The sequence below is a fragment of the Osmerus mordax genome, chromosome 24 (genome assembly GCF_038355195.1).
Source record: "Osmerus mordax isolate fOsmMor3 chromosome 24, fOsmMor3.pri, whole genome shotgun sequence".
Classification (NCBI taxonomy): domain Eukaryota; kingdom Metazoa; phylum Chordata; class Actinopteri; order Osmeriformes; family Osmeridae; genus Osmerus; species Osmerus mordax.
In genome coordinates, this window is record NC_090073.1 from 9765070 (window position 1) to 9835099 (window position 70030).

The 70030-nt window shown below is 47.6% G+C and overlaps 4 protein-coding genes and 1 non-coding gene across 6 annotated transcripts in view; 2 read left to right on the forward strand and 3 right to left on the reverse strand.

The window, feature by feature from the left end:
* The window catches only part of slc6a4b (solute carrier family 6 member 4b), a 7626-nt gene extending 3336 nt beyond the window's left edge, over nt 1-4290 (reverse strand). The window contains exons 1-6 of the mRNA XM_067228519.1: nt 4065-4290; nt 3017-3151; nt 2473-2692; nt 2172-2310; nt 1902-2036; nt 599-702 (exon numbers count right to left, since the gene is read on the reverse strand). Coding sequence (XP_067084620.1) covers nt 599-702; nt 1902-2036; nt 2172-2310; nt 2473-2692; nt 3017-3151; nt 4065-4290 — 959 coding nt within the window. The remainder of the gene's footprint in view (nt 1-598; nt 703-1901; nt 2037-2171; nt 2311-2472; nt 2693-3016; nt 3152-4064) is intronic.
* A 4577-nt stretch (nt 4291-8867) lies between these two features.
* sgsm1a (small G protein signaling modulator 1a) lies at nt 8868-37065 on the forward strand. The gene is made up of 26 exons (XM_067227977.1): nt 8868-8918; nt 9034-9077; nt 14604-14679; nt 18771-18933; nt 19843-19995; nt 20092-20159; nt 20681-20826; nt 22223-22360; nt 22727-22851; nt 23887-23954; nt 25114-25277; nt 26337-26466; nt 26598-26759; nt 27467-27596; nt 27686-27750; nt 27889-28034; nt 29134-29262; nt 29413-29595; nt 29931-30002; nt 30368-32920; nt 33075-33199; nt 33426-33508; nt 33894-34003; nt 34455-34551; nt 34692-34859; nt 35162-37065. Exons 1-26 carry the CDS (start codon nt 8900-8902, stop codon nt 35248-35250), a joined length of 5406 nt encoding a protein of 1801 aa, XP_067084078.1. The 5' UTR covers nt 8868-8899; the 3' UTR covers nt 35251-37065.
* Nucleotides 37066-37535: 470 nt separating this feature from the next.
* On the reverse strand, nt 37536-37608 carry trnak-uuu (transfer RNA lysine (anticodon UUU)). Its single transcript has one exon. It is a non-coding gene; the product is annotated as a tRNA-Lys (tRNA).
* A 97-nt stretch (nt 37609-37705) lies between these two features.
* On the forward strand, nt 37706-39546 carry gatc (glutamyl-tRNA amidotransferase subunit C). 2 transcript variants are annotated; one of them, XM_067227794.1, is made up of 6 exons: nt 37706-37802; nt 37877-37976; nt 38154-38201; nt 38324-38493; nt 38669-38772; nt 38867-39538. In XM_067227794.1, exons 2-6 carry the CDS (start codon nt 37917-37919, stop codon nt 38926-38928), a joined length of 444 nt encoding a protein of 147 aa, XP_067083895.1. In that variant the 5' UTR covers nt 37706-37802; nt 37877-37916; the 3' UTR covers nt 38929-39538. The 2 variants fall into 2 exon arrangements, with proteins under 2 accessions (XP_067083895.1, XP_067083894.1); XM_067227793.1 differs by having other exon boundaries at nt 37706-37976; nt 38867-39546.
* Nucleotides 39547-39720: 174 nt separating this feature from the next.
* On the reverse strand, nt 39721-55239 carry cds1 (CDP-diacylglycerol synthase (phosphatidate cytidylyltransferase) 1). The gene is made up of 13 exons (XM_067227792.1): nt 54922-55239; nt 47566-47714; nt 46830-46926; nt 46569-46666; nt 45824-45963; nt 45341-45399; nt 44587-44669; nt 44108-44195; nt 43532-43600; nt 43201-43353; nt 42982-43101; nt 42674-42777; nt 39721-42502 (listed from the first exon to the last, which is right to left on the reverse strand). Exons 1-13 carry the CDS (start codon nt 54985-54987, stop codon nt 42367-42369), a joined length of 1362 nt encoding a protein of 453 aa, XP_067083893.1. The 5' UTR covers nt 54988-55239; the 3' UTR covers nt 39721-42366.
* Between the last annotated feature and the right edge of the window lie 14791 nt (nt 55240-70030).

The window sequence follows — 70030 nt, forward strand, 5'->3', positions numbered from 1 at the left end:
GTGTCGCTGTGTGATTCATAGACATCTCAGACGGGCTCCACTTCCTCACGTTCCACTGTGCCGCGCTAATTGCGTTACCCACGCACACTCCTCTTATGACAAGGGGCTTCACAATTCGATTTCTTCAGGATAACTCGTCGCCGATTCATCTCCCCCATAAACCACTCCCTGTTCTAATCACATTGTCTGAAAGATTTTTTTTGGAGGGGCATCTGTCTCAACCTATACATTCGACGCGTACACAGCTAATCCAGCTAATCCATCTGATTCAGCTGATATGTTTAGTGTTTTGCACCTCCCAGCCACAGTAAATTCCGTGTTTGTATAACATTTACATTTAGTCATTTAGCAGACACTCTTATCCTTAACATACCTGGCGAATAAACCGAATTCTGATTCTGATTCTGAATTCTGATTGAGAAAGGCTTAAGAGGTTGTAGGTGTGCACATCGGCAAGGCCTCGACCCAGAGAGAGTTCAAACTGAGATCACAAACGTCCTAGCATGCTCCCGTCCTCCCAGCTGAACCGTCCACCTTGCCGTGACCCCGCCGTGACCCCGCCGTGACCCCGGGATTGACCCCAGAGAAGTGTTCCTACCGGTAGCAGTTGTTGGTGAAGGGGTTGTAGCTGGAGAGCGCCAGTAACACCCCAAACCCTGGTCCCAGAGAGAAGAAGATCTGAGCTGCTGCATCCACCCACACCTGCAGGGCACACAGGGAACAAGTCACCCCACAAGCACCACTCTTCACATTCGCAACCAACAGGTTGTTGTCAAGCTCTGCAGAAGCCTTACGAAGGAGCCATTCATCTGAATCAGGTGTGTTGGCGCAGAGAAACATCTTAAATACTGTATGCAGGGCATTGGGCCCTAGACAGAACAGTGCACAGAAGAGCAATGTTAATGTCCCCTGGATGTTTGGCCGCTTTATGAAGGAGAGCTGAATACAAGATTAACAATGCTAAACCGGGGACAGGTATAGTTCAGTGGTTAGTGTTTGACTGTAGATCAAGAGGTTACTGATTCAAATCATTTTGCTTTTAACATAATTACCTATAGTGTATCCTTCACTAGTGCACTAGACGCAATAATAAAAGGTTGTTGAGAAAAAACATGTAGTTCTCTAATTTTCCATATATGGCCGTTCTGCCATAATAGTAGTCAGGCTGAAAAAGGTACTGAGGGCCTCATAGAAACCCATTTTCCAAACAGCTGTACCTAGAGAGATCTGAAGAGGGGGACATGCTTTCGAGGGAGAGAGAGAGAGAGAGAGGTAGCGAGGAAGAGAGGGAGGCAGAGAGAGGGAGGGAGAGGGAGGCAGAGAGAGGGAGGGAGGGAGGGAGGGGGAGAGAGAGAGAGAGAGAGAGGGGGGGGGGGGGAGAGAGGGAGTGAGCGAGGGAGGGAGGGAGAGAGGGAAGGAGGGAGAGAGGGGGGCAGAGAGAGGGAGGGAGCGAGGGAGGGAGGGAGAGAGGGAGGCAGAGAGAGGGAGGCAGAGAGAGGGAGGGAGGGAGGGAGGGAGGGAGGGAGGGAGGGAGGGAGGGAGGGAGGGAGGGAGGGAGGGAGGGAGGGAGGGAGGGAGGGAGGGAGGGAAGAATAGAAACATGAGTGTGCATGAGTGGAAGAGTGAGAGAACGAAGGGGGCTTTGTTAATGAAAAAAGAGAAAAAAATGAAACCAATTATGCGTCGCATTATCCTGTTCTGTGGCTTATTTATGCATCTCATCTCATCCATATTCCCTTGAAGCACAGCCTGTCCTCACACTCAGCCCTGCAGAGAGGAGAGCGCCGGGGTACACACTGATCATATCCATTTGAACCCACCTCCCATCAGCTCTGAGGCCGTCCTCAGGGGAAGAATGATCCTGTGTGTGTGTGTGTGTGGGGGGGGGGGGGACGACTCACGCTTGTCTCCAGAAGCTTCTCCCACTTGGGCTTGAGGTAGAATACCACCCCTCTCCAGGCGCCCGGCAGCGTGGCGCCCCGGATCAGCAGGATGAAGAGGACTACGTAGGGCAGGGTGGCAGTCACCCACACCACCTGGGGGAGGAGAGGAGGGGAAGGAGAGGGTGGTGGAGGTCATCGAAAAGGCTGTGAGATCTCAGGGAACATGATGTCATGTCCTTGTGAGTTGGTCAGCCATGCAGCGTGTAACTCCGGCCGGCTTCCTCGTACCTTGCCTGACGTCTTCACTCCTTTCCACAGGCTGAAGTACACGATGGTGAAGATCAGGAAGAGGCACAGCATCAGCTGCCAGCGGACACTCCCCACGTTGTGGAGCCCCGGAGACTTGTGGATCTCTAGAACGTTCCTCCTGAGATGGTGAAACATCACAACCACAAGCAAACACACGATGACTGTAAGCTGGGAAGGGGAGAGGGGGGGGAGACGACCCTGAAACACTATCACAATCTTTGTAAGGCCTTGCTTAAATCAATCCCATCGTACTCCTTCCCTGCCACTTACATGCACTTACGTGTAAAACTCTTCGGCGGGAGACCTGGAGTAGTTGTTCCAGGTGACGTTGTCTTTCCCGAAGTAGTTGGTGCAGTTCTCCGTGTTCCACACGTTGTCACAGTTGGTCCAGGGTAGCGTGCTGGCGAAGGAAGAGTAGAAATAGAACAGAGCCCAGGCGATGATGGTGTTGTAGTAGAAGGACACGTAGAGAGCGATGATGCAGATGGCAAACCCGATGCCTGGACACAGGGAGAAACGCTAACTGTGGGAGGCCAACATCAGGCATCTGGCTATACATGTTTTCCTTTACGCTTCAAGAAATAAGTGGGTGAACTTTATGAAAACTTAAAGTACACAATTCTAGCAAGAACCATTTCATAATTATTATTTTTTTACCAGAAGTCAATATGAGTTTTTAAAGTTCTAGTTTTTAACTAGCTCTCGGAAAGAGATCCTCATAACTTATTCTTTCTAGGTATGTGTACTAATGTCTGTGTGTAACAAGTGGACCATGCAGGGCGTAGCCCAGGGTGTAACCTGTAACCTGGTGGTGAGCAGAGTACCTTTGAAAATGGGGCAGATGTGTTTCCATATGGATATCGCTCCTGTCCTGTGGAACTGGCCCATCGCCAGCTCCATGTAAAATAGCGGCACCCCTCCAAAGATGGCCATCAGAATGTAAGGGATGAGAAAAGCACCTACACACCAGAGGAAGTGTTGGAGGTCATGAATGTAGACCACATCTGCTTTATAATAATGGTAATAACGGTAAAACGGGTAAAAGGTCGCATACATTATAAAGTGCAGGCACAGCAACGGTCAACCATTTGGTGGATGGCGTTATGGATACTGATGCTGCAACATTTCCCTATTTCTAGATGCTTGAGGCTTTAGTTTACATCATTGAGTTTTTGATTGACAAGATGTCAGTAGGCTATGTGTATAAGACGACTTGTTTCAATTGACGTTGTGAATAATTGGAAGCGAGTTAAAGGTTTTTAGGGGATAAACTGTGTCAGATTAATGAGTATTAGCCTATATTGTAGGCCTGTGCAACAAGTTATTACAGTAATGCAGTGAACGTATCGCAAAAGCTACACAATTTTAATAACGACACAGAAGATTCCGTTTGAGAGGTTTTATACTTTTTGTTATTCAACATACAACCTTGGCTTACAGTTCCATCTGATTATAACATATTTAATTTAATCAATTTCATGAGAAGATGATATGCCTACACTGAATTGTCTCAAAGACTAGGCTACTATGAAATACCGTTTCCTCTCATTTTGACAAAAGAAACGGACATGACATTTTAAGTTCTGAGTCTTACAGGCTCTCGCGCATGGAAAGTAGCCTACAATTAAACACCGTGGACAGCTCCCCGTGATCTTCACAATAACTCGTGCACATTTGTTGAATCTATACAGTTTAATTAAAATCTACACGCACAGAGACATCGTTTTTACAGTATCGTTTTATATTATATATTTGAAAACGATTTACCAATAACGCATAACGAATGTAATTTACAAATTATATAAAATCGTCCAGAATAAATTAGCACAATTAACCTTCTCTTAAATAGCCTACTGCATCTAAAACTCTTACCTCCTCCGTTTTGATAACAAATATATGGAAATCTCCAAACGTTTCCCAAGTCTACTGCGAATCCAATGACAGATAAGAGGAAATCCATCTTTTTGCTCCATTTGTCCCTGGAGTCCGTTTGAGTGATGACTGGCACCGGCGCGTTGTTGGTGTTGTAGCTGGCATTCGAGGGGCCCTGCAGGGCGCACGAGTTACCCACCGGGGCCGTTGAGTCTTGGCGGGGCATGGTTGGCGGACTATCTAAAGTCAGTCCGCCGTCGGTAGAAGAAACTTTGAAAAAAACTGGCAAAGCTCAGAGGGAGAGAAGATTGTGGTGAAGAGGGTGGTGACAGGTCGGAGTGGGAGGAGTAGGACCCAGTGGAAGCGGTGGCTTAATGGAGTGCATATCAGTGGGTTAAAAACCTCCAGCTTTAGTAGCACTACTAACAGAATTCAGGTCAATAGGCCTACGGATGAAACTGTGGATCAAAGGTCAGGAACATCTTTTATTGAAATAGCTCAATATATATATTTTGTTGTTGTTGTTGTTCTCAAAATCAATTATGCATTATTTTTCCCATTCAAAAAACAGGCACAACTATGTGTACCAGATTTGACCAAATAAACGTTAAATAATAATTGAATCTGTAATTTGGCTATCAAGGCCTATATTATACAGGCTACAGATTCAAAGTAGGCTACACACAAATAACACAGAGAAGCCTAATTAGTATTAATTCAACAACACATAGCTTAAGCTTCTAATAATTTAATTTCAAATTATCCTAAAAGGTGTGTGTTAAGTGAGGATAAAACCTAGACTATATCTACAAAAATTGTATTGGAAACTTTACCAGAGTAATTTCTGGAAGCGTCTTGGCTTCCGGAGTTCGCGGTAATGGTGTTTGGTCTAGCAACTATACAGAACAAAAGCTCTGTGGCATAACTAGACTCGTTAAGAAAACCTGATAAAAAAGACTTTGTAATTGAATCCACCTCTTTTAGCACTGGCCCATTGAAAAGAGTCCGACCACATTTACGAACTGTAGTAATCATGCGGGTCAGAGAGCAGAGAGTGCATCAAACGAGGTTAGTTTGGAAAATGGATATGATAATGAGACAGGACGAGAAGCATCCAGCACTGCTGTGAACTTGTCACTTAAAAGCCAAATGGCAGTCGCTGCTTTCTGGCCTGAGCATCTAGGCAATCTAAAGAAGAATCCTTGCTCAGTGCAGCCACATAGACCTCTATGAGAATAAAAATCAAAGAGGCTGATGATTTAATGGCATATTGTAATTCTTAGAGACGCTGCATTGAACCTCAACAATATGTCTGAACCACACACTATTCCAGGTTCATACAAAAACACGCGATCTCTTGTCACCGGCACTGTACCGGCAGGAAACCGATCTAATAACATAAGGACGAGCCTTCTGCAAGTGTGATTGTTCACGTTATGCTGTGACGACCTTTTGAAAGCTCCTTTGACTTGATATCATCAGATTGCCGACTGCAGCCCCACTCCCAGCAGCTGTGACAGGAGGAGGGAAAACAACCAGTCAGGAGGAAAACCCTGCTCAGCCAAGGGCCCGGGGCCAGCTGGGGGCCAACTCAGAAAACAACAGACCCCTCGCTATATGACACTGGCCATCTCCATACAACCCTGTCAATCTGCATTGGCACACAAGGGTAAAAGCACATCGGACTGACAGGGCCTGCTTCCACATGCCCTGGTGCCCATTAGAGAATGTCGACTCTGATCACACATGGACACGAGCATGAAGAACTGGGACGGTTATCTGAGGGAGGCGTTGGAGAAATCTGTTTATTCTCACTGTGTGTTTGTTGTGTTTGCTGCTGCCGCTGATCCTGTCTTTGTTTTTACCGGTGCGGTCGGTGTCCTTTCTCTCCCCCCTCTTTTCACGTCCTCTTGAGCCTCGCCCTCTCACCTCTCACCTCTCCCTGCTCACTTCCCTCTTTGGTCTTCCTCATCGCCCTCTTAAGTGTTAGTGCCTCTGACGTCCGTGACATTCTCATCCATGCCGTTGTGATTCAGAGCCCCGCTCACATCTTGTTATTGTCACCCCGAGTGGGGATTTCCAGGCATCTCCAGGATTACTGTAAGGTGGTGGAGGCCCTAGATAGCCTGAAACTTTTTGAGGGTCAGCCTATTGATTGGACACGTTGGCAGTTGAGTGCGATGCTGAGTGTCAAGCGCCGTGGAGTGCCGAATGTCGCGCGCCGTTCTGGCTAGAGTTTCACGCTGGCGTGACAAAGAATGGGCCTGCCGGTAATTGGCGAGAGAAGCAGTTAGGATGTGTACTCAAGCATAAGTCCTGGCAAGGCATTAAGCACCACCACTAGCCTACATTATCCAACAAATGTGTGATTCATCCTCGGAAGGAAGGGCTCCCAGAATAAAGACATTTTGAGCAGGAGGAAAGGAGAGTGATTTATCAACGTTTATTATCACAGCACTCCGGTCATCAGCTTTCTCATTTTATCAACAGTATTTACCGTGATGGACAGAAGCTGTCGTCATCGCTTAGATGCAGTAAGAGGTGATTTACAGAGAGCGTGTCAGGTGGCACCGGTTCACAGTTACTTTGACTGCATCTGATTACATTTGTGTCTCGTCTGATTACATTTGTGTCTCAGGTAACCAGGTATTTCACACTCTTTGTGTCCTTGTGATACTATATAAGTCCCTAAATGGAACGGAACAGAGTAAATGACCCACTGGCGAAAAGGTTTATAAAATCTCTGACTCATGTAGGCTCTTCTCAAATGTCCATTTCAGCTGATCAAAAAGATAAAATAATTTTTTTAAACTCAATTGAGCGCAAAACGGATTTGGTGAACGTCGTGTTTCTGAAGTGTCTTCCGTAACTTGACATCATGGAAATGGAGAGAAGACGAGTTTCAGAGCAATTGAACCTCGTCTAAGGTGTGTCCTTAGAGAGTGATGGAGGGGAGATGATGGAGGACGGAAGGGGAGGTGGAGGTGGGGGTGGGAGGCTCTTCCAGCCAGGATGATTGTGTTTTTCTGATTTTTTTTTGTTATTTATTCCATTTCTGTCAGTTTGCATTACCTGCGTTACCCTTCTCGGCTTATGTACCTGACAGGTGCGGCCCCCAGGCGCAGGACCCGGGCCGATCTCCCTCCAATGAGCTGGATCACATCAAAACCAAACTTGGCGTGTCTTCTCCCTGCCCTTATCTTCCTATATACCACCTTAAATCGAGTTTCATCAAATGTAATCATTTGGACTAAACATTTGCATTTATTTAAATAACGTAGCCTATCGTGTTCAACAGAAAAACTGATTTTGGCGCCTGATAAAAAAAATTCAAAGGACCCTAGCACCATCTGATGGGGATAGAGGCTCCAAACATTATTGACGGATCTCAGGAAACACGACTGACATCATCAGATATTTGCAATAGGCGCTATGGCGCACTCGCCTAGACAGAGCGTTTTTAATCTTACTTTTATAACTGACACAAATGATCTGTTTGCTGAACTCTTATTGTCCTCTACACATCAGCCTAAGCAAGACCATAGACCTGCTTTAGAGAGCTTTACAATTAAAACGTTTTAATTTCAGACAAAACGTTTTAATTTTTATTTGAACTAAGTTGGTATAATGGTTGCCTATGTATAAATGTAGTATCTAGCAATTTGACTTATTTAGTAGGCTAGATGCTGTGTGAATCTCACCCAGTGGTTTCACCCCTCTCTCAATGAAATTCAAGTAGCCTAGTCTCCAGAAGGTGGCGTAGTGGCACAAGTTTGCGAAGCTGAAGCTAGGAGGTTTCCGACATATACGACGTTGCATGTGTGCCGTGCAGATGTGTGTATGTAGAGCCTATGTACGTTTTCAGTAGTAGGTATGAATGCGTGTGTGAACATTTCACATGTGAATGCGTTTAATATGTGTCTATGCGAGCATTTCACATATGTGGATGTGAGTTTTCAGTAGTATGAATGTGTGTGAACGTTTCATATGTGAATGTGTTTCATATGTGCTTGTGTAAGAACAGCCTGAATTATTTCCTAAACGGCTCCTCATAGACCGGGCTAATATCACATAGGCCAACTGTGTAGATACGCACTTAAACATTTAAAGCCAACCATGATTACATACCCTAATTCCATGATTCCTCCCCTAATAAGAACGGGATACCAGGATACCAGACGTAGCTCGAGTTAAGTGGATCTGCTCAATTAACCCCAGCTGATGTGTCTATGCAGGTTGCTTGGCAACCCATCTTGAGAGAAAGCTTTTGTATATGGAACCAAGATTACCCTGGGCTCGAGAGCAGGGTGTGCGTGTCAGCCTGGGCTGCAGCTCGTGGAGCCTTCGCGTCTAACACTTGCGATATCAATCGTCCCAAAATTTTATTATTGTATCCCAATGAATAAAATATGTATAACAATACACGCTTCCTCAATGCACAGAATCACGGGTCAGTGCTTCCTGGTTGCCTCGTGGATTCCGTATGTCCACGAGCTCTTTCACTGATCACTTGACATGAAGCTGAATGTAAAGAAAGCTGATTCAAGTTTTAGCCCCCATCCATTATCATTAAGATTAATAGTAGGCGTGCGTAGATTCTGTGAATAGAAATGGAAATTAAATTGCTTGATGTTATTGCATGACTGTGTGTACCTGACCTCGTACAACCTTGTGTGATAAAGTAGCCCGCATGTAGATTTTTTCGGCACAGTCGCTCCGAGCTCGCTATGGCTTTAAGAGGCGTGCATAGAAGAGCTGGGTTCCTCGCGCCTCCATATAGCAACATTCAGCTAGTGTGAACAGTCGCGAGGTGCCGCACACTGGCGACCGATTCCATGGCAACAGCAATGGCAGGTAAGAGAGAGCAAGATACAAGATACTACTAATTCAATCACACTTGCCCCTGTGTATACCCTTTTCACCAACATTTGTCTAATAAAGACTTATCTCTATTTTCGTCATGTTTTAGAAGTCGAGACGCGTCAGAGATTGCTGCGCACCGTCAAGAAAGAGGTGGGTGTTTTCAACTGAACAATAATCGAATCGGAAAAACAAACAGTTTGGTTATTCCTTGACTAAACCTCTGACCAGGACAAAATGGCTTTCCGCTCTCCCACAAATAATAGTGAATAGATGATTCATTTACTGTGGCTGCGATAATTCTGTAGTAGGCTAATTGTCAAGAGGAACATTTAATTCAAGTGATGTTTCGCTTTTCCCATCACCCGCTATAATGCATGTTTAACTCAATCTATGTAACGTTAGCCTATGTGGGTACAAACTTTTGCCTAACGTGGCCTGCTTAGTCTTGCCCTCAAAGCAGCTTTTCTTTCCTAAAACCTTACGTTTTGTAAAGATGTTTTATTCGGTCTATATATAAAAATAAAATAAAAAACATCTTCATAAAAAAAAGACTTTTTATTGAATAATAGCAGACGGACCTGATGTCGCACAAAGACGTATTGGAAAAACTCCAATACGGAAAACTCCTGAAAACGTCCTAAAAACGAGAGCTGGTTTTGTAGGTCCGTTTGTTGACTTTTGAACTTTTAGTAAGTGAATAGAGGATCCTTATCATACAGACCCAGATCTTCTCTGGGAGCTAACCTGTCATGGCTGTGCTTTGAAAGCCCTCGTGTCCTGTGTTAATGGAGCTGAGGAGAGATATTTAAACTGCTGTGGGGCGCATAGTGACAACCAAGGCACTCTGTTTCCTGAGACTCTCCTCTTAAACCACACACATACACACACACACACACTCACACAAGGCACACACGACACACAGAGACAGAGAGAACCTCCATTGTCTGTGCTTTAAAGGATGGAAGCCACAAGGGAGCGAAACTGAAGTAAAATGATCATGATGATGGCAACTGAACAGCATCTTTCTGAAGGCAAGTCGTTACTTTGCGGGGGAGGTGTCGAGATGGTGTCTTATATGGAAGACAATGCTTAAATAACGGTCTGGTTGGAGTTTCAATGTAACCTGATATGAAAATGATACCATGTTTATTAATCCTACAGTACAGATGTCTGCCCCCGTGATACCAAATGCCTACACTTTTTTTACTGAAACATGTGGTACATATAATAGCATTGATATGGTATGTGGGAGGGAGTCAGATGGCTGAGCGGTGAGGGAGTCGGGCTAGTAATCTGAAGGTTGCCAGTTCGATTCCCGGCCATGTCAATTGACATTGTGTCCTTGGGTAAGGCACTTCACCCTACTTGCTACGGGGGAATGTCCCTGTACTTACTGTAAGTCGCTCTGGATAAGAGCGTCTGCTAAATGTAAATGTATGTGATGCAGTGGCCCGAGTGTTGTCTGACAGGGGCTGTCAGTCGGTTTCTGTCAACTTGATTCATCTACTCCTGACTTGCACTTCTGACACGAACATCACTGTTAACAACAAACAACACCACTCTAAAGTCAAGAGGATTGGTAATCAAAGCAGTGGGAATTCTTTTTTTTTTGTGCATAATATATTAATGTTTACACTCAAGATTAAGCATGAATTATACTGTTTGATGGGTCTTGGCAGTGCTAGGTCCGATCAGTCCAGTCCAGCTGGCCTTGTGCCACATCTCTGCTGCCCACCCAGGGCCCTCTGACTCAGAACCTGAGCATATGCTCTCTGGGATCAGGGACAGACACGTAACACATACTACCAAGAACACGATGGTACAGCTGTGAAAAATATAAACCACCACCAAGCCTCTCGCTGTCTATACCCTCAGTCATTTCTCTCTTTTGTTATCTCTATTTTCTTCTTCTTTTTCTTCTCTTTCTCTCTCTTTCATTCTTCTCCTGTCTCTCTCTTTCTCTGTCTTTGTTTGTCTGGCTCTGCCCCTCCTTCTGACTGCCCCTCCCTTACCCAGACCTCCACACACACACACACACACATACACACACACAAACACAAATACACACCTGTGTTTACTCAGGTAGAGAGAGACACACTCCCATAAAGGTGCAGAGCACCAAGGCCAACAGCTCACCTCACATTTCCCTCCCTCCATTCTTCCCTCTTTTTTTTTGACTTCCTGTCGACACGACCGCTTGCCGGAATACAGACAGAAGGTCAAAACTAGCCCGAAGGAAACCTCTTCAATATCTTCGTCTTACAGTAATAGTAGTCAAACATTTCTCTCCAAACCTAGGTCGCCCAGAGGTAGTGTATGTACAGAGTGCAGGAGAGGAGAAGTATGCTGTGGGCGCTAGAGACAGACTCTGTTGTCACTGATGGTGATAAAGATGATGACTAGCGGCTCTCTGCATTCACATCTTTGTATATTTGACCTTTTTTTTATAGGAGGCGTTTGTTTAATCCTACTGTCAAGTTGGACATTCACAACAACTTGATAATAACCTTCAGGCTTCTAAGGCCCTTGATGAACGACTCTTTCGATTACTGTGTCCAGTAATAAGCTGACCGCTAAGGTTGATATTGCACTCATTTTGTGTAGTTCATGCAGCTTTTGTAGATGGATAGATTTTGATCTGTTTGAGTCCAATCACTTGTCCTTTGAGGCGTCATTTGCTACCCAAGCACTGAAGAGTAATCAGAGCCTCTGTCCATCTGTTACTTCTACTGATTTCTGTCTCTAAACACACACACACACACGCTCTGCAGACAACAACCATATTTCTACCAAATTACGCCACCTACACTAGTCATAAATGACAGAATGCTGAATGCATGAATTTTCACTTATTCGTGTGTTATTCGTGTGACCAGAGATGACATACGTGAGTGTGTATCTTAATAACATTGTTCTAACAGGGAAGATCATGAGCTCCACGGAGGTATATTAATATGCTGTACATGGCCAAAAGTCTGTGGAAACGTCTTCCAAAGAATACTGAATCATTTAGTGCATTATCATCACCTGTCTTTATTTTAGACAGTCGGAACCAAGACAGAATCCTAAACTGTCTAAGCTGTCTGCGAGTGCACCGTTTTGTACGTTTTTAATGAATGAGCCAGCGATGCGTACTTCTGTGCGTAGATTCTGCCGTCCTCCTTGATGAACAGACCTTGTTGATGCGTTCTGTCACTGTCCAGGTGACACAGAATAACACGTGCTGTCTCCATAGAAACCTGCAGGTTGTCTAGGGAGACATTGTACCAGTTAGATTCCAGGATGGTTTGTCGAGGTCTTCCACAGATGCAGAGTACACCACTAACAAACAGAGAGCTCTGCGAACTGCATCCACTCAGCCCACCAATCAATGGATCAATCTGTGGGCTATGTAACCGTATCTCAGTGATAACTTGAACCACCTTCGAAGGGTTTCTTCGTGCGTTGCCTAGTTTTGTTTCCTCCTCCTCTCCCGGTTTATCAGTGTGTGCGTTTAGGCGTGTGTTAGCTCTGTGTGTTTGTGTATGTATATGTCTGTCTGTGTGTGTGTTTGTCTGTGTGTGATTGTGTGTGTGTGTGTGATCAGACAGGGAGGTACATATTTCTCATGCAGGATGAGTCATTCTTCTTGCTTATGTTAACAGTGCATCTGACGTTATCAAGACTGTCGATGCTAACAGCTTCTGGACAACAACAACATTAACAGTACTATTGACTAACTCTTAAAGTAATACCTCAAGAGGGGAACATTAAGAGTATTTAAGTCTTAGCTTTTTATGCAAAATATCAAAACATTTAATATAGAATAGCTTACATTATATCGAATTTGAAGTCATCTTGTAATTATTGTTCCTTTTATTAAACTATCAAGCTATTTAGGTGGTCTGATGTTTAACGTCCAAGACTTCAAAGACACTTCCTTTGTTTTAAAGAGAACTGGCATATTAGTCGACCTCTTAAGCATTGTTCCAGATCTCTCTGTGAGTCATCCTTGGCTCCGGAGAGTGTCATCACCCAGTGAGTTCATGAGAGGAGCGACGTGGTCATCTGTTGTTGTGGTTGTCTTGTGAAGACCTGTTTTCTTTTCTCCTGCAGTTTTCTTCCACCAATCAAATCATCTGATGAAAGATCCTCCAAACAACATTGGGAACTTGTTTCTTAGTTGTTTTCCCCGATTATTGCCTGATGACACCACCGTCAATATTTTCGAAGTTGTTCAAATCATTAGTGTGCGTGCAGGCTGTCTCACCCCCGTCCCAGGCCTAGGGTGAGACAGGTGGGTCAGGGTCTCACCCCTGTCCCAGGCCTAGGGTGAGACAGGTGGGTCAGGGTCTCACCCCTGTCCCAGGCCTAGGGTGAGACAGGTGGGTCAGGGTCTCACCCCGTCCCAGGCCTGGGGTGAGACAGGTGGGTCAGGGTCTCACCCCTGTCCCAGGCCTAGGGTGAGACAGGTGGGTCAGGGTCTCACCCCTGTCCCAGGCCTGGGGTGAGACAGGTGGGTCAGGGTCTCACCCCAGGCCTGGGACGGGGGTGAGACAGGTGGGTCAGGGTCTCACCCCGTCCCAGGCCTGGGGTGAGACAGGTGGGTTGGAGAGAGCTGGAGATGTGGTGATGTCAGAACAGGACCGTATGGCACAGCCAGGCTACTGGAGCACAGGGAGAGACCAAGGGATGAAAGATGATGACTTCAGCGATCGTAGTTCCTGCATCTGTTCTATGTATTATTTTTCAAACTCAGCCAAGGTTCAAAGGGAGGATGTATGTGGATTGATTGCACGAAAGGTAATGGCATTCCCTGCTCTATGTAGCCATAATCACATTTGGTGGATGTGTTCGAGACTGTAGAATCCAACCAATTACACAATCAAGTCATTTGAAATGATGAGGCCCAGCTATGTAGAGGGACTCTGGATACTACCGGTTGCCACGGTTTCTATCCCAGTCTCGCTCTGCTGTTTGCAGGTGTGTGTGTGTTTGCATTCAGTCATGCGTGTGTCTGTTTGTGTTCGTTTGTGCGTGTGTCCACTCGCATAGGGGTGCACATGTGCGTGTGTGTGTACTCACATAGGGGTGTGTGTGTGTGTGTGTTCGACAAAACCTCTCTGTGGGAAGGGGAATATCTCTCTGAGGACCCAGCTCATTACAGCAGGAAATGACATCTGTCTGTCTCTCTGTACGGTGGTCGATTTTCCAGATGCAGATAGCAGACCTGTATCTGCACAGACCCCCGGCAGGGAGTCACCTCCTGCCTGCAGCTCTGAGGCACAGAGAGCCCATCGGACGTGGGCGGGGGAGGGGTGTGTGTGTGTCAGTCGATAAGCCCTGATCACTAGAAGGAGTCCTGCTCAGCTGCTTCCTGGATGATCAGCTCCCTCTTGTTTACTTGCTGGTGTGTGCTTAAGAGGGGTTTCTCCTGGTCGTCTGAAGTCACACATTGGCTGGTGTTTTGGTGCCAGCTTCATGTCTCCCCCTGCAGGAGTTTTTAACGATCGATGATGATCTGAGATGATGTTTATCTCTGATCTATGTTTCACTGATACACATCAATACATTATGATAAATAACTGTTGTAGAAGGTTAGGGCCTCTCCCCCTCCCCCTCTCTCCCTCCCCACGTCCCTGGTTGTCGTTGTGGTCATGTGAAGGTCTGAGTGTGCCTCTCTGTGTGGTGTTGCAGGTGAAGCAGATCATGGAGGAGGCTGTCACCAGGAAGTTCGTTCACGAAGACAGCAGCCACATTGTCTCCTTCTGTGGTGAGTATCACGTCTTGGGTCTCCTTAGAGATCACCTTAACGATAACATCAGTATTCTGCACACAGTGTCTGGGCTCTGCTCTGATAGCTCACCTCAGTGAGTACATGAAACCTACCAGTGGTCCTAATGTTCTGGAACATTCATCATAATCCGCGGTGACTCCATCTTTAGCCTGGATGTTGATGGGACGTCATCCGTAACACAGAATACATCTTACTTGACATATGTTTATGTTAGTCTTTACACTTGTGAATTTTCCTTATTAACTTGATATTGAATAATCACAAAAAAACATATTTAAAAAAGGAAATTGCAATAGCCGTAGTTTAATGTTGCTAATCCTGCCTTCCGGATATTATCACCGTGTACCAATGGAAGCCCTCCGGTTGGTAAGGGAACAGATCTGGTGATAATGGCTGTGAAAGCTACATTTCACAAACACACACACACACACACACACGCTCACACACACACACGCGTACAGTAGCTAGGTTACCACAGAGACACAGACATGGGGGTGCTTGGTGTGTTAGTCATGGAGGCTGTCTGCTCTCTCCGTAGCGTGATAACGTTCTGCTGCTGAGAGTGGAAATTTCAACATTTGCACACAGGTTGATCTTGTCCACTGTAGGAGAAAGGGATGTTTAGAATGTGGAACATTCGTTTTTTAGGAGCCACCAGCCAAGGCTTGATCTCAAGGTTGAGCAGAGCGTCAATACCTAGGAGTCACATGTCCCTCGACACACACACGCACACACTAAAAGAAAGGCTTGCCTTATTGACTGTCAGATAAATGTGACAGTGTCCAAGCTTCTCAATGACTGACCAGCCTCTTGAGCTGCCTCAGTTGTGAGGACATCTCTAGGGTTATCAACAGCATTCACTGTCTTTTGTCAATGCAGGTATCTGAAGGACCGCAGCTTACAATACCAGCCATGAAGGAGGAGAGGACCTTCCTTTCAGCTGAGGGGAGGGGAGAGAGGGGAGGGGAGGGGAGGGGAGGAGAGGGGAGGAGAGGGGAGGGGAGGGGAGGAGGGGAGGAGGAGAGGAGAGGACCTCCCTTTCAGCTGAGGGGAGGGGAGGGGAGGAGAGGGGAAAGGGAAAAGGGAGGAGAGGGGAGGAAAAGAGAAGGGAGGGGAGGAGAGGGGAGAGGGAAAAGGCTCAGATCACCTGGTAGTAATTAGCCTTCTTCATCATGGTCACACTTACAAACTGCCACAGTCAAATGTCAAAGGAAATCTCTGCCTCTCCTCCTCAGACCAGCTAAACACTCTCACCGTAGTATTACACTTCACTCATTGAATTCATTCATGCTTTTATCCAAAGCAACGTACGAATAGCATGTGCAGAAAGTACTGTAATTCTACAGCATTACAGAACCAGAGGGCCTCTATGTTCAGCTTGGTCGGCCTGGTCGGTGTGGTTCGACCTCCTGTGAGTTAAACTCTGGCCTCGTCCAGGTCAGCAGCAAAACGTTGCCCAGCGCTCAGAGCCCACGGAGAGGACCTGATTAGGGTCAACAACCTCTCTTTTTTAATAAGAGAGGTTGTTTAGAGAGAGAACACGGCCGAGCTCTCATTTCCTTCGTGGCAGAGAGCCACCGGCTCTGCTGGTTTGTGGTGAACATGTCAGGGCAGAGAGCCACCGGCTCTGCTGGTTTGTGGTGAACATGTCAGGGCAGAGAGCCACCGGCTCTGCTGGTTTGTGGTGAACATGTCAGGGCAGAGAGCCACCGGCTCTGCTGGTTTGTGGTGAACATGTCAGGGCAGAGAGCCACCGGCTCTGCTGGTTTGTGGTGAACATGTCAGGGCAGAGAGCCATCGGCTCTGCTGGTTTGTGGTGAACATGTCAGGGCAGAGAGCCATCGGCTCTGCTGGTTTGTGGTGAACATGTCAGGGCAGAGAGCCATCGGCTCTGCTGGTTTGTGGTGAACATGTCAGGGCAGAGAGCCATCGGCTCTGCTGGTTTGTGGTGAACATGTCAGGGCAGAGAGCCACCGGCTCTGCTGGTTTGTGGTGAACATGTCAGGGCAGAGAGCCATCGGCTCTGCTGGTTTGTGGTGAGCATGTCAGGGCAGAGAGCCACCGGCTCTGCTGGTTTGTGGTGAACATGTCAGGGCAGAGAGCCATCGGCTCTGCTGGTTTGTGGTGAACATGTCAGGGCAGAGAGCCATCGGCTCTGCTGGTTTGTGGTGAACATGTCTGAATGCGTCGATGCGCTGGTGTTGTGTCGTCTCGCCCCTCTGAACATGTCGATGTTTCGACGCCATTTGTTGCCCTTTTGATATTTGAGGGCTTTGTTGTCGTTGGCTAGACGGGAGGAAGAGGAGGAGGGAGAGGAGGAGGAAGAGGAGGAGGGAGAGGAGGAGGGAGAGGAACGGAAACATCTTGTTGAGACAGGCGTTATCCATGTCTCAAGACTTCCTCTCTGGTTGATGAGGGACCCAGAGATTAGGAGAGCAGGAAGACAGATTAACAGACAGGAAGACAGATTAGCAGACAGGAAACGTGTTGGGGAGATACTGTCAGTGACAGAACAGAGATTTCACCTCCACAAGGTTTCCAACACAAGTGAGTCTGCATACATAAAGACAAAAGGCAACCTTAAGGAAGCAAAGGATCTACGACATCGTGTTATGGTTGTGAAGTTGCCAGGACAGTTACTCCATTAGAGAGAGCGACAGAGATCTCGCCGAAGGATGACGGAGATAGGGGGAAACAGAAAGGAACTCTGAGGGAGACGAGTCGATGAGAGGCCAGGATGGACACACAGATGAAGAGGCAGGATGAGGAAGCGAAGCGACAGAGAGATACAGAGAGAAAGACAGAGAGCGAGAAGAGAGGTATACAGACAGGGAGAGAGAAAACGGAGAAAGAAAGAGAGAGAGAGAGAGAGAGAACGACTGAGAGCACTGAGATAAAGAGGACAGGGAGAGCAGAGAGAACAGAGAGGTGGAGAAGAGAGAGGGAGAACAGAGAGGTGGAGAAGAGAGAGAGAGAGAGAACAGAGAGGTGGAGAAGAGAGAGAGAGAGAGAGAGAGAACAGAGAGGTGGAGAAGAGAGAGAGAGAACAGAGAGGTGGAGAAGAGAGAGGTGGAGAAGAGAGAGGGAGAACAGAGAGGTGGAGAAGAGAGAGGTGGAGAAGAGAGAGGGAGAAGAGAGAGGTGGAGAAGAGAGAGGGAGAACAGAGAGGTGGAGAAGAGAGAGGGAGAACAGAGAGGTGGAGAAGAGAGAGGGAGAACAGAGAGGTGGAGAAGAGAGAGGGAGAACAGAGAGGTGGAGAAGAGAGAGGGAGAACAGAGAGGTGGAGAAGAGAGAGGGAGAACAGAGAGGTGGAGAAGAGAGAGGGAGAACAGAGAGGTGGAGAAGAGAGAGGGAGAACAGAGAGACAGAGAGAGAGGATGAATCATATCCCCTGTCGGCTCTCCTCTCAGAGCTGGAGTGCTCCATCAGCGTGGGTTTCCATGGCAACCGTGCCCACCCCCACCCCCCGACCCCATGTGATCAGAGCAACAGGATTAGTCCTGAGAGAGAGAGACGGAGAGAGAGAGACGGAGAGAGACAGACGGAGAGAGAGCTCAAATGTCAACACTGCTCCAGCTTTGCCACGCAGGCCTGGCTGATGACCGTGTCTCAGTCTGTGTCTCTCTCACGTGAATCACGTTTGATTTGACATCACCTCTGTGTGTGTGTGTGACTGTGTGTGTATGTTTGTGTGTGTTCGGGCGTACGTAACCGAGTGTGTGTGTTGTGTATGTATGTGTGACAGAGTGTGTGTGGCTGTGCCCGCTTGCATGTGTGGGTGATAACATCTCTATTTACCAGATGATCTCTCGGCTTATGCAAAGACAGGCTAATTAAGTTTAAGGGTAAAGTGATCAAAATAATTGGCTTAATTCAGACAATCTTCTCAACAGCCTCTCACCCTTTAGCCTGAATGTTACCACACGATTTATACAAACAATGACACAGTATAAGATGTATATATTGAGATATTTGTATTGTGTTTTTGTTTCTGTGTGTTGGCTTGCGTGCGTGCATGTGTGCATGTGTGTGTGTGTGTGCGTGCGTGTGTGTGTGTGTTCTCCCAGCTGCTGTGGAGGCGTGTGTGCTACACGGGCTGAAGAGGCGAGCCGCAGGGTTCCTGCGCAGCAACAAGATCGCTGCTCTCTTCACCAAGGTGGGGAAGAGCTTCACCCCCGCAGAGGAGCTCTGCAAGAAGGCTCAGGAGCTGGAGCACCTCGTAGAGAACAAGTGAGACACACACACTCACACACATATACACACACAATCAGACACATATACACACACACTCACTCACACACACTCACACACACACACTCACAGCATCAGATCACAGCACACATCAAAGCCCCACACATTAAAACCGGCACCACACTCTCTCATAGCAAACAGCTGCACTATTATATCCACCAAGTGTTGATCATCACACTGGTTCCTTTTTTTCTCTCTCTCTCTCTCTCTCTCTCTCTCTCTCTCTCTCTCTCTCTCTCTCTCTCTCTCTCTCTCTCGCTCTCGCTCTCGCTCTCGCTCTCGCTCTCGCTCTCTGTCTCTCTCTCTCCCTCTCTCTCTGTCTCTCTCCCTCTCTCTCTCTCTCTGTCTGTCTGTCTCCCTCTCTCTCTTTCTGTCCTGTCCATTCCCCCCTTCTCCCCCATCATCTCTTTCTGTCAACAGTCCTTATAATCCCCCCCAGTCTCATCTTTCTGTCTCCTGTCCAGTTACCCTCCCTGCTTTCATCCATCCATCTCTCTCTCTCTCTCTCTCTCTCTCTCTCTCTCTGTCTCTCTCTCTCGCTCTATGTCTCTCTCTCTCCCTCTCTCTCTCTCTCTCTCCCTCTCTCTCTGTCTGCTGGTGTCATAGCAGTGCTCTATGATGTTCCATCGTTTTGATTTCAATGGGAACATTCAGCTCAGCTGCTGTTGTATTTTTTTGTCATGGTTTACAGAGGGAATTATGTATACGTGCGTGTGGCCTTGTGTGTGTGTGTCCGTGTGTGTACGTGTGTGTGTGTACGTGTGTGTGTACGTACGTGTGTGTGTGTGTCCGTGTGTGTGTGTCCCTGTGTGTGTGTGTGTCCCTGTGTGTGTGTGTGTGTGTGTGTGTCCGTGTGTGTGTGTGTGTGTCCGTGTGTGTGTGTTCCAGACGAAGCCAGACCCTGCCCAGCCAGGACAGTTTGCGCCGGCTTCCCAAGTTCCCTCTCCTCAGCCCCCAGCTCGTCAAACACCTGTGGATCCGCACGGCCCTCTTCGAGAAGGTTCTGGACAAGATCGTGCTGTACCTGGTGGAGAACAGCAGGTGAGAGACCGCGCAGAGCTGAACCTACTCCGCTCTCTGTTCCCCGGTCATAAAGACGCTGAATGAAACCCTCTTTTTCTTCTTGTTATGTTCCAGTAAGTTCTACGAAAAGGAGGCTGTTCTAATGGACCCTGTTGATGGCCACATCCTGGCGTCTTTGTTAGGTAATGTTTGTGTTTGTTCCTACTTGGTTTACTGTCAGGGAGTCAGGTGGCTGAGCGGTGAGGGAATCGGGCTAGTAATCCGAAGGTTGCCAGTTCGATTCCCGTCCTTGGGCACAGCACTTCAACCTACTTGCCTCGGGGGAATGTCCCTGTACTTACTGTAAGTCGCTCTGGATAAGAGCGTCTGATAAATGACTAAATGTAAATGTGTTCTGTAAATGGATGATAGTCGGTTAAAACAAGGAACGCCAGAAACAAGCCTTTTCACATTGTTCAGATTCAACCCTCGGAGGGACTGTTCACACCAGAAACCGTTCAGAACACATAGCTCAACCTGTGTTTACATACAACATTCACCCCCTGGACTAAGTGAGGCCTCGACTACTCTTAGTCAAAGGTTAAAGTTGGCTTAGAAGTAGGTCAATCGTATCAAGGATGACTACAGAAAGGCCTTTGAGGTGAATGTCATCTCCGTGGCTCATCTGAGAGTCTCCTCCTCTCCCCCTTGTCTCCCCGAGCAGTGGGTCCGTGTGCTCTGGAGTACACCAAGATGAAGACGGCCGACCACTTCTGGACGGACCCCTCAGCCGACGAACTGGTACAGCGTCATCGCATTCACAGCGGCCACTGCAGACAGGACTCTCCCACCAAGAGACCCGCGCTGTGTGTGAGTCACTGCTCACCGGTCAGCTCCCTGGATATGGGTGTACCGTGAAGTGCAAGTCAGATGCGAGTCAGATGGCTGAGCGGTGAGGGAGTCGGGCTAGTAATCCGAAGGTTGCCAGTTCGATTCCCGGTCATGCCAACTGACGTTGTGTCCTTGGGCAAGGCACTTCACCCTACTTGCCTCGGGGGAATGTCCCTGTACTTACTGTAAGTCGCTCTGGATAAGAGCGTCTGCTAAGTGACTAAATGTAAGTCTGAGGTCGAATCAGGGCTGGACGCTTTGCTTCATGTCTTCCCTCTGACTCTCCAAAAAATATATTTAAAAAGAGATTTATAGTCATGTGCACTGATTGACTCATCTGTCTGGACAGTACAATTATTGTGACATGGCAAGAAATTCAAAGTACTGAAATTCAAAACACTACCTACAAAACTACAATAGTTCAGACCAAAAAATAGCGACAAAATGTAGCTAAATGTGGCTTTTTGATTTCCAAACCGACTGCAAGATAACCTTTCATGTGTTCCTCAAAGGTCAGTCAGATACCGTTTCTTTTCTCTGGGTCATTGAGATAGGGTCAGTGGTTTGGGTTGTCTCTGGCCCGGTGTGTGTGTGTGTGTGTGTCTGGCCCGGTGTGTGTGTCTGGCCCGGTGTGTGTGTCTGGCCCGGTGTGTGTGTGTGTCTCTGGCCCGGTGTGTGTGTGTGTCTCTGGCCCGGTGTGTGTCTGGCCCGGTGTGTGTGTGTGTGTGTCTCTGGCCCGGTGTGTGTCTGGCCCGGTGTGTGTGTGTGTGGCGCGTCTCTGGTCCAGTGTGTGTCTGGCCCGGTGTGTGTGTGTGGCGTGTCTCTGGTCCAGTGTGTGTGTGTGTGTGGCGGGAGTGTTTGCGGTGGCCTGTTTGTTAGGAAGCTAGCTGTCCTTGGGGAGAGAACAACCGACGGTTCTCTTACAGAACAGCTCCGTTTACGCTGTCGAGTGAGGAGCCACTGCAGCAGATGTCATCGTGTAGCTCATCCACATGGCAGGAGACAGGTGTTTACACAAGTATCGTATCGCTGTCAAGGTCTAGGGGGAATGCGATGGGCCTTGTTATTAGAAACAAACCAGACAAAGCGCCAGGGCTAGCATGCTAGTATGAACGCTAGCATGCTAGAATGAAAGCTAGCATGCTAGAATGAAAGTTAGCATGCTAGAATGAAAGCTATGCTAGTATGAAAGCTAGCATGCTAGAATGAAAGCTAGCATGCTAGAATGAAAGCTATGCTAGAATGAAAGCTAGCATGCTAGAATGAAAGCTAGCATGCTAGAATGAAAGCTAGCATGCCGACTCGTTTGGTGACAGAGGCTAGCTAACAGTGACTCGTTTGGTGACAGAGGCTAGCTAACAGTCTGTGTGTGCAGATCCAGAAGAGACACTCAAGCAGCAGCATGGACGAGCGCCCGTCGCCCTCACCCTCAGCCAGAGACTACGTGGAGTCCCTCCACCAGAACAACCGCGCCACGCTGCTGTTCGGCAAGAACAACGTCCTCGTACAGCCGGTAACTGCTCCTGTGATGTCAACGCCAGCACTTACACAACTTACACACTGAAATAACTGCGTCGTGCCTTTAGCTCACTGTGTTATTGCGTGGACTTTTGCGTCACGCGGTGTGGCGCAGTGCTGCTTGTTCATGTTGTGGAGGTTGGAGGGAGTCAGGTGGCTGAGCGGTTAGGGAATCGGGCTAGTAATCCGAAGGTTGCCAGTTCGATTCCCGGCCGAGCCAAATGACGTTGTGTCCTTGGGCAAGGCACTTCACCCTACTTGCCTCGGGGGGAATGTCCCTGTACTTACTGTAAGTCGCTCTGGATAAGAGCGTCTGCTAAATGACTAAATGTATGTTGGGGCATCTTGGTCTCTGTTTCAGAGGGACGACATGGAGGCCATTCCAGGATACCTCTCTCTCCATCAGACCGCAGAGGTCATGACCTTGAAGTGGACACCCAATCAGCTGATGAACGGCTCTGTGGGAGACCTGGACTACGAGCACAGGTGTGGATCTCAGAGAGGAGGAGGAGGATGAAGAGAATGAGGATGATGGTCAGGCCCGCCGATAGGGGGGGACAAAGGTCTGTTGTCCCGGGGACAGGGTAGGGGGGGGACAGGGGGGGACAGGGTAGGGGGGGGACAGGGGGGGACAGGGTAGGGGGGGGGCAGAACTGGAGTAGAGGAGAGGAAGAGCAAGGGAAAAGGAGAGAGATCTGGGCGCAAGGGGGCCCACCTAAGATTCTGGTCCCGGGCCCCGGCAAGACTGTCAGCTGGCCTGGTGATGAAGAGGAGGAGGAAGAGGTGTGGTCTTCCTCCACTGTGGCTCAGATCCACTATGCAGCACAGTAGAGGAGCACTAGTTGTTGGCACTAGTCTCCCCGGGGCTGTATGCAGTGAGAGCAGGGCTTCAGTCAAACTGAATAATTCAGCGGAGGGCTGTGTATCCTGGGATGAACGTCACACACAACATGATAACTGTTCTATTTCTAGAAGCCTCAGGCAGTAGACGACATCTTGATTGGGAGAATGTTAAGCATCCGTCATCTTGACAAAAAAGTTACACATTAAGGTACTAAAGCTTTGCTGTGAGTCTGGTTATTGGACTCCATCCTGCACGGGAAATAAAGTGATCCATTAAAGTCATCCCCTACCTACTTGTGTAGCAGAAACAACCCAATCTGATAGCCTGGTGTGTTGTATGTGGTAAGGAGAACGTTGAGATTCCTCTCAGTTGACTGACGCCTCTGTGACTGTGTCTTATCTGATTCCTTGTTTTTCTTGTTTGAATGTGTCTGTGTTTCAACATTCGTCTGCACAATATTCTATTCTTAATGCATGACTCAGCCTTTGGTCTGAATTGCTCCTCCCAAGGTTTCTTCAATTGTTTCTCAATCAGGTTTCATGCTAACTTGTCCTGGTCTTCCTTGAGGGATTAGGTTGGTTTGGGTGCAGTTCTACGGGTTCATGTAAAGCTCTCTATGACACTGCTTGTAAAAAGGACTGTACAAATAAAGTTTGATTTGAATTTGACATTTCCAGTGTTTACTGGGACTACGCCATGACCATCCGCCTGGAGGAGATTGTCTACTTGCACTGTCATCAGCAGGGTACGTCCTCATCCCCCACACACCTCCCAAAACCTCATCCCCCACACACCTCCCAGAACCTCATCAACCAGACACCTCCCAGAACTTCATCCCTCATCCTCCACACACCTCCCAGAACCTCATCCACCGCTCTGGAACCAAAGCTAATCAATGGTTGTCTTCTCATGTGTATGTTGGGTCTAAACATCCCTGCTAATAATATATGAGTTTGTAATGATTTAGGGGGAAGGGAATGAATATTCCTGTTAATAATGTATCCTGGCTGAGGGCATGTTGGTGAGGTGTGTGACTGTGTGTGTGTTGGTGTGTGGCCTGTGTTGTAACGGTGTGTGTGTGTGTGTTGGTGAGGTGTGTGACTGTGTGTGTGTGGCCTGTGTTATAACGGTGTGTGTGTGTGTGTTGGTGAGGTGTGTGACTGTGTGTGTGGCCTGTGTTGTAACGGTGTGTGTGTGTGTGTTGGTGAGGTGTGTGACTGTGTGTGTGTGGCCTGTGTTATAACGGTGTGTGTGTGTGTGTTGGTGAGGTGTGTGACTGTGTGTGTGGCCTGTGTTGTAACGGTGTGTGTGTGTTGGTGAGGTGTGTGACTGTGTGTGTGTGGCCTGTGTTGTAACGGTGTGTGTGTGTGTGTTGGTGAGGTGTGTGACTGTGTGTGTGGCCTGTGTTGTAACGGTGTGTGTGTGTGTGTTGGTGAGGTGTGTGACTGTGTGTGTGGCCTGTGTTGTAACGGTGTGTGTGTGTGTGTTGGTGAGGTGTGTGACTGTGTGTGTGGCCTGTGTTGTAACGGTGTGTGTGTGGCCTGTGTTGTAACGGTGTGTGTGTGTGTGTTGGTGAGGTGTGTGACTGTGTGTGTGTTGGTGTGTGGCCTGTGTTGTAACGGTGTGTGTGTGTGTGTTGGTGAGGTGTGTGACTGTGTGTGTGGCCTGTGTTGTAACGGTGTGTGTGTGTTGGTGAGGTGTGTGACTGTGTGTGTGTTGGTGTGTGGCCTGTGTTGTAACGGTGTGTGTGTGGGGCCTGTGTTGTAACGGTGTGTGTGTGTGGCCTGTGTTGTAACGGTGTGTGTGTGGGGCCTGTGTTGTAACGGTGTGTGTGTGTGGCCTGTGTTGTAACGGTGTGTGTGTGGGGCCTGTGTTGTAACGGTGTGTGTGTGTGGAGCCTGCAGTGGACAGTGGAGGGACGGTGGTGCTGGTAAGCCAGGACGGCATCCAGAGACCCCCCCTGCACTTCCCCCGGGGAGGACACCTGCTGCAGTTCCTCTCCTGCCTGGAGAACGGCCTGCTGCCACACGGACAGCTGGACCCCCCGCTGTGGTCGCAGAGGGGAAAGGTCAGCCTGGGGGGGGGGGGGGGAGGGGGGGGGGGAGGAGGGGGGGGGGGGGGAGAGGAGGGGGGGGGAGGGGAGGAGGGGGGGAGAGGAGGAGGGGGGGGGGAGAGGAGGAGGGGGGGGGAGGAGGGGGGGGGAGGAGGGGGGGGGGGGGAGAGGAGGGGGGGGGAGAGGAGGAGGGGGGGGGGAGAGGGGGGGGGGGGAGGGGGGGGAGAGGAGGAGGGGGGGGGAGGAGGGGGGGGGGAGGAGGGGGGGGGGGGGAGGGGAGGAGGGGGGGGGGAGGAGGGGGGGGGGAGGGGAGGAGGGGGGGAGAGGAGGAGGGGGGGGGGAGAGGAGGAGGGGGGAGAGGAGGAGGGGGGGGGGGGAGAGGGGGGGGGGGAGGGGGGGAGGGAGGAGGAGGGGGGGGGGGAGAGGAGGGGGGGGGGAGAGGAGGGGGGGGGGGAGGAGGGGGGGGAGAGGAGGGGGGGGGGGGTCCACAGAAGTCAATAACCTGGGTGTAAATCTACACACAGCCAATCAATACAGCCGTCCGCGGGAATGGGGGGAAAATTATCTTCTGGCCAAAACAACCTTTTGTCGGTTGATTGGTTGCCCCCCACAGCAAAATTCAAAGTGTTAATTGAACACATCTCTTGAGGGTGGGCTTGAACACTTGACGAGTGAAATTAACTCTCCTGGTGTGAAATTACCCCTTTTGAACACGCATTTAACGTGCAGGACAGATCATTCCTGCACTTGCTGTCTGTTTAATTTGATCGCTCTGCCACCACACAGTGTCACACAAAATGAATGAGTGTGTTGATAAAGCTGTGAATAGAGAATCGTGTCGGTTTAACTGAATAAATAATGAAAGCCGCCCACTCCTAGCATTTTTGTCACAGCCTATTAAGGGTATTTCAGCACACAGGAAGGGCTTGGCAAAGAGTGGCTTCTTTTTCAAAAAAAAATTCAATCATTCATTGGAATAGTTCTTGTGTCATAAAAAAAAGAAATAAATACACTTGTTGGCTGTCATTGGTCAGGTTTTTTATTCATTCATTCATCTCCTTCATGTCTTGGCAGGGGAAAGTTTTCCCTAAGTTGCGTAACAGGTGTCCTCAGGGATCGGCTGATTCCGTCTCGGATAAGGAGGAGGATGAGGCCACAGATTACGTCTTCCGCATCCTGTTCCCCAACAGCCAATCAGAGTTCGGTAAGTGACCACGCCCCTCCAGGTCACACTGCCCATCAGTCCTCAGCCTCTCTCTGGTGAGTCCAGAAGGTTTCTCCAGAATGTTGGTTTTTCTAGTTAGTGAACATGTCCCTCGTTGTTATCCGTTACAGTGACCATAACCCCCTCTCCCCCCCGCTCCACGGTGTCTCCTCTCCTGGCCCGCTCCTTCTCCCTCCGCCCCCGGGGACCCCCCCCCACCAAAGCACAGACCCTGGTGGTCCCCAAGCGCTCGCAAAGCTGCTCCGGAGACCCCCCCCTGCCCGGGAACACCCGTAATACTGTTACAATCCTCCGCTCCTCTGCCAGCTCGTCCTGGCTTTTGTTTCCTGCCTCTCGCTCTCCGTTCTTACTCGCTCCTCCCTCCCTCCTTGCCTCGCCTGTCTCCCTCCTCCCTGCCCCTGACCAGGCTTGTGGATGAAAATCCCTTCTTCAAATCCTCTCGTCACCCCTGGTCTGACTCCCGACCAAACAACAGGTGGACAACTGTCTGAATGAATACTGTCTGATCCCAGCTAGAAAACATGTATCTGTAGGCATGTCGTGAATGACAGCAGTGAGGAAAGAAATGCCACAGAACAAATTATATTTCAAAGTATAAAAGTAAAATTCAGTCTCCATTTCCATCCAGACAGTTGTTCATCCGTGAAAGATTACGAGAGGAGGATGGGTGAAGATGCCCATGTGTTTCATGTCCCCTCAGACGACAGCTAAGCCTTCCTCCAATCCTCTAACAGATCATGATCGATCTGGATGATTCCGCTGTCGCATCATCAAAAGACTCAAATCATCCGATGGAATGTGTAATTCTGCTTGACTGACAGCTTGGGTCTGTGCGGTCTGAGTTTTAGCACGCCTTAAAAAAAGGGTTTTAATTGAAGTCTGTGTGTGTGTGTGTGCGTGTACATCCGTTCTTGTGGGTGGGTGTGTCTGCGTGTGTGTGTGCCTGCATGTGTGTGTGTCTGCGTGTGTGTGTGTGCAGTGCCTCTCTCTGACCTGCTGGACCAAGGCTCTTCCATGTGGACTCCCACAGCCAGGAAGCCATCCTGCTCTTCCTGCTCCCAGGGCAGCGGCTCTGACGGAGGCCCACCCAACGGCTGCAACCACGAGAGGTCACCCACACACACACAGTTTCAATAGCTGCCAGTCTGGTGAGGTATGAGGTGTGCGAGGCTGACCCAGCAGCTGTACTCCCCTGCAGGGCCCCCCTGAAGGCGCTGTGCGACAACATGAAGTACCAGATCATCTCCCGGGCTTTCTACGGATGTACGTGAGCCCACCTTCCTCCATACCACGGCTGACGAGTCACGGCTCACGAACAGCTTCCGTGTCCAGACCTGTTGATTTGGCTGAGTGTGTCGGTGTGCTTCTCCCTGTGATGTGGCGTGTGTTTGTGTTCCTAAGGGCTGGCCTACTGCCGTCACCTGTCCACCGTGAGAACCCACCTATCTGCCTTGGTCAATCACTCCATCGTGACCTCCGACCTGCCCTGCAGCGCGGTGGGAGGGCTGACCACAGAGGTGTGGGAGCGCTTCCTCCAGGACTGCAACGTAAGCTGAGAGAGAGAGAGAGAGAGGGAGAGAGAGAGAGAGAGAGAGGGAGAGAGGGAGAGAGGGAGGGAGGGAGGGAGGGAGGGAGGGAGGGAGGGAGGGAGGGAGGGAGGGAGGGAGGGAGGGAGGGAGGGAGGGAGGGAGGGAGGGAGGGAGGGAGGGAGAGAGGGAGGGAGGGAGGGAGGGAGGGAGATGGAGAGAGAAGGAGAGGGTGATATAAGCATCACTACAGTCTCGGAATCTAGATAACACCTCTACTGCGCCACTCCATTCCCCTGATAATATGCTACACACACACACACAAGCACACACAACATACACACAGGACACACACACACATACACACTCATTCATATTCATCCACTACTAATCACTTCTCTCACACTCGTAGTCACACAGCCATGACTAACACCCTGCCAGTCTGACAAAAACAGACATTTCTATTGGCTGGATTCATTTATTCATTCAACCAACAAGCACTCTTATTTTAATCGTCTTCCACTGGTCTGTATTAGAACATTCAGCCAGCTTAAGTCTGGGTGCAGGCTGGGATGGGAGTCTGAGGGCTGGGAGTCTGAGGGCTGGGAGTCTGAGGGCTGGGAGTCTGAGGGGTGTGAGTCTGAGGGCTGGGAGTCTCGGTGCTGTGAGTCAGTGGGCTGGGAGTCTGGGTGCTGGGAGTCTGAGGGCTGGGAGTCTGGGTGCTGTGAATCTGAAGGCTGGGAGTCTGGGGGCTGGGAGTCTCGGTGCTGTGAGTTAGTGGGCTGGGAGTCTGGGTGCTGGGAGTCTGAGGGCTGGGAGTCTCGGTGCTGGGAGTCTGGGGGCTGGGAGTCTCGTGCTGTGAGTCTGTGGGCTAGTAGACGATGTGTAGACGAACCTCTGCTGACATCTTGTGGTGATCTGACGGGGAAGGGACAGCTCGGTGGTTAGAGGACTTGACTGCAGACCACAAGCTCACAGGGTCAAATCCTCCCCTGTATAGTACGTTGCGTTGGATGTGCTAGGACTGTGAGTGTGTTTGTGTGTGTGTCGTGGCCTGACCCCTCCCTGCCCCCTCCCTGCCCCCTCCCTGCCCCCTCCCTGCCCCCTCACTGCCCCCCAGGCTTATGAGGAACGGGAGCTGCTACGTCTGGTGTATTACGGGGGGGTGGAGCCCTCGCTGCGCAGGGAGGTGTGGCCCTTCCTCCTGGGACACTACCAGTTCACCAGCTCCCCGGCCGACAGGAAGGAGGTCAGAGGTCACGCACTATAGTCTGTTATGTACTGTTGACCTATCTTTCCCCTTTTCGATTAATAGCTAACACTCCACATATCCCCCATATCAGAGGACAATGTCACCTGACCCTTTTAAACCACTCCCCTCGTTGCCGTGCCGACGCAGGTGGACGAGCAGGTGCGCGCGTGCTACGAGCAGACCATGAGCGAGTGGCTGGGCTGCGAGGCCATCGTGCGGCAGAGGGAGAAGGAACAGCACGCCGTGGCCATCGCTAAGTGCTCGTCCCTCGCCAGCGTGGACAGCCCCATCGCCGGCATGGTGCACCGGGACTCCACCGTTAGCAACGAGGTGGGAGTCAGATGGCTGAGCGGTTAGGGAATCGGGATATTACTCAGAAGGTTGCCGGTTCGATCGGTCCGATCGTGCCAAAAATTACGTTGTGTCCTTGGGCAAGACACTTCACCTTACTTGCCTCGGGGGGAATGTCCCTGTACTTACTGTAAGTCGCTCTGGATAAGAGCGTCTGCTAAATGACTAAATGTAACGAGGTGAAAACAACTAAACGGAACAAACTCAACAGTGATGCTGTGTCTTCTCCCAATGTGTGTCTGGATAGAGAATCTTTTTTGAGGCTTGATTTCTCTGTTTTTGTGCCTTTGTCCCCGAACCGCCTCTGCTGCCAGTCGTCTCAGAGCTGTGGCTCGGACCGCCAGAGCGTGGCTCGCCTGCAGAGTGACTCCAGTAGCAGCACGCAGGTAGCACATGGGCTGGGTGCAGCTTAGTGGTTAGAGTGTAGATCCAGAGGTCGCAGGTTCAAATCCCAGATAAGCGTCAGCAAACACATACTGTCACTCATCATATTTCTGCCTTTCACTATCCAGGTGTCTTACCTGTTTGAATTATTGTATAAGATTACATTTTATATGGTTCATTTACACGTGTACAGTAATCTAACAGCTGTAGAATTGTATGTGATTTTTGGGGGGTGAACTTCTAAGTGACAATCTCAGCATTTCAATCCAACATTCCTCCCCCCAACACTCTTCTCTCCCTCTAGTCCTTCACGTCCTTCCCCCCCCTCCCCTGGAGTAGCCTGCTTCCCTCTGGCTTGTTCTTTCAGGTGTTTGAGTCCGTGGAGGAGGTGGACCAGATCGAGACAGAGCCCCGTAGCGAGGAGGCCAAGCCGCCGCCCAAGATCCCCAACGGAGCGCTCCAGAACGGGGCCACCTCCCCCGACTCCGGCCACCCATCCTCCCGGAACTTCTCTGTGACCTCTGGCCTCTCGGAAGGGTCTCTGAGCACGGAGGACAGCGCTGCGCCCGACGCCACGCCCAGAACCACCATCACCGCCGTGCCTCCCCTGCCCCCGGCAGCACAGGCCAAGAGCCCAGGGAAAGCCCACACGGGGGCTGAAGGGGAGAAGCCCAATCCTGAAGCTACGAGCGTGCTGGTGGTGGAGAGAGGCCCCGAGACCAGCTCCACGCTGGATAAGGAGGAGGATGTAGTGGGGGAGGGGGCCTCCGAAGCCAGCAAAGACACAGAGAGCGACATCACAACAGTGCCGGATCTGGAAACAGACAGAGAGACGGAGGTAGCAGCGGGGAAGGCGGCAGACTCAGACGTAGTGTCGATCGACGAAGACAAGACTTGCGACACAGTCCGTCCTGCAGAGGCAGTCCTGGCGACGGCCTGTGAAGAAGATGGTGAGAAGAGCGTGACCGAGGACACAGCTGTGGATTCAAAAACAGACGAGCCAAAACTGGTGGACGCTTCAGAAAGTCAAACGCCTCACACAGACCGGACTTTACCTCAGGATGGAGAGACTGACGGGCTGTCTGACTCGGGGACGAGAGCGGCGGGATCGGAGCGGAGCGAGTCGTCCGTAGAGTCCCAAGCTCCCAAGGAGGATAACGTACCTGCTGTACCAAAGGAGGAAGTGACATCAGCTATAGAATCGAGTGAACCAAAAGAGGATGTGACATCGGTAGAGTCAGGGGAAGCGAAAGAGGAAATGACATCATTAATAAAGTCAGGTAAAGAGAATAAGACAGAGTTTGTGGTGCCAGAAGGGGACAAGAGTTTGATAGCAGGAGCAACAGATGATCAAACTCCAGAAACAGGAAGTGAGGAAGCGAGGAGTGATGAACCGCTGACAGTTAAGGTTGCTATGGAGACTACCGAGACAGAAATCCTGGAGGAAGAAGCAGCCAAATCTGAAGAGGTGGGAGAAGCTATCATGGCTGAGACCCAAAATGAGAAGGTTGTGACCCAGGAAGAGGAAGTTGTGACCCAGGAAGAGAAGGTTGTGGCCCAGGAAGAGAAGGTTGTGACCCAGGAAGAGGAAGTTGTGACCCAGGAAGAGAAGGTTGTGGCCCAGGAAGAGAAGGTTGTGACCCAGGAAGAGAAAGTTGTGACCAAGGAAGAGAAGGTTGTGACCAAGGAAGAGAAGGTTGTGACCCAGGAAGAGGAAGTTGTGACCCAGGAAGAGAAGGTTGTGACCAAGGAAGAGAAGGTTGTGACCCAGGAAGAGAAGGTTGTGGCCCAGGAAGAGAAGGTTGTGACCCAGGAAGAGGAAGTTGTGACCCAGGAAGAGAAGGTTGTGGCCCAGGAAGAGAAGGTTGTGACCCAGGAAGAGGAAGTTGTGACCAAGGAAGAGAAGGTTGTGACCAAGGAAGAGAAGGTTGTGACCCAGGAAGAGGAAGTTGTGACACAGGAAGAGGAAGTTGTGATCCAGGAAGAGAAGATTGTGACCCAGGAAGAGAAGGTTGTGACCCAGGAAGAGGAAATTGTGACCCAGGAAGAGAAGGTTGTGACCCAGGAAGAGAAGGTTGTGACACAGGAAGAGAAGGTTGTGACCCAGGAAGAGGAAGTTGTGACCCATGAAGAGAAGGTTGGGTCCCAGGAAGAGGAAGTTGTGACCCAGGAAGAGGTAGTTGTGACCCAGGAAGAGAAGGTTGTGACCCAGGAAGAGAAGGTTGTGACCCAGGAAAAGAAAGCTGTAACTCAGGAAGAGAAATGTGTTACTCAGGAGGAGGAAGTTGTGGCCCAGGAAGAGGATGTTTTGACTCAGGAAGAGGAAGCTCTAACTCAGGAAGTGAAAGTTGTGACCCAGGGAGGGCAAGCTGTGACTCAGGAACAAGAAGTTGTGACTCAGGAAGAGGTATCTATGAACCAGGAACAGGAAGCTGTGAAAGTGGATACGACTGAGAAATCCCATAAGCCAGGAGAGGAAACAAAAACAGAGAAAGCAACAATGCAGTCCAAGTCCCTAGAAACCGAGAAGAACCTCACTGCCTCAGCAGAAACCAGGGTGCCAAGAGCTTTGGAGTGCTCAGGTGTCGCTCAGAGCGACAAGGTGCCCTCTGCCACAGAATCTGACGAGTCTCCGTCAGCGATAGAGATGGAGGACATCCCCACAGCCAAAGCCCCCATGGCCTCCGGGAACAGGAAGGAGAAGGGGGAGATCTCCGGAGCAGAGGGGGGCTTCTCTGTCCCCCACCTGGACCTGAGGCAGGAGGAGGAGCAGAGGCGGAAGGCCAGCCCGGAGGGCCCCGACTCCATCCTGGCCGTGGAGCCAGAGAGCCTCTTCCCCCAGCTCGGCTCGCTGGCCGTGGGGAGCGACCTGAAGTACGATGCCACTTCTCCGGTGCCTTCCATCGGGACCACCTACTCTGTGAGCACACGTTTATACATTTTTACTGTAAAGCTCTTTAACTCTGTCAACTATCCAATCCATCGTTGTTGTTGCCGTAGGAACGGAAGCGTTTTTTAAATCTGAGTTTCTCTTTATTTGTTTCATTTAAAACAAATATATCGTCCTCTCGCAGCAAGAGCTTCTGGACCTGTACACGCTAAACCTGCATCGCATCGAGAAGGACGTCCAGCGCTGCGACAGGAACTACTGCTACTTCACTCCTGCCAACCTAGAGAAGCTACGGAACATCATGTGCAGGTAGAGCCACGCCGAGCGCCGGCCCTTCCTCGCCCCGGGGGGTCTATCTCTCTGTGTCAGCCTTTTAGGAGATTGAAAAGCCACGGGTGGTCAGGCCTTCTCTCGCGCTGCGCCTAAGCTGTGGAACTCAATACTCGTTTCCAAACTTAAAAGCTATGGCCTGTCTGGAAGGAGTGTGTGTTTTCCGATTTCCGTTTTCTGTGAGGGCTGTTATTTGTGTTCTCAGCTACGTGTGGCAGCACCTGGAGATCGGATACGTGCAGGGCATGTGTGACCTGCTGGCTCCTCTGCTCGTCATCCTGGATGACGGTAAGGCTAAACTGGGAATCGTGTGACTGTTCTGCAAGGTCTTCCAGCACCATTTTCTTTTCTCATGACTCGATCTCTCCGTCTCTCTCTTTTGTCCTTCTCTCCTTTTCATTCTCTTTTAATGTCTCTGTCTATCTATTTCTCTCTTCCCTCTCCTTCTCCCTCCCTCCCTCCCTCCCTAACCCTCCCTCCCTCCCTCTCTCTCTCTCTCTCTCTCTCCCTCCCTCTCTCTCTCTCTCTCCCTCTCCCTCTCCCTCTCTCTCTCTCTCCCTTCCTCCCTCCCTCCCTCCCTCCCTCCCTCTCTCTCTCCCTCTCTCTCTCCCTCTCTCTCTCCCTCTCTCTCTCTCTCTCTCTCTCTCTCTCTCTCTCTCTCTCTCTGTGTCAGAGGCCATGGCCTTCAGCTGTTTCTCTGAGCTCATGAAGAGGATGAATCAGAACTTCCCCCATGGAGGAGCCATGGACACCCACTTCGCCAACATGCGCTCCCTCATCCAGGTGACACTAGCTGGGAGAGGGTTTCATTTTGCAGGGACAGGGCACAATTGTAATTGTAATTGCACCATAGTTAGTGAGCAGATGATTTACATGTTGTCCCTGGGCAGGCAGAACACAACCACACCAGAGCAGGAAATACACCACAGCAAAACAGCACATGAAAGTCGATCAATGCAAGATATTTAGAATCAGTATGATACACAATGATGAAACCCCAAATATTCAAAACAACTATATAAACATCAAACCACATGACGTAATCAAACTGCTACCTTTTCCCTCTGCCTCTCCCCCCTCACCTCCCTCTCCCCCCTCACCTCCCAAACCCCCCTAACCTCCCTCTCCCCCCTAACCTCCCCACTCACCTCCCTCTCCCCCCTCTTCTCCCCCCTCACCTCCCTCTCCCCCCTCTCTTCTCCCCCCTCACCTCCCTCTCCCCCCTCCACTGTAGATCCTTGACTCTGAACTATTTGAGCTCATGCACCAGAACGGAGACTACACCCACTTCTACTTCTGCTACCGCTGGTTCCTTCTGGACTTCAAGCGAGGTATGTCGAGTGGGGTTTGTTCCCCCACTTCCTGTTTGGTTCCCCACTTCCTGCTGACTCATCCAGTCATATCCACCCCAGTCCCGTAATGGACATCTGTGACTTTTAACCCCTGGTTTGTGATTTTGTTTTTCCCTCAGAGCTGGTGTACGATGATGTGTTTGCTGTTTGGGAGACCATCTGGGCGGCAAAATACGCCTCCTCCAGTCACTTTGTGCTCTTCATTGCCTTGGCCCTGGTGGAGATATACAGGGACATCATCCTAGAGAACAACATGGACTTCACTGACATCATCAAGTTCTTCAATGGTAAACGACCATCTTGTGACACAATTTGCCGACTGTAGATAATTTAAGATAATTTAGCTCAATTAAAATATACTTTGTCAAAAATATATATTGAGTGATAATGTATGAATTTAGTATATGCTTTCATCTGAAGCAACATGTATGGAGGGAGTAGAACCAGTGCTCTTTTAATCTGTAGTCTAATGGTCTACCACTGAGCTGCACCCAACCCTAGTACATGAATGGGCATGGTGCAGATGATACAGACCAGGCATGTTAAAACAGAGACCAGTCATCTTCAACCTCCTCTCATCTCCTCTCAGAGATGGCAGAGCACCACAACAGCAGGCAGGTGTTGACCCTGGCCCGGGACCTGGTGTGGAAGGTGCAGACGCTCATCGAGAACAAGTGATCCAGCGTCCTAGTCTCTCTCCCCTGCCCGGCCTCCCTCCCTCCTCTGGCCTCTTCTGGCCTCTCTCCCCTGCCCGGCCTCCATCCCTCCTCTGGCCTCCTCTGGCCTCTCTCCCCTGCCAGGCCTCCATCCCTCGTCTGGCCTCTTCTGGCCTCTCTCCCCTGCTCGGCCTCCATCCCTCCTCTGGCCTCCTCTGGTGTCTCTATGTGTTTACTGGCAGCAGAAAAACAGATTGCAGTGGGTCTGTTCACTATGCTGCCCCCCTACATCCGTCCATGGCTGTTCTGTGTTTACATCTCCACACCATTTCCCTCTGACCACCTTACTAATGTGCTGCCGGCCGGTGTGTAAACTAGCACAATAAGCTGTAATGGTCCTCTGAAATTTGAGGTGATGGATGAAATAGCAAAGACATGTTGTATTAGGCTTTTGTCCCCCCAGTTATTATGTTGGTTAGTGAAATTGTCGTTTTTAATTGTGTGTCCGTCTTAATCCAAGCTCGTCTCTTTTCGTCAATTCCAACTCATCTCTGGTTAAGTTTCTCAATAGCTCACAAAGATTTGGCCAATTAACTTGTCATTACCTAGGAAACAGACAAAACCAGTTACTGCCCAGAAAGAACTTTAGCGTAGAAAACCTGTTAAATAACATGTAATTTACGCACACACAGCCTGATACACAGACCGATCCACAGCACAGCCAAGCTTCTTGTATTTGAGTACTAGTTTTATTAGATTGTCTTCGTCTCCTGTAAGCTGTGGTAAACAGCAAAACAGCTTAAATGTAAATGTTGCCATTATCCAGGATGTAGCAGTCATTCAAAACACTACTTGTAAGCCTACTGAAAATCTTACTTCAGACAAATCCAGTGTTGGTGATTCAGTAATGGGCAGAGTTTGGATTGTTTGCAATTATTTATTGCCATGGTACCTCTGTGTCTTTGTTTACTGTTGTGTGTGAGTTGTGTTGGAAATGAATAGGGTTTAATCATAATCAAGATGTATACTATATTTATGATACATAGAGAAAAACATATATGATGTACATGTGAGTTATTGTTCTTCAGGCAGAAGTGGACACAAAAAGCAACCATTTCAATTATATACAGTAAAACAGTGCTTTTAATTATTTTATTTTTTTCATCCAGTTAGCCGTTGTATATTCTGTAAATGGTGTTGCTTTACTCTGTACCTAGTATTGTGATGACCATATTTCTATTATTTGAAATAACCAGGATGCTATTTTAAGGAGTGCTATCTTTTGTGTGTAAAGGTGAAGGAGAGCGGAATCATCCACTCTTGGAAAATGTTGAATATAATGTTGATCAGGAAGCAAATATTAGCCTATTGCTCCTCACGAAAATTCTGACAGATATTAGAGTGTTGCCTAAGTAGTTTGTTAAGATGTTAGGGGGGGGGGGGTCTAACTGTGCTTTAAAACTCAAATGAATACATATTGTAGTGAATGTTATCTCTTAAGAGCATCACCACTGTGTGTCCTTGCATAGATCTCCTCTTGGTGATCCAGAGTTGTGTCATGAATGTGTTGAGATTAACTGAAGTATTGGTGGATCTCAGTGAATGCAAACTGCTGTTGCCCTACAGTAGAAAACCAAACAGTTTGATTATATTGTAACATCTATTTATTTGCTGGCACATTTTTATTTATTTATTTATTTACTCTTCTGCTTTTTGTATGTAAAGCTGAAATCACTTGTGGTCAGAAAGTGTGTTGACAACAATCAAGTCTAATTACAAGAAAACACTATATATTAAATGGTATATGTATTTATTAAAAAAGAATAAAAATGGAATAATTCTTATTTTTCCAAACGCTTATCTCATGGCTTATTATTTTTCCTCTAAATTCTACAATAACTTCAATAAGTTTTGTTTTTCATTTTCGTATTGAACAGAGATGGCAAAAGTACACACATACTTCACTCAAGTAGAAGTACAGATACTCATGTTTAAAAAGACTGGTAAAAGTTGAAGAATAAAAAAATCAAGTTTCAGAAATTCAAATAACTAAATTCAGGCTGCTCAAATTCGAATGGTGAAATGCAGATCCCAAAAATCTGAGCCGAAAAAAATTACAGAATTTTTAAAAGAAAGTACAGATGCGTGTAAAAAAAATAAGGAGTGAAAGTAAAAAGTTGTCAGAAAAATAAATAGTGAAGTAAAGTACTGATACCAGAAAAGTTTACTTTAATACAGTAGCGAATAATTTGTACTTCGTGTTTACCATATAAATTCATCAATTTATACAATGAATAAAACTAACATCGCCCGAACAGGGACTTGAACCCTGGACCCTCAGATTAAAAGTCTGATGCTCTACCGACTGAGCTATCCGGGCAAATACAGATATTGCATATACCAGGGAGCGATTTGACAATACAGAAGTAGGCGTTTATTTTTAGCTTAGCTTCTTGACTGGCTAGTTGGATAATGTCAGTCGGTGTTAGGAGTCATATCAAGACCTGAAGCAAGCTTCCCATTTAGCCACATCATTGTACACAGACTACTTAACACAGTAGACACCACAAAATGGTACTTTTATCATTTAGTTCTGGACTCAGTCGTTTACGAACATTGAGAATCATTCCGTCTTTATGTCGATGTAGTACCGCTGGAGCTTCAAGAACGTCCAATGACGGATGCTGCATGTGGAGCCTTGTGGAAATGCGACGCCGTCAATGCAGTTCTCACATTTCTAACACGAAGGTACGTGGTTTTATGTGATCAGTAAGGTAGTTAGTTAGCTAAATAGCAAAGAAAGATATACGGGGTAGTAGCGGCTAGTTGTAGTTAGATAGTTGCTTAAAAGTTTAAAAGGAAACCGGCGCGCTTGGGCTAATGTCTGTTAGCTTAGATTAAGCTTTTCTTGTCTGTGCTGTATAGGTGCCGTTGACACCAACGTGGAAGCCAATGCAAAGCAACCTAACCCAAGTTGGTATTATAATCACAATATTATTGCACAGTAGTAAATAACAACCCACACTGAACAGTGTGGGCCCAAATTAGTCGAATGGCGTATGGCTAAATACGCCCATCTTGTGTCACACTTTTAGCCGGCCGGAGTGTCGGCAGACCTGGTTGATAAATTGGAGAGACTGGCGCTGGTAGATTTCCGTAACCAGGAGGGACTTGTCTGTTTGGAGAAAGCGATTCAGTTTGCTAATCAGCTCCACGCCGTGAACACCGATGGCGTTGAGCCAATGGATTCCGTTCTAGAAGACAGGTAAGGGGGGAAAGGAAAAAGGCCACTTAATGCATTCATTGTTGCACAAAATTAAAGCAGGTTAACCGTTATCGATGATCGGTTGGATACTTAAGGTATGTACTTTATCTGCAGAAGTAGATGTTAGCTGGCACTTTCAATCATCTAAATACTGTGTACTGTTTGTGTCATGTAGGTCGCTATATCTGCGTGAGGACACAGTGACAGAAGGCGACCATGCGGATGAACTCCTCAATCTCTCTAGTAACACGGTGGAGGAGTACTTCGTCGCACCACCAGGTGAGAATCCAGCAGTATGGGACTTCTTGAAAATATCTCTTTACACACTATTTGAATACAGTGGGACTCAACTTTCTTTTTATTTTGATTGCAGGTAACATTCCACTTCCGAAGAGAGAGGAGAGAGATTCCATGTTGAAAGAACCAGAGCTATAACACAAAGTAATTCAGTGTATGAAAGATATTTTGTATAACGTATTTATTTTTACGACTCTCGATTATAAACGTTTTCAAAGTTACTTTAATGTGCGAGGTATTAAAAAGGTATTGTAACGACCACCATCTTTGTTCCTCAATTAAGGCCATCCGTTTATAACTCATAAGCAGCAGTATTTGTGCTCAAAAACAGGGAAACCGGTTCATTACACCTAGCGGACGCTCCGTTAGGTGTAATGTCTACTTCAATCCACCAGAGGGTGTCCTGACAGGGTATGCACTTTTAGATTTTTTATTTAATCAAATATTGTAACGTTGTTATATGTTCATACTACCACGACCTCTGTAGTACATACATATTACCCTGTTGTGTTCTCTACAAACAACATATTCGAAACACATCCTCCTCCTAGATCCTGAAAAAAGGTGGTAAATAAACAGACGCAACATGTTGACTTTGGTAAAGCTGTAAAACTTGTCTTGTTTAGGTTAGACGTGACTCAGCACCAGTGAATGTAAATGAAAGCCACCACGGGTATTAAAAGTTTGATGTTAATGTAGTAGATGATACCACCTAGCCCCATACATTTGATCTAATGCAACAATCACCAAGATAGATTGATAGCAGATCTAGCTGTAACATTGAGTCAAAGGGGACCCAAGTCCTCAAAACTGACTGCTTGTTTTAGATCTTTAAGTGCTTTCAAAACTGGATTGGCAATGCTGTGTTCAGAATCAAATCAAAGACATTTATATTTTAAAGGAAAAATAAAGAATTTATTCACCTTCATACAGTAAATAGTGCCACAATATCTCTAATAATTATTATTCTATGCATTTTATACACCACTGTGTATTACCCAGATGTACTCTATCGTGTTGATCAATATAACTTCTACCATCTTATCCACTTCAAAAACTTTGTTCATAAGAAAACAATTATGCATATGCAATCAAACAAAATACAATGTATCATTTAAATTAAAAAAGACATAAGAACCCAACAATTTTGCCATGCATCGTAATACCTGACAATTAACAGCGCTGATAGGTACAGTATCTCTGCTTATTGATTAACTAATGTTATATAGGCCTTTTTTTATTCATTACATCTCGGATCACAATAACTTAAACCACACAATAAGTTAGATCTAATTTAAACTACGACCTCATTTCAGTTCTAATATTCTCATGGATCCTCTCTGTGGTCTCTGCACTCTCCAACTCGCATATTTTGGTCAGGTTGGATTGTTTTAAGTGTGAAAGTGAAATATTCACGCTGTTGTCAAAACCTCTTGTGAGAGGAAGTGGATAAGCAGATCCACACTGAAACACCTATTAAACAATCCCAGGGAAAACACAAGTTTGTTGGGTCAGAGCTGGTCCCAAAATCCAATAAACTCCTCCTAAGTAGTACAATATACAGGGATGGGTAGCAACACATACATTTCTGGAGGAAATACAATACCGTGTACACAACCCGGGGAACCAAATCAGCACGCTCATCCCACTTCAGTTGATCCGCAGGTAATAACATGACAAAAGAATTAACAGTACTTGGACCTAACAGGAAACTGACAGATGCACAAACAGGGAGGCTGTGGAACGTGACTCAAATCGCTGCTCCCGTCTCAAACTAACTCCAACACCCACCTACAGTCGACACGTGAGGACAGGGATTTATCCCGGAGAGGAAAATCCACAAAAATCAGACAGTGCTTTGGTAAACGTTTCTGGAAGGGTTTTGGATGGCTGGGTTCAAAGAACACTACACGGTTGTATAAATCTCAGTTGTTCCAGTGCTGCACAATGTACCACTATATCCAAAATGAATGTTTCAGCTAGTAACCCCTTTTTTTGTTCATTTTTTTCTTTTTCTTTACATTTATAAAAATGCTGTGCGGCTTTTGCGAGTGTGCTGTAGAATTCATCCGAACTCCAGTCCAACTTTAGAAACCCATTCCATAGCTCAATAGACTCAAATCGACACTTGCATTAAATATTGCCAAAAGACATAACTACCTGAATATAATATATACTTTATATAAGCTATATATATATATTATATATATATAAACACAGAAAGATTATTTCATTATTTCTCACACCATGATAACAGCAATTGTTACCCCCAACAACCTTTAAATTACGTCCTACCCCTTTAAGAGCAATAGCACATACAAGCACTAAAATATAATCTATACTGGTAGACAAACATCGAACCTAATAATATCCTAACCATTCTTGGGAGTGGTTTACTCCTGATGTACCTTTGAAGGATCCCAACTACAGTGCAACTAAAATCATTGGTTACCTAAAAGGAAGCACATTCTCTTTGAAATCAAGTCAAAGTCACCCCCCACACACCCCCTTTAATCAGCAGCTGTTATCAAAACCATTCGACCCAAAATGGTTTTGTTCATGCTAGAAGCTAAAAATAACCTACCACCCTTTTTCTTGTTTTTTTGCATATCATTTCTCATATCTTTAAAGTATATAGTATATTGTTGCTATTTAATAACATTATTCTTATACTAGGTTTTTGTTGACCTGTAAATAAATATGATATATTTATTTACAGTAATACATTTTGAGATATGTAGACACACACAGTGTTAAATGTGCATTGGTGTGTGTTGTTGATGCTATAGTGCTGCATATCATGTCTAAATCCATGCCTACATTATTGCATGTATTTACTGCCACTAGTTAATCAAAACCTATAAACTATTTCACACCACAGGAAAGAGGGGAAAATTGAATTTTTTTTCCAGCAGTAACAACAGAACTGAAGAACATGCTTCATGTTTCAAAATATCTTCTTATTTTTCTGTTCTATGCTATAAAGTTAAGACCATTATAACCATTAAGAAGCAGCAAACTATAATAACAGTTCCTAGTGTGTTAAGTTGTGTTTTTCTCCTTCAAATACAACTTTCAGCACAAAGCATTCGTCCCAAAAAGTCCTTGCTGCAAATCTTCGAGGCTCCATTCAGCTCCAATCAGTGCAACACACGCGGTTCCCATGGAAACGCCCTGGTTACAGCCCCAGCGTTGATAATAAATCGTGTGCTTGAATCCATTTTGTTAGCGAAGACGTTTTTTTTCTTTTTCTTTTCTTATCTTCTTCAGTGCCAGTGTCTTTAGAAAAGGTGCTGCCAGATTGTTAAGCATGACAATTGTATAGTTGTTTTGTTATTGTGATTCTGAATGTGTGTGTGTGCGTCATGCAAGTCCAGGCTGAAGCGACTGACTTCTGATAAAGTGACACCTTGGTTCTTAGTTCACAGTAATGATGCTTGGAGGAAAATACGAAACCAGACGAGATAAGTAGGTGTGTTGGTGATGGATTCCCGGAAGAGGACAAAGATCAAACATGCGTCTGATCACTCACACGCACTCTGCTCGTGCGCTCGCACACACACACACAGATTATGTTTACTGGGTCTCCAGCACAGCAGGGGGCAGCATGCCGCTGTCTCTCAGGTGAGAGCGCAGCGTGTTGAAGATGTTCAGCTGCTGTGCAGGCTGCAACACCAGCAGCTGCTGCAACACTTTGCTGGGGTTGGGCCCTCTGGAACACATAAAGGAAGTACGCTCCCATGAGTGTGTGATATGATGTGTGTGTGTGTGTGTGTGAGAGATAGACGTGTGTGTATAAGACGCTCTGGATAAGAGCGTCTGCTAAATGACTAAATGTAAATGTATTTAACGGCCACATCCTCAGTCGAACCCAGGAGCTTACCTGATGAAGCTGCCTATGTAAACATGCGTGAACGTGGCCATCAGATACTGGCAGTCGAAGCGGTCCATGATTCCTCCGTGACCAGGGATGGTGTCAGCAAAGTCCTGAGGGAGGGAAGAGAGATGACAGGGGAGTTGAACCCATCAGGAGGGGGGTTAACACCAACAGAGATGCGTCGAGGAAAACCACGAGCAGGCGAAACTACAGCTGCTTGAACGTGTGTTTTAGGAAAAACGTTGGGTGGCATTTCTGCCTTTATTACTTCATGATGGACATGTTTTGCGTGGTTTTGAAGAGCGCCGTCTCACCTTGATCTTGAAGGCCCGTTTGAAGCCGCTGGCGAAGAAGCCCCCGAACGGGCCGATGAGCGAGCCGAAGGAGGACAGTGCCACGCTGTGGATCTGGTACGGGTACAGCTGCACCGTCTCCTGCAGGACAAACGCTCAACGTGTCAGAGGAGGAAACCATCCAGGTACAAGGGTTTGACAGGACATAAATAAGCTTGTGAGTGTACAAGCAGGACTGACCCATCCCAGGATGTTCTGAATCACGACAGGGAGGGTGTACTCCTGAATCACGAAGATGTCTGAGGGCTGGCAGTCCACCGCAAACCTGTTGGTCTCACTGTTGTACTCCACCGGACACACAAAGTACTGGAACTGAGCCAGGAGATACGACAGCTGGAGAGAGACAAGACCACGTCAGGGACCAGGGCTCTCCACTCAACGTCCCAGGCTCAGAGTTCAGTGGAAATAGCACGGGTGAGATGCTACTACCACGTTACATCTGTTAAAGGGAAGGCCGGGTGAAAGACAAAAGGAAAGGGAACATAGACTGGGACTTCAGCAGGCTACTCACAAGGAACCCAAACACCACTGTGGCGAAGAAGCCTCCGATGAAGCCCTCCCACGTCTTCTTGGGAGAGAGCTGAGGAGAGCACACACACGCGATGACACGGTGGTTCCTCTCAGACCAAGCAGAGCAACACGTGACTACGATGAACAACCAGGTCATGAGCTTCCTGCGGCTGTAGCACGCTTCACTGCCTCTCCTCCCCCCCTCCTCCCCTCCTCCTTCCTCCCCTCCCCCCCTCCTCCCACCCCCCTCCTCCCTAATCCCCCGCCATCCCCTCCCTACACCCCCCCTTCCTACTCCTCCTCCCCCCCCCCCCCCCCCCCATCTCCCTACTCCTCCCCCACCCACCCTCCTCCCTCTCTCCCTTTAGGATGTCCTTCATTTTAATATTGGCCACAAATGGCCATCCCAGTTGCATATTATATTACATATTAATATTGCAAAAAGGCATGGAGGGTCATGGTCATAAATAAAATCGACTACCACATTTTCTTGTCTTTATATTTTTTGGATGTCCATAGTTCTGCAGCTGCCTGCGTCAGAACCTGTTGTTGTGTGTGAGGGTAGGGGTTTGTTTACCTTAATCAGCGGAGTTCTACCAAAGAAGAACCCAAACAGGTAGGCCATGATGTCATTACAGATCACTATGGAGATGGGGACTATAAACCTGAAAAACAGGAAACAGATTTGAATGCCTAGAGAAGCGTTTTAATTTTATTACACTACATCTTTAACTCGGCTGATTGTAAATAAACTTCCTGCTTGTGTTAGTCATTTTACTGAAATCACATTATTAAAAGAGTACAGTATAACAAACAAACAAGGAGGTACAAATACCCTGTAGTTATAAAGACAAACAACTACGGAAGACTAGTCAACAAGCTAACATTGTTGAAAGGAGTGTTTACACCTGGATTAGTCCATTATCTATCCCTTAAAAAACCGGCTCAGCTTTCACAGAGACCCTGATTTTCCCAGCAAACCGCATCCAGACTCTAGTGTGTCATCGATACCACAAACAGGTTTCCCAAGTGTAACCCGCCCCGGGTCCTGCTTACCATATCATCCCTTCAAACAGGTTCTGAATGACAAGGTGGGACTGAGTCACCACAATCAGCAAGGTCACGTGGGTCCAAGCAAACTGGAAAGGAGGAAGGAGGAATGTCACCAGGGCACCGCCTGGCCCCCCAGGGCACCGCCTGGCCTCCCAGGGCACAGCCGGGCCCCCCAGGGCACCGCCTGGCCCCCCAGGGCACAGCCGGGGCCCCCAGGGCACAGCCGGGCCCCCCAGGGCACCGCCTGGCCCCCCAGGGCACCGCCTGGCCCCCCAGGGCACCGCCGGGCCCCCCAGGGCACCGCCTGGCCCCCCAGGGCACCGCCTGGCCCCCCAGGGCACCGCCTGGCCCCCCAGGGCACCGCCTGGCCCCCCAGGGCACCGCCAGGCCCCCCAGGGCACAGCCGGGCCCCCCAGGGCACCGCCGGGCCCCCCAGGGCACCGCCGGGCCCCCCAGGGCACAGCCGGGCCCCCCAGGGGGATGTGGAGGGAGCAGGAGGTATGGAGTGACAGGTGGGGCTTTACAGTAGGAGTATATATGTTGTATAGATGGTGTATGAGTTGTGTAAACACATATGGTGGTAGGACAGCCTTTTGTCAGCCCTGGTCCTCGGGGCCCACTGTCCTGCATGTTCTAGATGTTTCCACGCTCCGACACACCTGGGACATTTGAGGCAGGTGTGTCGAAGCAGGGAAACATCTAGAACACGCGGGGGGGGGGGGGGGGGGGTCCGTGAGGTGGTGTGGCAGATACTCACCATGTAGAACTGCAGCCGATATTGCTTCTTCACTAGACTCAGAACGAACATGCAGAAACCTGCGAGGGAGAAGGAGGTGACGTCAGCTCAGGAATGCAGGGATGGTTTCAGATGAAATACAATGCAAATACTGCACTGTTACCATATTTAGGGGAGGATTTTATTGGACATCGTTTAAAGGTATTTCTTTGTTCCTTTCTGTCTAATAGCAGGTCAGAGAGGTTGAAACATGAACAGTTAACAGAGACTTACAGTCTTCCCACTACTGCTGTGATTAAATGGTGAGCAGCAATAAAAGTCACAAATTCTCTTCCTACGAGTCTGAAGACTTTGGCCAAAGAGCACTTCTGTAGTGTGAACATTGTATCTTACACACAGATTCACACACACAGACACACACACACACACACACACACACACACACACACAGACAGACAAACAGAGACACACACAGACACACAGACTGCAGTAGGCTGGACACACCTCCAAGGTACATGGCGAAGGAGATGAAGCGATGGTAGCGCACCAGGAACTGCAGTGGCTCCTCTCTCTGCACCAGCGCCCCAAAGTAGTCTGCCACCGTCTCACCATAGAAGAAGTAGTTCACACACACCAGGAAGTACCTGAAGCAGGCAGGAAAACCCCTCAGTTAAACATGAATGAATGAGTCTGTTTTGGCTTGTTGTGTTTGGATGGTGGTGGTGAGGGGGGTTTGGAGGCCAAGCTGAGATTGAATTCCACTTCCAACACAGCACTGGCCTTTGCTCCAGGGCTGAGCGTAGCACGGCTGTGTGTGTAGACGTGTGTGTAAAGGTGGCTGGTACACACACACAAAGAAAGTGCAATTACATATTCAGAGAATGACAGCGTTAAGTCAGTGTTTATATAGCGTTTATAGGGAGTCAGGTGGCTGAGCGGTGAGGGAAGCGGGCTAGTAATCTGAAGGTTGCCAGTTCGATTCCTGGCCATGCTCTGCAGGTGTGCAGAGCATGAGAGTGTGCAGGGGTACAGGTGAGAAGGTGTGTAGAGCATGAGAGTGTGCAGGTGTACAGGTGTACAGGTGTGCAGAGCATGAGAGTGTGCAGGTGTACAGGTGAGCAGGTGTGTAGAGCATGAGAGTGTGCAGGTGTACAGGTGAGCAGGTGTGTAGAGCATGAGAGTGTGCAGGTGTACAGGTGAGCAGGTGTGTAGAGCATGAGAGTGTGCAGGTGTGCAGGTGAGCTCCTACCAGCTGAGGGTCCTGAACCAGGGCAGCTCGTAGGAGCGGTAGACTCTGTAACCGATGGTGATGATCTCCTGGAAACACTTGATCTGGATGCTCATCACCTGCATCACGGAAGCAACTCTGTGAAGAAGGCTACTGGAAAAGGGAGGGGGGGGGGTGTGTGTGCATGCACCCACTCAGTGGGTCAAATGTGTGTGTGTGTGTATGTGAGACCATATGTCTGTGCCCACATCAAAGGTGTGTGTGTGTGAGTGTGGTACATACCACAAATATAAGCATTATAGGTCCTAGGTAGATGATAAGGAAGAAGCCAGTTATCATCGCTAACGACAACACCCCTCGTATCCAATAATTCTTCCATCTGTAAACGGGAACAGAAACATTAACCATTTAAATCCTACAAAATGAATAGCCTTTAATTACAATTACCAGTGTACACAGTTTACAGTATTAACACAAAACGTAAAAAAGGTTTTCACAGCGTACAGTACCGATGCGAAAGGCCTCGGCCTAGTGTTACTGTCGGTCGGTATTTACTGGCTATAGGCCTGTCATTCCTGACTTGTGACACATATCCACACCCTTCAGAGCTGTTGACAGAACACGGCAGAGAACACAGGCTACAGAGTTGGGCTGTACAGCCCGGCTTAACTCTCTCTCCACGGCCCTGAGAGAAATCCTAGGCAGCTACATTTTGTGAATGTGAAAGTGCTGCATCATGAATAAAGACCTACTGCTGCTGTCCTGTTCTCTCCCCCTCATTCTCTTTCCATCTCTCCTCTCCCTCCATCTCTCCATCCATCCTTCCCTCTACGCCTCCCTCCCTCTCTACCTTTCTCCCTTCACCCCTCTCTCTCCCTCCACCTCTCTCTCTCTCCCTCCACCTCTCTCTCTCTCCCTCCACCTCTCTCTCTCTCCCTCCACCTCTCTCTCTCTCTCTCTCCCTCCACCTCTCTCTCTCTCCCTCCACCTCTCTCTCTCTCTCTCTGTGTGTGTGTACCTGGGCGGTAGCCCCTCCAGAGCCTTGTTGAGACACTGAGGAGTGTTGTCTGTCGGGGGCGGGACGTCCTGAGAGTCTCCTTTAGAGTCTCCCTCACAGTCTCCCTCCGTGTCCCCCGCCAGGCCCAGCCTGTCCTCACCATCAGCCTCCTGTGCACACACACACACACACACACACACATCAACATACACACACACGTCAACATACACACCAGAGAAAAGCAGAGGAGAAAGAGAAGGTTCAACACAATGTGCAGTGAAGACATAATACAGAAGGCCGGCCAAGTACTGTGACCTAGTCAGGTCATTTAGACCCTGCTGCGAAGCACACCACTGTGTACGCTCTCAACTGAACTACGTTGAGCCTTACGAAACACACTCGGAACATGACACATCAGGCAGGCATCTATCTAGCACATCCAACTTGCAAACCACTAAACAGTCATGAACATACCCTCACTGATAACTAGATTTGTGTTAAGAGATTTCAACCACCAGTCCAGCCTTCCTCTGCCTCCTAAACCGCTCAGGTCACTACCGTGTCACTTCCTGTTGCTGTAGGTCAACACAGCCTGTAATGCCCCGGGCCAGAGGATGCAAACGACAGGGTCAGGCAAATCTACTGACAGGCAAGAGTGGGGGAGCAGGAGGGGAAGAGAGCGGCAGCGTTCAGGAAGAGAGAGAGAGGGAGAGAGACAGAGACAGATAGATATAGAGAGAAAGACAGAGAGACATACAGAGAAAGATACACAGAAACAGAGAACAGGTGTAACCCTGTTCAGCTTTAGCTTGGCTGGGATCCAAGTGGAGCGATTCAGTCAGACGTCAACAAGTCGTGTTTTTATTTGGTTTGGTTCAGTTTCAATCACATGTACGAGGAGGCAGGTGAGTTTAGCATGGCATGAACCACAACACAGTCTGGGCCCAGCACTGACGTGACCATCAACCTTTGTACTGAGGGATGGTGAAAGTAGATCCAGAATGTTCCGTAGCTTAGTTACAAAATTCAACAAGTGAATCCTACGTCTCTGATATGCCACACACAGGGCAAAACTGTGATGACATCACACTACCTTCCCAGAGTGGGCTGGTACAGCCCCCCCCCAGCAGATGGCAGGTAGCCTGCTATCTGCAGGCTGATGGCTAGGCTAGCAGGCTAGGCTACACATTGACAGGTAAACAACTTAATTGTCATTTGGTAAATCTTTACTGTGGATATCGTCTCTGAGCGGAGTTGAACACTAGAGAGAACAGCAAGCTTGTACCAAGTCCAGCATAGCGTCTAGGAGAGTCATTCATTTGGAGTCGATTCAAACTGAATGACTCGACAAGTTCACAGACTAAAATTAGGGATGGGTAATGGGTTATGGTCCTTGTCTGAAATTAGCAGCCTATCATTTCCTGTATTGCCACTATGCCATTACATTCCAGCTGTAGATGTTCCATCTATAGCCTCTCTGGGTTTGGAGAGTACTACCAGAGGAGCGCCATGGAAACTTAAAGGTTTAGTCAGGATAAATATGTTAAAGTGCTTTCTAAGCATCAGGGTAGATCACGTTTCAAACCAGAATTCAAAAGTGGTGATGGTGGATACTTCACTGTGTGGAAAGGCAGGGCGACGGAAAACATATTTAATCTACGCGCCCCTTGCGCAGGTTTGAAACCCCCTGGGCAACCCTGACAGGCCGCTGACGGCCAGCGAGCCGGTCTGTCGCCAGGAAGTGACCTCGCCGTGAGGTTAGCACGAGAGACACGGTTCCCTCGGGACCGTTTTGGGGTGAGTGGGGGATTTTTTGCATGCAGGGTGAAACTCGTAATGGGCTTACACACGTGTGCGAGCACACACACACACATCAGAGATTAGGTTTCCTGTTGTGCGTCTGAAGGTGGTCTTTGGTATTTCTTCCCTTACATGGCGTCCTCTCTAAACCCTCACTAAACATGGTGAAGACGGCCGGGGGTGGCCAGAAAGGTTATAAATAGCATCAGGGTCACGACCCCTACCCACAGGAGTAATTAGCCGGCCGTGCCGAGGTAATTGGGAGTGCGTGTGTGGGAGAGGGGGGGCAGCGGGCGGGCGGGCTGCATTCAGGTGAGGAGACGTAAGACTAGAGTCCTACTCAAGCATTAATGAGGAAGACACTGATAGTGACACTGCGTCAAACCAGCTGAGGAATTCTACTTTTTGAACCTACGAAGCCAAGAAACTTAATTCCAGGTTCTGGTATTAAGTGGTCCAAGGAACCTCTGTGAAGTCTACCACTGCTGGAGTGGACCTATAGGACAGGTCCAGACAGCCCAAGGCCCAGACAGCCCGAGGCCCAGACAGCCCGAGGCCCAGACAGCCCGAGGCCCAGACAGCCCGAGGCCCAGACAGCCCGAGGCCCAGACAGCCCGAGGCCCAGACAGCCCAAGTGTCAAATTTATAATGTGTTTGCACACCTTTTATGGACCAAATATGCCTGGTCTTTAGAGAGCTTTCATGCTTGAATGGGTGTGGGCTAGTGTTGGTCTATGACACCATGAACATTTCAGAGAAGTCAGATTAAACACTGCAGGCTTGGTCAGGAGATTAGCCATCAGGCCAAGAAATGATCATTTGCACAGTCAAATGGTAGTCATGCCAAAGTGATTTGCAACTTCTGAGAACCTCACATGCACAAGGATGCCTAACATAAGGCCCATTTGAATCTAAAAACAAGCACTGGCTCATTTGTTGAACTCCACAATGAAAGTAGTCAGTAGTTGGAATCATAAGCAGTCGACAAAAGACAAAACATATAGGAGACATCAAAATGAAGATAAATCTCAGAGTCTACCTCCTACAGTCTGAGTGCTGCTGTTCAGTAACACTAAGCAGGTGCGTGAAGGTCACTGGGTTGGACTGGGACCCAAAAAACGATGTAAGAATCAGGTTGGCACCCCCCAACTCCCTGGCCTGACTATAGTAATATCTGAGTGGATTCCACTGTGAGACACAGCACCTGAATATAAAATGCTACAAGAAATGTGTGGGGTCTAAGAAGCGACCAGATATATACCTCTCTCCTCCTCCTCCTGTCCCCTCTTCCTCCTCCTCCTCCTCCTGTCCCCTTTTCCTCCTCGTCCTGTCCCTGGGGAGTCAGTTGGCTGAGTGGTTAGGGAATCGGACTAGTAATCCGAAGGTTGCCAGTTCGATTCCCGGTCATGCCAACTGACGTTGTGTCCTTGGGCAAGGCACTTCACCCTACTTGCCTCGGGGGAATGTCCCTGTACTTACTGTAAGTCGCTCTGGATAAGAGCGTCTGCTAAATGACTAAATGTAAATGTAAATGTCCCCTCTTCCTCCTCCTCCTGTACCCTCTTCCTCCTCTTCCTCCTCTTCCTGTACCCTCCTCCTCCTCCTCCTGTACCCTCCTCCTCCTCCTGTACCCTCCTCCTCCTGTACCCTCTTCCTCCTCCTCCTGTACCCTCTTCCTCCTCCTCCTGTACCCTCCTCCTCCTCCTCCTGTACCCTCTTCCTCCTCCTCCTGTACCCTCCTCCTCCTCCTCCTGTACCCTCTTCCTCCTCCTCCTGTACCCTCCTCCTCCTGTACCCTCTTCCTCCTCCTCCTGTCCCCTCCTCCTCCTCCTCCTGTCCCCACCTCCTCCTGTCCCCTCTTCCTCCTGTCCCCTCTTCCTCCTGTCCCCTCTTCCTCCTCCTCCTGTCCCCTCTTCCTCCTCCTCCTGTACCCTCTCCTGGCCAAGAAAGCTTTCTTTCCAGAGAGAGTGAGAAAGGATGTGTGTGTGTCGGAGAAAGAGAATGAGAAAGAGGAAAGGTAGAGAAAGAGGTAGAGAGGAGGTAGAGAGAGGGAGAGGTAAAGAAACAGAGAGAGAGAGAAGGAGAGAGAGATAGACGTAGGAGGGAGAGGTAGAGAAAGAGAGGTAGAGATAAACAGAGAGGTAAAGAGAGGGGGGAGGGGGATAAGCAGGGAGACCAGATGAGCTACCCAGTAAATGAGACTAGTGTAATCTTCATCCAGGAGGGAGGGGAACAACCTCAGTGTTAGTGTACGTGTCAGTTTGTGTGTGTGTGTGTGTGTGTGGGGGGGGGGGGGGGGGGGGGGGCTTGTTTGTTTGTGGGCATGTGTGTGTGTGTGTGTGTATAGGCTTGTGTGTGTGTATAGGCTTGTGTGTGTGTATAGGCTTGTGTGTGTGTGTGCATGCCTGAGTAAGTGCTACAACTACATGGTTTTAAGGACCACGTTGACAATTAATTCAGCAATAGACTCAAAGAGTTTAAGATGTTTGGAAGCCTCGAGTAAACAAACTGAGAGACTGTGCCATCAGATGGAGATTTGGTGAAAGTAGATATGGCTGTGTTCCCTATCTGATCTGATGTCTTGAACTACCACATGGTTACATCCAGGATGTGGTTTCCCCTAAGGTCATGTCGGTTTTAGATTAGCATCTTTTCTGCCCGCAGACATCAGCTGTTAAGGGGTGGACATTGACACAATAGACCTTAAGAATGTCTGTATAAATTCAGCGCATTGAGAACAATAGACAATCGGTGTCAGCACAGCCAAACCTCCACAACATCCAACAAATGCTTGATAAATTGTTTCTGACTTTTGTTGTCTGTATGGAGGTCAGGGTGAAAGCTATTCTATCGACATGCATGCCTTTACTGGGGTGTAAGCCCCACACTGCTGGGTCTCTGAGATAACTTGTTATATGTCAGATCAAATATATTAATAGCTGGTAGGACAGCAAAATCTAACTGTTTAGTACTGGTGTGAAGCAGGATATCACTACGATTCAGTACTGGGGTGAACCAGAAAAACACTGTTCAGGACTGGTTATGAAGCAGAAAATCCCTTGAGGAGGAATAATCTTTTGTGCTTACTTGGCAGGTTGTTTTATAGTGACAAGAATTAGCCTAATTAATATGAAAGCTCTCTCCAAATATAGTACTGCTCCCCAAACATGATTCAAGTCCTCAACTCTCAAGCATTAGGCTACACTGGGTGCATAAAGTTATATTTCCTGCCCCTGGCCCAACATCCTTGATAAACACACAGTTGCTGTCGTTACCTGAAGGGGAATCAGCAGGACAAATCAGAGGTCAACAGGAGCCATGGTGATCCACTTGTGGTCATGACAACCGACAACAGTGACTGGACAGTGTGATACCCAGGATGAAAGAGGCTGCATACAGTAATTAATGTAAACAACGTCTAACCTTGGGGATGAAACTGTAGAGGGCGAGGGGGTGACTGTGTGACTGTTTGTGTGCGTGCTTGGCCTTTCATTGGGGAGGGATTCTACGCTGTCATGTCTTTCAGTGGGTATTTCTTTCATCAAGAGATTTGTCTGTTCTCAAAACCAAACTAAATTCTCTCCTGCGTCAACATCAACTGTGTGACTGTTCCTTTGCAAATTCCCATGAACAAATACGTGTTGTACAGGAGGCGCATGGATAGCTTGGTGCTAATATTAAGACTTTGGTCATGCATGGTAGCATAGCATCTTGATAAAAGCCTGCTACTGCTGTAGTATGTAGGCTAGCATCTGTGCGTCACTGTATCCTGGTGACTGATGATTCCACTGACTCAGATTAGAGAGGTCCATCTATTTCGTTTGACGCAGGGTCGCTGGGTGCCGCTTTAAATCATTTTTAAACTGGCTGGGGCTCTTTTCAACCGCGAAGTATCGACCCCTCGCACACCGTCTTGGGGGCTTCCGATAAAACCCCAATTAAGAGGTCAGGCAAAGAGCACAATGTTATACACAGTGAAAGTTATGGACATTTTCCTGATTTGTGGATTTACCATTTCATTACCAGCAAGCTGAATGTGTATGTGTATATGTAGTGTGTTATCAGTTCGAGTGATTATGGCTAAGGTCTTGCACAACAGGCTTTATCTCCTTAGACCTGGTGATCGATTGGTCTCGACACAACCAAACCAGAGGCATGGGTTGTAGGCAGAGAGGTCAGAGCGAGTATGAACACTATTATTAAACGCTAACACTTGAATATAGACACCTACAAAAGCGGCAGGTGTGAAATTAGTTTTTATACAGTTACAATTTAGGTTGATGAGGGGATATGCCAGTAAGGATAATTAATATGACATCGGCGGGGACACTGAGCCATAAATACACCGTGATCCCCAGCGGTTGGTAGCCTACTGTAGGAAGTACACCCCACGTTAACGTTCTGACTGTAGCGAGCTTCAGTTATTGAGATCGTTTGTTTCGATGTCAGTTCGAACTGTCCAACTACTTTTGCATCTATTCTTTGGCACAATCTCGATGCCATTTTGCAAATGGAAAATAAAAGTATAGCAGCAGGTTTAACTGTGAGATTTGGTGTGTCTTTGTTGACAGCCCTATGTTACCAGGGATCCTTGCTGGGTTGGAATGCACAGGACACCATTGACCTATGATACAAATCATCCAGGGAACTATGGACTATGGGTTAAGTGAGTCATCGTGGAAGTAGAGGGCGTTATTATATAGTAGGTCAACACTAAAGATAAGATATATTAAGAGCTGTCTATCTTCAGCATAAGCTGTTTTACTGTAAATCAAACATGTAGCTAGCCTAAACCTAGATTATAATATTATTAGTACATTTCCATTTGTAGGCATGTTTACCAACTACGCGACGCAACGCAATAAAATTGTTGCACAATGGTGCGGCGGGGTGATGCTTTGGTAAACATGACTACAGCAGGGACTATACATTGCGCACACGTCGTGAAGAAATCTACCACACTGATCAGTGTTTCTCACTTAAAATGTACCAAGATCCTGCTTGAATTCTTGTTGCAACATAAATGTGTTTATTGCTACTAGTAACGTTGAGAAAACCACTTGTTACTAATAAGTCACTGAATCGCTTCTAGCTATAATACTGTCAAATGATATATTAACTGACTGGTCTAGCTTGGCAATACCTTGGTTCCATGGCATGAGCACTGTGACGGCACATCGATGTCTAGGACAAATCTAAAAGCTAATCCAGGCTAGCTAATGCGTTAACAACTAGCTCGGTAACACAAACCCACACATTCATTGGCGTTGGCTAGGTACCTAGCTAACGTAGCCAATTAGCAAGCTAGTTGGCATATTAGCGTGAGATGATTCATGAAAATATGTTCCAGCTAACAAATAGGGAAAATGTTCAACGTTATTCGCAGCTTTACTTTCTGATGGCTAGCAAACGGACTTTCTAGCTGGCTAGACCCAAATAGCCTGCTAGCTAGCTAATAAGCTACCTAGCTAATTAGCCCGTCAGCTGAGCGGGTGCTGCTGTGTGCATTTCACGCACGAACGCATGAGATTATATCAAATTAAAATGTTTGTCATGAAGCAAACTTGTCATTTGTACCTTGTCACTGGTGTTATCTGTACTGTCGGGGTCTCCGCCACCTCCTCGCCTTCTTAGTTCCGTCATGTCTTCGTTTTATTTTAATCGCAATACATAAGGTAACAACAGACGAGCTTCAAAATAAATGTCACTGTCCTCGTAATCCTTTTAAGATATTCTTCTGCCTCGAAAGGACAAACAGTCTTCTAGTAAGCACCTATACTAGATGCTCAACGTGGTGACTGGACACATTATCCTGTTCCCACAATCCTCATTCGAAATACGTGCAGTGTGCATTTGTTTATAACACTGCAATTCTCCCCGTGTGCTGCTGCTGGTAGCTACCTAAGCCAACTGCTGTAGTCATCCGCCCCCCCGCCGGTGATTGTCTGGTCTCTAGCGTGAAATCACGAGCTCTGCCGGTCGCCTACCGCTACTGCTATAGAAACCTCAAATAGTAGTACCAAAAGCATTGGTCTGCTCGGTGTAAATAGGCGATTCTTGGCGATTCGAAAAGGGTGTTTAAGCCCGGTTGCAGAATATGTAGGCTAGGCCAATGTGGTGTAAATTGGACTCCGTCAACTTGTCAATTTCTTAATGTATGCAGGGCTGGTTTTACTCTGAGGGCATGAACTGTTGAAATGACCAAAAAATAATTGGCCATTGTAGGAAACAAAAGCCTCATACATATTTTGGTACTGGACTGTTAACGCCATATTCTGCTGATATTTCTTGAGGTAAAACATGTGGCCCTTAGGCATGCAAGTCTGTCTAACTTGCATTGACACGAGCAGCCTTCATTTCCTTGATGATTTAATTGAGATTATCATAAATGAAGTCTGGTGTCAATTTTTTTAATTCATGTTTTATCAGCTAGCTTTGTCATGTCAGGATAGGGCATGATGTGTGTTTTTTTAAACGTAGGCTACCACTAGAGCAGCAATTCCCAACTTGTGGGCCGCGGCCCACTAGTGGTCCGCTAGGGTAATACAGTTGGCCGCCAAACCAATAAAAACTGCAAATGCAAATATTTTTTCAACGCACTAGAGGGTGCCATTTACTCAAAGATTAGGTTAACCGAATGAACGCACTTGATTAGTTTTATGTTCAAATTAAGGCATCTGTGTTTTCTATCACCCAATTCATTTACTCAATTGAAGGAAATCGTTTTTATTTTTACATTGCTTTTATTTGTCCTGTTTCTTCTGTTCTACTGTTTCTATTGTCTTATTTACCTTTAGTTTTCTATTCATCCTCTAACCTTTTTCATTCCCCAATTATCTCCTCAGAACCCCCCTCCCCCTCCCTTCTATCATAGTTTCTTCCCTTCTTTCTCTGCCTGCACTACTACACTCCCCTCATCTCTCCTTTCTCTCATCTCCTATTTCCTCCTGCTCTCTCTCCTCCCCTCCCCTCCGCCTCTCCTCCCCTCCCCTCCTCCTGCCCTCTCTCCTCCCCTCCCCTCATCCACTGTGGTGGCTGTGCCCCTTGTCACCTCAGCAGCTGAAGCAATCCCAGGTGAGATGCTGTTAGCTGGACCCATCTGTAAAGGCAAGGCCCTGAGGCGAGACTGGATCAAGCCCATTCCAGATCACACAGCCCGGGGGGAGAGCAGCTGCAAGGCCTGGTAATGACCACCACCAGCTCAACCCACATACTGTTTACACAATCCACTGTCGCTCACTTTACACACACCTACACGCACACATACTCTTTGCTTTTGCCCCTTCAACTCACCCCCACAACACTAACACACCTGACATCATCCAGGTCCTTTCCCTTAATACATTTTGACAGGAGCAACGAGTGCCATCACAACCCATGCTGTCTCAATTTGAGCTTCATCACCTCGCCGTAATAACCTCGGTCACATCCCCCAGGTTAAATGATTATGGCCCCTTCCGTCCAGGCAGCACACCCCCTGACTGAAGGAGAGGGGAGAGGGTCGACGCGCTGAGCAGAAGCGCTCTGTATCAAATTGGACGAGATAGAAAATGACAGTTGTTAATAGCGAGGTGTAACAGCGTCTCAGTTTGAAATATAGAAGTAGTCATGTTTTGGCGGGCTAATCTAAAGGCAGGCCGAAGGCGAAGCTTCAGTTGAACATTTCAAAGTGCAAGACAAGGACTATTATTTCATCTTTCATCTTCACATTTGCGATTCTGGTCTCTCCACATCGAATCTGGTCAACAGGAAGTAGACATTTTTGTAGGATAGCCAGAAAGGTTGCACTCATAAAAAAACAATAGCGACAAAGTGACAAAGCAAATTCCACAGTCCACACCCTTATGGATGTGTGTCCCATCCCTTTTTCATTTAAATTCAGTTTGAAAAAAACTGAAAAGATTACTCTGGACCGGCAAATCTGACCTTTATTTTAAATCTGCTGAGTCAGCAGTCTGATGCCAGGAGTTTGAACAGCGGGTGTGTTATCGATGAGTGTGTGTTTGTCGCAATGGAGGTCACTTCATTTGTACCCGGTGTGTGTCGTGTCTACCCGCATCAGTGGTGTAAGGTACCGACAGCTCTGTCCAAACGGTGTAACGGATTGTTCACTGTTGGCAGAGGATGGGATTGCTCTTTTAATCAAACCTGGGTCAGCAACTTGTCTGTGTTGGTAGATAGGACTTTTCTTTCCCCATCACAACATGGCCTTTAACAATCTGTCTTTTAGTTTGGCAGATTAGACAAGAATATGTTCTGGTTGTGTCCACTTTATTTGTCGGTATATCAAGACATGACTAATTACATTTTTCTGTAGGGTTAGGAGTTCCTGCATAGGCTATTGTCACGTAATCCAGGTATACTCACAGTCATCCATGAAAAACACCATGATGCATGTACTGTTTTAGAAATTATAGATCTGTTAAAGTGAGAATAATCCCATCTGACAGTCACATTTCATGTTAATTTATCAACAAGGTAGAAAAAAGGTAGCTGGATGCAATCAGTCCTAGCCTATCAGACTCTTTCAACATTTTACTAACTTGAACCTTAACAGGAAGACCTTCATTAAAACGAAATTCATCGCACACAGCATGTTTAAGGTTGGTCCGACTGGAAAGGTAAATAGAGCAGCCGTGAAACTTGACCCGAGAAGACCTCATTACCCAGGTGTCCCTGCCCATTGAAAGGGAGAAGGGAGATTTTCGTTTCTTTATTCAAGCCTGACTGCAGCCATCCGATGGGAGAGGATGATTTTGATTGACGTGACTGGGATGAGAACGTGTTGAGTTATTGGCCTATAGTAAGATCCTGAGAGATTGGATATTTGACGTGTCTTCAGCTGGAGAGGGGGATAGCCGTATTTACACTTGCCTGTGTGTGTGCTTGGTTGTGTTCCTGAGTGTGTGTACACATACATTTATCCACTGTGTGTTTCACTCAATACATTTAGGATGCCGTGTCTAACAGTGTCCTCTATCTAATAATAGAAAGAGTTCATACAACGTATCTCTGCCGAACGTTTTAGTGTGGCGCTCTTTGTTTATACGATAGTTGCGTGTTTGACTGCTATAACCCGATTTGGTGTATAGATTAGCGTATCAGAAATAGTCCCAATTCCACATCTATGGATTATTATTATAACTAGGTTGGGGTTGTATGCTCTAATCCTACCAAGGTCGTTGGTGTGTTCCTCTAGTGCAATTAACACAAACCAGGAACCCATTATTGTGGATCAAGTGACATTTATCTAGATGAATTTTCTCCGTTAGATGGACTGAGCTTTATTGCTTATCAGGGGGGATGAAATTAATGTGTCCATAGGCTGCACAAGCTTATCGCCATTACTTTGTGTGTGTGTGCGTGTGTGCGTGTGTGTGTGTTGGTTTGGAACGGATTCCAGTAGTCCTATTCCTGTATCAGTTATTGCATGCACACATATCACATATCTATATGTTGCATCAAATGGGCCTGATGGCAAATGCGCACACACACACAGTGCAGAGTTCACTGGCCCCGTCACGGAGAGGGAGAGATGAGGAGAGGCAAGTCTACATCCCTTTGACTTCTCTTCTAATCTGTAATTTGCGTGACTCGAGTGCTGGTAAGTGCAGGAAGGGAGGCGGTGTGTGTGTGTGTGTGTGTGTGTGTGTGTGTGTGTGTGTGTGTGTGTGTGTGTGTGTGTGAGTGAGTGAGTGAGTGACAGGTACAAGATTGGGTTCAAACTAACACTGGACACAGATAGCACATCTACTCTATACTGTATATATAGAACACATACTACATAGAATATACTAGAAGTATATCCTTGTGCATACAGTAGCACAGGATGGTTCTGATGGACCAGTCCACCTCACTGCCAGTACCAGGGGACACAGTCATCCTCGCAGATGAGGCTGGGAGGCTGGAAGGGATGACAGGATCAGGGTGGGGAATCAGCCTGTTCTGCTCAAAGAGCATTATTATGTTTACTGGTTTAATCAGGGGTCCCCTTGCGTGAGTGGGAAGACCCTTTAGTTAAGAGGATAGGCGTTGTGTAGATGGAAAATAAAATCTCCTTTGGGTTTGTGTTGCTAAGAGCAAGTTCTTAAAATAGCCAAGCGAAGGAGTGTTTCTGACGGAAGTAGGTAGTGAGTTTACAGGTAATCTGCTCCTCAAAAACTGTTGTTGAAGTCTCCTTCTCTTTCTCTCTGTGTGTCTCGGGGGAGAATGTTGTGTCTGTCAGTTTGACTTTGGCCGCCCCCCCGGTGAATGTGCTGCCGTGGCGACGGGGTGATTGATGAGGTCGGAGGCTGTCGTTCTGTGACTGGCACAAAACCAGCACTGCTGTTCTGGAGAGCAAACCACACACACACACACACGTGCACACACATGCATGTGCACACACACACATACACACACTGCTTCTGTACTCAACAGCCCGTCACATCCTGTGTTCATCTCCTCATTGTGCCTCCTCATTTCCCGTCCTCTTGTTGTTCTCTCGAGGTTTCCTGCGTTCAGGCAGTGACACAGCAGACCAACACAAGGTGGGATGAGGGGAGTGATGAGCCTCGGAGTGAGACTTAAAGCAGCAGGAAGATTCGATCAGAGATGTTGAATCGTTTGCGGAGAGACGCCATCTCTCATCCCTCACTGGAAGAGCACAGCTGAGCTGTCAACGACACACACATCCCTCAGGTCTTACAGTCAGGCCCAGAGGCAAAAACATCCCTCAGGTCTTACAGTCAGGCCCAGAGGCAAAAACATCCCTCAGGTCTTACGGTCAGGCCCAGAGGCAAAAACATCCAAAAGTTGTCTGATACACGCTGTAGACTATATGTAAACTGGCTCTAAATGGCAAGATTATCATGAATTGCAAAATGTATTTTATGTTTCACCCAACCACATTTAAATGCCATATATACATGGCACAGCTATGCCCCCTGAATCTCAGTCAATAAGTTGTGTGTGTGTGTGTGTGTGTCATTTATTCAGCATGACCTGCAGGCTTGATGGCAAACACTGACGTGCCAGGTAATCGCTATGGCAACGTCCCAACAGCTGTGTCACAGTCCGTGGAGAACCCGTGTGTGTGTACCCCTGTGTGAGTTTGTGTGTGTAGTATCCCTGTGTGAGTATGTGTGTGTGTACTCCTGTGTGAATGTGTGTGTAGTATCCCTGTGTGTATGTGTGTGTAGTACCCCTGTGTGTGTATGTGTGTGTGTACCCCTGTGTGAATGTGTGTGTAGTATCCCTGTGTGAGTATGTGTGTGTAGTACCCCTGTGTGTATGTGTGTGTAGTACCCCTGTGTGTATGTGTGTGTGTACCCCTGTGTGAGTATGTGTGTGTAGTACCCCTGTGTGTATGTGTGTGTAGTACCCCTGTGTGTATGTGTGTGTGTACCCCTGTGTGAGTATGTGTGTGTGTACCCCTGTGTGTATGTGTGTGTGTACCCCTGTGTGTATGTGTGTGTGTACCCCTGTGAGTATGTGTGTGTAGTATCCCTGTGTGTGTATGTGTGTGTAGTACCCCTGTGTGTATGTGTGTGTAGTATCCCTGTGTGTGTATGTGTGTGTAGTATCCCTGTGTGTGTATGTGTGTGTAGTACCCCTGTGTGTATGTGTGTGTAGTATCCCTGTGTGAGTATGTGTGTGTAGTATCCCTGTGTGTGTATGTGTGTGTAGTATCCCTGTGTGTGTATGTGTGTGTAGTATCCCTGTGTGAGTATGTGTGTGTAGTATCCCTGTGTGTGTATGTGTGTGTGGCACCTCTAGGATTGTCACTCTCCAGGTCAAAACAAACCTGGGGGATTCCAGTTTGCTTCATTGAATTGCGATTCCATTTCTGTCTTGAAAATTGTCAATTTTCTGCAAGGACTTGCAATCCAGCAATGGAATTTAAATTTAACGCTGTCTAGATGAAAATTTCATGGAATGGGAATAAAGCCAATACTGCTCGGTTATGAGTTCTGGTTGGACGTTTAGTTCAGCAAGAGCCAGAGTTCTTCCTCTTGTATTTCATTGCTGTCCACTTCCACATGTTATAGTATCCTGTTATAGTATGCAGTGTGTGTGTCTGTGTGTGTGTCTGTGTGTGTGTCTATGTGTGTGTCAGTGTGTGTGTGTGTGTGTGTCGTATTCTTCCGTCAGCTTGTCGCCTCAGACCCAGCTGTCTGTCTGACGTCTGGTTTGATTTGACATCCTGCAGCGGAACACACCATCTGAGCCTGAAACCACACACTCACACACACACACACACTCTCACACACACCACCACCACTACCACTGCCTAGAGAGAGAGAGAGAGAGAGAGAGAGAGAGAGAGAGAGAGAGAGAGAGAGAGAGAGAGAGAGAGAGAGAGAGAGAGAGAGAGGAGCAAGTGCACCACTGTCTCTGTGAATTAGAGCTCATTTGCTAATGGACCGGCCCTTGCTAGCTGGCTGAGGGATAAATCAGCCCACTGTTGCTGCAGTGCGTCGGGCCAGGGGTGAGCAGGTCCAGGCGGGATTGACTTCCCTGGGTACCTGGGTACCTGGCTGGCTGGCTGGCTGGCTGGCTGGCTGGCTGGTAGGATGGATGGCTGGCTGGCTGGCTGGCTGGCTGGCTGGCTGGTAGGATGGATGGATGGCTGGCTGGCTGGCTGGCTGGCTAGATGGATGGCTGGATGGTAGGATGGATGGATGGCTGGCTGGCTGGCTGGCTGGCTGGCTGGATGGCTGGTAGGATGGATGGATGGATGGCTGGCTGGCTGGCTGGATGGATGGATGGCTGGCTGGCTGGTAGGATGGATGGCTGGCTGGCTGGCTGGCTGGCTGGTAGGATGGATGGCTGGCTGGCTGGCTGGCTGGCTGGTAGGATGGATGGCTGGCTAGCTGGCTGGTAGGATGGATGGCTGGCTGGATAACTTGCTGGCTGAATAACTGGCTGGCTGGCTGGATAACTGGCTGGCTGGATAACTGGCTGGCTGGATAGGGTGATGAGGAAGGGGGGTTATGGGGCCCGATGATGAAGTGACAGTTTGGCACGTTGAGCTGTCGCCTTCAGTCTGGGAAAAAAGCTAAGAAAAATGCCGCCCTGCACTTTTAATGGCACGGCTTTTGCTGCAACATTAAGCAGCCACTGCAGGGGAGAGGAAGGAGAGGAAGGAGAGGGGGAGTGTGTGTGTGTGTCACACAGTGCACAAAAACGCAATGAGAAAAATAGTGCCTTACAGTCCAAGAACACATACAGCTTTCCCCAACACAATTTTTTTTTACATTATTTGCATTAACATCATTATCTTTGTGCTAATACCCAATCCTCACTCCTGCAACTGCAAAGAGAGAGTGTGTGTGTGTGTGTGTGTGTGTGTGTGTGTGTGTGTGTGTGTGTGTGTGAATGCACGTGTGAGTTCCTGCATATGTTTCTGTTTGTTATACACGTTAATCTTTCTACCCCACATGGTGTCTGCCATGCGGGGGGCCAAAGCGCTCTCTCGATCTTCAGGGCCTTCGCACCCTCACAGCTGTGACAGGGCTGAGTTCCGAACCCAACGCATCAATTTGTCATTAAACAGCATGATTAAAATATCTTGGAACAGCGTGATATCAGCGATGGTCCCCGCTGATACGAGGCGATTCTGTTCATCGTGGTGCTTCTGAGTGGCTGTGTGTTCCAGCAAGGTCTGCTCTCTTGGTCGCTTCGGCGGTGCGGTGACAGAGGGTAACAATGAGGACGGTTCAATAGTTTCAGAATTGAGTAATTAGGTTTTAGGTGTGTGCGTGTGTGTGTGTGTGTTTGTGTGTGTTTGTGTGTGTCCACGGGGGCAGGTGATTATAGAGGGGCAGCAGGTGCAACAGCAGGTAGTCATTCGCATCAAAGTCTCACACACACACACACATCTGGTATTGCAGTACACACAAGCACACCATATATCCCTGGCATCTACTGTGGATATGAAAGCAAGTATCTGCTTATGGTGGAAATTTAAAAACTGGTCGAGCCCTGTAAGAGAAAGCTCCAGTACTATAGTCCACTTTGCCTTTTAACAACCTTCGATACATTCCCCTCAGCTTAGTGAAGACAAGGAATTAAGGATCTAAAAAAAGAACCACTTTAGGGTATTGAAAGTCACACACGGCACCCTCTCACCTTCCCACTGACCACACAGAACCCTCTCACCTCCCCACTGACCAAACAACAAGACAGTTTTTTCTTTCTTTTTCTTTCTTATTAAATCAGTCAGTCGTTTTCTCAGTGCATTTTCTAACTTAATGTTCTGTAAATGTTTTAGAGTTCTGCACGCTACAAGTCTTTCTATGTTATTTACAATAAAAACCAAACGTTTTATTGTAAATAATCCTACACACACTATTCACCACTCAATCAAAACAAACCATAGGACAATCAACTCACTCATCGCACCCTCCTCTCCCTAGGAATTAACTATTTATTGGAAAGCCAGGGAGTGGGTGGAGACAATAATCTCTAAATCCCAAACCCCCCCGGAATCTGGATTACAGCCCCTTCCCCCTCTCTCTCTATGTAAACGGGATTAGCGATGACTATACCTTCACTAGGCTTCTCTTGGTGGTCACCAGTGCCCACCCAGGGGGGTGGAAACAACCTGGGTCGGAATTGAACCGGGGACCCCTGAACTGAGGCCATAGCCCCCTGGACTGAGGGTTAGCCCCGTGCTCATACCCAGTGAGCCACTGGGGCGATACAAAAATGACAAAATGTTTTAGACTGAAACGTTTTGTTTCATCCCCTATCCCCCCCATCATATCATGTAGCCTACAGTCTCTGTCAATAGTACCCGTGTTTGGATTAGAATCGTGGCTGTTTAACATGGAATAACAAGAGAATACCAACTGCTATTAATGTATAACCACTGGTACATTTAAGATATGTTTTCAAATAAAGCTAGTGGGTTGTTGGATTATAAATACTGGACTGTCATGGGCTGACAGGCACTTTGCTGACAACAGGGTGTTTTTGTGGAGACTTTGAAACAGCCCAGATTGCTCAAATGGACACAGAACAAATAAAAAGACCATTTAAAAATACAGAGGTAAAAAGACAGAGTGCTTCATTCTCAGACATATGCACACATTGCACTTTCTCCACGTGAATGAGAGAGAGAGAAAGAGAGAGCAGGTTTTCAAGGATGGATTTTCAGAGGTGTCAGAGGTGCCCACCCCCACCCCCAGTCCCCGTCCCGCCCTCCCCAGTCCCTCCATCCACCGTGATAACGATGGTACCTTTCAGCGCGAGAGCTTTGAAGCCTATGAGCAAGCGTGAAGCAAGCTCGTGACTGCGAAGCCTCACTTATCACAACCTGCTTGGCGCGTGGACCGGCCACGAGCTACAGCATCTCAGAGCTCCTTCATGTCTGGATGTGGAACAAACTCAACACTGCCGTCATTACTCTGACGATTATTAATTTTTGTATGGTCAAGGAATGCTGAACAAATTGTTCAAGGCGTTAAAGAAGTTATCACAAGGATACGCCGTCGTTGACAGCAGCGGAACTTGGCGTTTGTTGGCGTGTTTTCAGTTTTAGGTGGCGGTGTATTATAATTTTTTCGTCCTATCCAGGGATAAAACCCTACTTTAACATTTTTTATGGCAAAGTTTCTCGCTGAACTGCTAGGATGCACACTTCCAGACAAGGGCACTTCGCCGATGTTCGAGGTAAGACTAAACGGTCTGTCATAAATAGCCTTTTTTTTTTGCTGTTCATATTTGCTGGCAAGATAGTCTGTACTGTCTAAATGAATCATGGAATTTGTACCGAAGAACTCCCGTTAGATGGAGCAACCTGTCAGTGTCACACATCACTGGGTTCTCTATGGCAACCGGAGAAAAGTCTTTGTTCATCAATATGATTGACAGTTACTATGCTGTTGCAGTTCATACAATCATTCATAATCCTAGCTGACGCCATGATGTGAAGTTGTAGATATATATAGATATGGTAGTTCAGACTATAAGTCTATAAGTGAATTGAAAGAAAAATGCCGTGGCACTTTTTCTTCGTTTTATTTTTATTTGATCAGACGTTTGTTTCTTTTGCGTTTGAATCAGAATGAACCACCTCAATTCTGTGTCAGCCGTGTGCGCTGTATGTATAAAGCTTGTGATATGTGACTTTATCGCTGTAGCCTTGGCCGAGTTTTTTGTACAGTAGATTGTGCCACATGTGAGGTGCCAGCTGGCTAGCGCTGTCTTGCGAGTACTGGCTGATATGTGAAGTGCGTGTAGGTGGGTCAGTGTGTCAGAAGGCACATAGAGACTGCACCTGCATAAGGATAATGGACACCTAGGTTGTCAACTCCACAGGTTCTTGAGACAGACAGTCAGTGAATCTAGGCTACACCCCTGCGCGCGTGTGTGCGTGGATGTGTGTGTGCGCATTAGTTAATTTATCATGGCACAACTATGCATGTGTTCAGCAGTCTGAACTCACAATAAAAAGAATGTAAAAGCTAAAATTCATGGTATGTTCTCCTGAGTTCACCGTGGGAAAGGCAGGCTGAGCTACGGGTCTGTACAGAAGGTTAACTTTAACAGCAGTTGCTCACAAACACTTAAGACGTTAAACCTAGAGCCTGGCTGGGTCTTTCTCCTGGGAGGGAGGGGATGACCTGGGCTGGACACAGGCCGTCACCTGTGGCCCTCACCTGTGGTCGTCACCTGTGGCCCTCACCTGTGGCCCTCACCCGTGGCCGTCACCTGTGGTCGTCACCTGTGGCCCTCACCCGTGGCCCTCACCCGTGGCCCTCACCTGTGGCCCTCACCTCTAATCCCAGCTGACACGAGCTCTCCATGGAAACGTATTAAAATCATCATCACAGAGATGTGACAGCGAAGGGTCGTAATCTGCCAGTAATGGCTGCTCCGCAGGGGTGAAATTATTTGCGGGAGCTCTGCGGCTTAAGAGGGAGAGAGAGAGGGTGAGAGAGGGTGAGAGACTGAGAGTGTGTGGTGAAAGAGAGAGGGGTGGATAGGAAAGGAGATAGAGGGAGAGGAAGTGTGTGTGTGAGAGTAGAGAGAGAAACAAAAAAGGGAGAGAGAGTGTGCGAGAGAGAGAGAGAGAGAGAAAGAGAGACAGACACAGAGAGAGAGAGAGAGAGAGAGACAGACACACAGAGAGAGAGAGAGAGAGAGAGAGAGAGAGAGAGAGAGAGAGAGAGAGAGAGAGAGAGAGAGAGAGAGAGAGAGAGAGAGAAAGAGAGACAGACACACAGAGAGAGAGATAGAGAGAGAGGCGGGGATTAGTCGTTACATAAGAACAGAGAGCAGGCAGAGGGGTCTTTGTAAGGCCGTCAGATCAGCTAGTTGGGTAATCCTGCGATGCATCACATACACACAGCGTAGTTACCTTCTGAGCCCTTGTTGATGTGTCGCTTCTCAGGTGTGTTGCCGTGGTTACTCCCCAGAGCAGACAGGAGTGCATGTGTGTCTCTACCTGGCTGCTGTGCTCATGTCCACCAGGTGGTCTTCACTTCACAGTGGGGTTGGTGTCCCAGCCTTCTCTTGATTCGCCTCACCTCTTCACTGATTGTGGATGTGGATATTCCGACATGCAGACAGACAGACAGAAAGGTAGACAGACAGACAGGCGCAGGCAGACTTATTGCCAAGCCAATTAACAAATTAACTAGTGTGTGTGTGTGTGAGAGAAAGAGAGAGACAGCGTCTGCGAGTGTGTCTGCATGTCTGTCTGCCCCCGACACCCTCTCAGTTTTGACCCTTCACACCCCTTTTATCTTTCTATAATTCTCATCTCTCTCCATCTCTCCTTCTCTTCTCATCTCTCTTTATGTTCATCTCTTCTCAGCTCTCTCATCTCTCTCTTTCTCTCTCTCTCCCTCTCTCTTGTCATGACTCTCTATCAGCTGACTGTCTGCTCCCCTGTGAACAGACTTTCTGGAAACCGGGAAATGAGTACAGGTTACAAATGGGGATGTAATCAAACAACTATAAAGGGGAGATGATGCTACTTACATCCCACAGTTTATTTCTTTTATGGTGGATGTGTCATGTGATCAAAGTTGAGAAAATTTAAGAAATTGGTGTTTGGATTCTTTGCAAGAACAGGATGTATTGAGAGGCTGTGAGGGAGTTTGCCTGTGTGTGTGTGTGTGTGTTTGTTTGACTGTGTGTGTGTGTGCTTGTGTGTGTATGTTCGGCTGTGTTTGTGTAGTTGGGGCTTGCAGTGAACATGTTGCATTAATCCTAGCCAAACCCTGATTTAACTTGGCTGTTCATTTCACACTGGACTTGGTTTAACTGTAACAGTCTGCAGATAGTAATCCTGACCACTTGCATACTGTATAACTGCACACAAACTCTGCACTCACACACACTCCCTCAAAATTTAATTTAGAGTGTGTTTCTATCATCATAAACACATCGTTAAAAATGGTTAAATCGTTAAAAACTTTTATTGTATACCAAGGATCATTAGTTGCATAACTGTTTGTCTAGGACACGAAAAAGCCTTTTTGGTTTGAAAGAATCACAGATTATGTGTCTTAAGGGGGATCAGCTAGACTGTTTCCCTGCTGAGGAAGGCGAAAGTCTTTAATATTCGCAGCTTTTTTTAGAAATGTTTTGTTGACCATGAGGAATTGTCTCATTTAATGGGTTTGCATGCAAATGATAACCTTATTTTAAGTAATGGAGATACACTGAACAGTAAGATTCAGGATTTAAACTGTCAACTCTCTCGTTCTGAGCATCACAGTCCTACTGGTAGTTGTGGAGTTTAAACTTTTAATGCTCGAATCAGAAATCTTGTGTCAGGTGTTTGAGGTGTTTTAAAGGTATAACGTACCCTCGTAAATTTCTTCTGGTAAATAAATCACCTGGTGAGCTTGGAATGAGGACATATCACATTTTACTGTGCAGAGGATGGGAACAGGAAGTGTTCTTAGACATGATACTACCAACTGGTCATTGGAAGTAAACTGAGTGTGTGTGTGAGAGTGTGTGTGAGAGAGAGAGAGAGAGAGAGAGATAAGGCTGAATGCTCCATGTCTGTCTCTAGTGAGAATGCTTTTAAAACCACGCAGGGCTGTGCAGCTGTTACCATGTCTAAGAGGATTTGACAAGGTGTGCAGGGTCCGTCTCTAAGGATATCCCCTCGTGTATATGATCAGACGAGAACATGTAAAAAGAGGATCCATCACACACACACACACACACACACACACACACACACACATCAAAGCCCTTGTGCGTAGTGACATAGCTCTAGTCTTTCTGTCCTACTTTTTGATCTCTCTTTTAAAAAACAAGTCGTTTGCCGACACCGCTGCTTTGGCTAAACATGGACACATGCATGGAATTCAGAATCACGCAACATTAAATATGGAAGCCACTGCGTTAATTAGCAAGAAACGAGTGCCCTAGTGCAACACCTCTTTTATGGAAGTGCTGTTGTAAGCTAAAAAAATTACTCGCTTTGGGTCGTCTAGTTGACCCATGAAAGAAACCGTAAAAAAAAAGGATTCCGGTTTAAGAAGCTGTAACGTGTGATTTAATGTGAGGTGATTTCAAAAGCCTCACAGATGAACACGTTTGGAATGCTAAAAACTCCAGGATGAGTTAGCATAGCTAGCTTAGCACACAGAGAGGGGATAGTTTAATATTAAGCCTATAACATACCCACAGCACATTCATGATGATGATGACGACGATTATGAGGAAGAAGGAAGACAGGGGAGGAAGAACAAAATAAGGTGGTTCATTTGGTGGTTTATTACATGCTTAATCACAATAAATTACAGATACTTTTTTAGGGTTAGCATGACAAGTTTCCTGGCGGCAGAACAGTTAGTTTTCCTGCTTCTTAGCTGGAGCCTGGAGGCAGTGGACCCTGGATACCAAACTGCACAGAAGCTTGAGCTTATCACTTAGCAAGTATAATGATAGTGTGGCAACTGGCAAACCAGCCTAAAGTCAAAGAAATGATTATCACAATTGGAAAGGTTGGACCCTTCAGAAATGATTTGCCACTTTGGACCGTTCATTGTAGCACAGTTAGTCTAAGAATAATCTTGAGAAAATACTCACTCGTATCAAAATCCTTCTTCCCTGACTGTGTTGACATCACACTTTGTAACTTGGCAACAGTGTTGTTCTCCATTTCCTGCCCTCATCACCATAGTGACTGGCTCATGCTGAATGGTAGGCGATTAGCCTGGCTAATCTTCTCTTTTATACTCATTAGAGTTGTTAATTGGCCTGCTCGTTTTCCTTTATCAGTAACACTACAGGCACTGTTCCGGAGGCATGCCAAAAAGTTACTTTCTGACAAAAACTAGATTTTTGTCTGTATATGAACATTTGTTGTCTAGCCCTTCAATCAGTCAGAAAAACGTTTTGATGATTTCAATATTTGTGGCCACCGTGTTTCCAAAGCCATGCACTCCAGAAGTCGTCTTGACCAAACACGAATGTGAACCATCTTGGAGAATACATTTATGATAAGTGATGTTACACACTTTGCGAGCTACAACAGTCAACTATCATTCACAGTGATCAATTCTACTTACTCTGTTACCCTGTAAAGTTCATGGATTGGGTATGACCGACTGCAAGCTCAAAGGCACAATTACATTGAGGACAGTGCCTGTTTTCACCCATCAAATCACTGTTAGATTAGCCTAGCTCTGGAGCGGAGGATTTGGAGGAGAACAGGGGCCAATCTCTA

Coding starts and splice junctions, on each gene's coding strand:
- sgsm1a (XM_067227977.1), top strand. Junction 14,680..18,770: donor CCACATTGTCTCCTTCTGTG/GTGAGTATCACG, acceptor GTGTTCTCCCAG/CTGCTGTGGAGGCGTGTGTG. Junction 20,827..22,222: donor CCAAGAGACCCGCGCTGTGT/GTGAGTCACTGC, acceptor CTGTGTGTGCAG/ATCCAGAAGAGACACTCAAG.
- gatc (XM_067227793.1), top strand. CDS start 37,800: ATGGTACTTTTATCATTTAGTTCTGGACTCAGTCGTTTACGAACATTG. Junction 37,977..38,153: donor CTCACATTTCTAACACGAAG/GTACGTGGTTTT, acceptor TGTGCTGTATAG/GTGCCGTTGACACCAACGTG. Junction 38,773..38,866: donor GTACTTCGTCGCACCACCAG/GTGAGAATCCAG, acceptor TTTTGATTGCAG/GTAACATTCCACTTCCGAAG.
- cds1 (XM_067227792.1), bottom strand. CDS start 54,987: ATGACGGAACTAAGAAGGCGAGGAGGTGGCGGAGACCCCGACAGTACA. Junction 47,715..54,921: donor CAGATAACACCAGTGACAAG/GTACAAATGACA, acceptor GTGTGTGCACAG/GAGGCTGATGGTGAGGACAG. Junction 44,670..45,340: donor ATCGGCTGCAGTTCTACATG/GTGAGTATCTGC, acceptor CCTCCTTTCCAG/TTTGCTTGGACCCACGTGAC.